The sequence below is a fragment of the Phyllobates terribilis genome, unplaced genomic scaffold (assembly GCF_046119375.1).
Source record: "Phyllobates terribilis strain yellow unplaced genomic scaffold, ASM4611937v1 Scaffold_5__5_contigs__length_657084704, whole genome shotgun sequence".
Lineage (NCBI taxonomy): Eukaryota > Metazoa > Chordata > Amphibia > Anura > Dendrobatidae > Phyllobates > Phyllobates terribilis.
The window spans coordinates 454,428,534-454,500,622 of record NW_027362765.1 but is presented as its reverse complement, the minus strand read 5'-3'; the positions used below and the strand labels follow the sequence as shown (position 1 = coordinate 454,500,622).

At 46.9% G+C, this 72,089-nt stretch overlaps 1 protein-coding gene across 1 annotated transcript; it reads left to right on the top strand.

Annotated features, from left to right (window-relative positions):
- Positions 1 to 25,003: 25,003 nt before the first annotated feature.
- On the top strand, positions 25,004 to 48,981 carry HTRA1 (HtrA serine peptidase 1). Its single transcript, XM_073685353.1, has 10 exons — positions 25,004 to 25,204; positions 26,663 to 27,120; positions 30,190 to 30,289; positions 31,280 to 31,487; positions 37,694 to 37,888; positions 40,260 to 40,292; positions 42,471 to 42,585; positions 45,149 to 45,206; positions 45,365 to 45,460; positions 48,521 to 48,981. The coding sequence occupies exons 2-10, from the start codon at positions 26,697 to 26,699 to the stop codon at positions 48,687 to 48,689; spliced, it is 1,398 nt and encodes a 465-aa protein (XP_073541454.1). The 5' UTR covers positions 25,004 to 25,204; positions 26,663 to 26,696; the 3' UTR covers positions 48,690 to 48,981.
- Positions 48,982 to 72,089: the final 23,108 nt, after the last annotated feature.

Sequence of the window (72,089 nt, the reverse complement as noted above, 5' to 3'; positions counted from 1 at the left end):
GAAGGAGGCACCTAATCCAAAGGCACTGCCGAGAACCAGCTGACGGTACTGGAACGCGGATGGGTAGCAGAAGGTACCCATGTAAAAAAAAGTTCAAGTCCGCGAGCCGGCCGCAGTTACCAAAACCCACAGTCCTACAGGGGGTGCTTGTCCTATTGGCACTATGGAACCAGCCTTCATTGCCAGATCCCGCAGCCCACATAGGAGTCACCTAAACTGCAGGCACCATAGAGTCGGCTAACCCGACCGCAACACGACAGGACAACGCATTGGAGGCAAAGTGACGTTGACACTACCCGGAAACAGCTGGCGTGCTGGAACCAGGCTGGGCAGGAGGGAGTACCCGTGCCAAAGACACTGCCGAGAACCAGCTGACGGTACTGGAACCCGGATGGGTAGCAGAAGATACAAGAGCAAATGGAACTACCGAGGACCAGCTGACGGTACTGGAACCCGGATGGGTAGCAGAAGGTACAAGAGCCAATGGAACTACCGAGGACCAGCTGATGTTACTGGAACTCGGTTACTAAGCAGGAGGTACCTGTGCCAGAAAGCACTACCAAGGACCAGCAGACGTTGGTGGAACTTGGATACCGAGAAGGAGGCACCTAATCCAAAGGCACTGCCGAGAACCAGCTGACGGTACTGGAACCCGGATGGGTAGTAGAAGGTACAAGAGCAAATGGAACTACCGAGGACCAGCTGATGGTACTGGAACCCGGATGGGTAGCAGAAGGTACAAGAGCCAATGGAACTACTGAGGACCAGCTGATGTTACTGGAACTAGGTTACTAAGCAGGAGGTACCTGTGCCAGAAAGCTCTACCAAGGACCAGCAGACGTTGGTGGAACTTGGATACCGAGAAGGAGGCACCTAATCCAAAGGCACTGCCGAGAACCAGCTGACGGTACTGGAACCCGGATGGGTAGTAGAAGGTACAAGAGCAAATGGAACTACCGAGGACCAGCTGACGGTACTGGAACCCGGATGGGTAGCAGAAGGTACAAGAGCCAATGGAACTACCGAGGACCAGCTGATGTTACTGGAACTCGGTTACTAAGCAGGAGGTACCTGTACCAGAAAGCACTACCAAGGACCAGCAGACGTTGGTGGAACTTGGATACCAAGAAGGAGGCACCTAATCCAAAGGCACTGCCGAGAACCAGCTGACGGTACTGGAACTCGGATGGGTAGCAGAAGGTACCCATGTAAAAAAAAGTTCAAGTCCGCGAGCTGGCCGCAGTTACCAAAACCCACAGTCCTACAGGGGGTGCTTGTCCTATTGGCACTATGGAACCAGCCTTCATTGCCAGATCCCGCAGCCCACATAGGAGTCACCTAAACTGCAGGCACCATAGAGTCGGCTAACCCGACCGCAACACGACAGGACAACGCATTGGAGGCAAAGTGACGTTGACACTACCCGGAAACAGCTGGCGTGCTGGAACCAGGCTGGGCAGGAGGGAGTACCCGTGCCAAAGACACTGCCGAGAACCAGCTGACGGTACTGGAACCCGGATGGGTAGCAGAAGATACAAGAGCAAATGGAACTACCGAGGACCAGCTGACGGTACTGGAACCCGGATGGGTAGCAGAAGGTACAAGAGCCAATGGAACTACCGAGGACCAGCTGATGTTACTGCAACTCGGTTACTAAGCAGGAGGTACCTGTGACAGAAAGCACTACCAAGGACCAGCAGACGTTGGTGGAACTTGGATACCGAGAAGGAGGCACCTAATCCAAAGGCACTGCCGAGAACCAGCTGACGGTACTGGAACCCGGATGGGTAGTAGAAGGTACAAGAGCAAATTGAACTACCGAGGACCAGCTGACGGTACTGGAACCCGGATGGGTAGCAGAAGGTACAAGAGCCAATGGAACTACCGAGGACCAGCTGATGTTACTGGAACTCGGTTACTAAGCAGGAGGTACCTGTGCCAGAAAGCACTACCAATGACCAGCAGACGTTGGTGGAACTTGGATACCGAGAAGGAGGCACCTAATCCAAAGGCACTGCCGAGAACCAGCTGACAGTACTGGAACCCGGATGGGTAGTAGAAGGTACAAGAGCAAATGGAACTACCGAGGACCAGCTGACGGTACTGGAACCCGGATGGGTAGCAGAAGGTACAAGAGCCAATGGAACTACCGAGGACCAGCTGATGTTACTGGAACTCGGTTACTAAGCAGGAGGTACCTGTGCCAGAAAGCACTACCAAGGACCAGCAGACGTTGGTGGAACTTGGATACCGAGAAGGAGGCACCTAATCCAAAGGCACTGCCGAGAACCAGCTGACGGTACTGGAACCCGGATGGGTAGCAGAAGGTACCCATGTAAAAAAAAGTTCAAGTCCGCGAGCCGGCCGCAGTTACCAAAACCCACAGTCCTACAGGGGGTGCTTGTCCTATTGGCACTATGGAACCAGCCTTCATTGCCAGATCCCGCAGCCCACATAGGAGTCACCTAAACTGCAGGCACCATAGAGTCGGCTAACCCGACCGCAACACGACAAGACAACGCATTGGAGGCAAAGTGACGTTGACACTACCCGGAAACAGAGGGCGTGCTGGAACCAGGCTGGGCAGGAGGGAGTACCCGTGCCAAAGACACTGCCGAGAACCAGCTGACGGTACTGGAACCCGGATGGGTAGCAGAAGATACAAGAGCAAATGGAACTACCGAGGACCAGCTGACGGTACTGGAACCCGGATGGGTAGCAGAAGGTACAAGAGCCAATGGAACTACCGAGGACCAGCTGATGTTACTGGAACTTGGTTACTAAGCAGGAGGTACCTGTGCCAGAAAGCACTACCAAGGACCAGCAGACGTTGGTGGAACTTGGATACCGAGAAGGAGGCACCTAATCCAAAGGCACTGCCGAGAACCAGCTGACGGTACTGGAACCCGGATGGGTAGTAGAAGGTACAAGAGCAAATGGAACTACCGAGGACCAGCTGACGGTACTGGAACCCGGATGGGTAGCAGAAGGTACAAGAGCCAATGGAACTACCGAGGATCAGCTGATGTTACTGGAACTCGGTTACTAAGCAGGAGGTACCTGTGCCAGAAAGCACTACCAAGGACCAGCAGACTCTGGTGGAACTTGGATACCGAGAAGGAGGCACCTAATCCAAAGGCACTGCCGAGAACCAGCTGACGGTACTGGAACCCGGATGGGTAGTAGAAGGTACAAGAGCAAATGGAACTACCGAGGACCAGCTGACGGTACTGGAACCCGGATGGGTAGCAGAAGGTACAAGAGCCAATGGAACTACCGAGGACCAGCTGATGTTACTGGAACTCGGTTACTAAGCAGGAGGTACCTGTGCCAGAAAGCACTACCAAGGACCAGCAGACGTTGGTGGAACTTGGATACCGAGAAGGAGGCACCTAATCCAAAGGCACTGCCGAGAACCAGCTGACGGTACTGGAACCCGGATGGGTAGCAGAAGGTACCCATGTAAAAAAAAGTTCAAGTCCGCGAGCCGGCCGCAGTTACCAAAACCCACAGTCCTACAGGGGGTGCTTGTCCTATTGGCATTATGGAACCAGCCTTCATTGCCAGATCCCGCAGCCCACATAGGAGTCACCTAAACTGCAGGCACCATAGAGTCGGCTAACCCGATCGCAACACGACAGGACAACGCATTGGAGGCAAAGTGACGTTGACACTACCCGGAAACAGCTGGCGTGCTGGAACCAGGCTGGGCAGGAGGGAGTACCCGTGCCAAAGACACTGCCGAGAACCAGCTGGCTGTGCTGGAACCCAGGGTAAATAATAAAAACAGAGTGGAGTCAGAGGCCTAATTGGAGCAAGTTTTAAATAAGTAGCACAGTGAATGTGGACAGAGCAGGAGAAATTGCCGTGAACACAGCAGGGGAACAGCTGACGTTACTGAACCCCAATAACACCGCAGCAAGTGTTGACTGTGCAGACGGCACTTCTGAGCGCCAACTGGTGGTGCTGGAGCCCAGGGATAAGAATAAAAACAGAGGAGCCAGAGGTGTAATTGGAGCAACTTTAAAATGTGTAGTACAGTGGATGTGGACAAAGCAGGAGAAATTGCCGTGAACACAGCAGGGGAACAGCTGACGTTACTGAACCCCAATAACACGGCAGCAAGTGTTGACTGTGCAGACGGCACTTCCGAGCGCCAACTGACGGTGTTGTAGCTCAGGGATAATACTGAAAACAGAGGAGCCAGAGGTGTAATTGGAGAAACTTTCAAATCTGTAGTAGTGAGAATGTGGACAGAGCAGGAGAAATTGCCGTCCGCACAGCAAGGGAACAGCTGATGTTACTGAACCCCAATAACACGGCAGCAAGTGTTGACTGTGCAGACGGCACTTCCGAGCGCCAACTGGCGGTGTTGGAGCTCAGGGATAATACTGAAAACAGAGGAGCCAGAGGTGTAATTGGAGAAACTTTCAAATCTGTAGTAGTGAGAATGTGGACAGAGCAGGAGAAATTGCCGTCCGCACAGCAGGGGAACAGCTGACGTTACTGAACCCCAATAACACGGCAGCAAGTGTTGACTGTGCAGACGGCACTTCCGAGCGCCAACTGGCGGTGTTGGAGCTCAGGGATAATACTGAAAACAGAGGAGCCAGAGGTGTAATTGGAGAAACTTTCAAATCTGTAGTAGTGAGAATGTGGACAGAGCAGGAGAAATTGCCGTCCGCACAGCAGGGGAACAGCTGACGTTACTGAACCCCAATAACACGGCAGCAAGTGTTGACTGTGCAGACGGCACTTCCGAGCGCCAACTGGCGGTGTTGGAGCTCAGGGATAATACTGAAAACAGAGGAGCCAGAGGTGTAATTGGAGAAACTTTCAAATCTGTAGTAGTGAGAATGTGGACAGAGCAGGAGAAATTGCCGTCCGCACAGCAGGGGAACAGCTGACGTTACTGAACACCAATAACACGGCAGCAAGTGTTGACTGTGCAGACGGCACTTCCGAGCGCCAACTGGCGGTGTTGGAGCTCAGGGATTACAGTTCAGGTGGTAGAAACATGAACAGAACAGGAGACCTGGATACTGTTGCCAACCAATTATTTATTCTGGAAGAGGACTGGCAAATTCATGAGAGATCCAGGCCTTGTTCATTTTGAGAAAAGTAAGCCGGTCAACGTTATCGGAGGATAGTCGCATGCGACGGTCTGTTAGTACACCACCTGCGGCACTAAAGACGCGTTCCGATAATACACTAGCAGCAGGGCAAGCTAGCACCTCCAATGCATACTGACTAAGCTCTGGCCATGTATCCAGCTTACAGACCCAAAACTTGAAGGGAGAAGAGCCGTCTGGGAGTACACTAAGAGGGCAAGACATGTAGTCTGTCACAATCTGACGGAAACGTTGCCTCCTGCTGACTGGAGCCGTCTGTGATGGTGTAGACATTTGTGGCGGCGGGGACCATACTGGTCTTGCCTTGTGCTGAGGCGCTGCTTCTGCTCCCTCTTTGTGCAGAGCTTCCTCCACTGCCTCGACGCACTGAGCTGCTTTGTAAAGCACTAGCAGCACTGCTCTCGGTTGGAATGGAGAACATGATGGAATGCACCAGTGCGTCTTGGTACTCCCGCATTTTATGCTCCCGGTTCAACGGTGTTATGAGGCTTTGTAAGTTGTCCCGGTAGCGAGGATCTAGGAGGGTGGACACCCAATAATCAGCCGTGTTGAGAATGTGGGCGATGCGGCGGTCGTTTCTCAGGCACTGCAGCATGAAATCAACCATGTGCTGCAGACTGCCAACTGGCCAAGAAACGCTGTCCCCTGCTTGAGGCGTGATCTCTGCCTGCTCTGCATCACCCCACCCTCGCTCTAGATACTGACTACTAGAGCATTGTGTACCTCCCTCCTCTGGACAGATGTCTTCCTCATCCATTGACTCCTCCTCATCCTCCTCACAAAGTGTCCCCTGCCTAGGCCTTTGTGAGGAACCACGTTGCGCAGACTGTAGAGAAGCAGATGGCATTTGTGACTCCTCATCCTCCACCTCTTCCAAAACCTCGTCCCTTAGTGCTTGCAGTGTTTTTTCAAGCAGGCAGATAAGGGGGATAGTCATGCTGACTAGTGCATCATCTGCACTCGCCATCCGCGTGGAATAATCGAAGGCACGCAAAACGTGGCAAATGTCCTTCATAGAGGCCCACTCAGTGGTGGTGAAGTGTGAACGGCGCGCACTGCGACTTGTTTGCGCCTGCTGCAGCTGGTACTCCATTACTGCTGCCTGCTGCTCACACAACCTCTCCAACATATGTAACGTTGAATTCCACCTGGTGGGTAGGTCACATATGATGCGATGTTCCGGAAGACGTAATCGGCGCTGCAGAGCTGCAATGCGTGATCTTGCATTGCTGGAACGCCGCAAGTGAGCGCACTCTATGCGGACCTTGTGAAGCAGTGCATCAAGATCCGGATAGTCCCTCAAAAAACTCTGCACGACCAAGTTGAGCACATGTGCCAGACATGGGATGTGAGTGAGGTTGCCTAGGCCCAGAGCTGCCACCAGATTTCGGCCATTGTCACACACTACCATGCCTGGCTGGAGATTCGCTGGCACAAACCACACGTCGCTCTGCTGCTTGATGGCATTCCAGAGCTCCTGCGCTGTGTGGCTTCGATTCCCCAAAGAAATTAATTTTAATACGGCCTGTTGACGTTTGGCCACGGCTGTGCTCATATCGGTCATCATAACAGGTACTGACGGCGTTTTGTAGCGCATGTTTAATTTTTCCCTCCACATGATGTTGCAGGGCAGGGACGGCTTGCCTGCTGAAATAAAAGCGGCTGGGCACGTTGTATTGTGGGACTGCCAATGCCATAAAGTTACGGAATGTGTCACTCTCCACCAGCCTGAATGATAGCATTTCAAGGGCCAGTAGTTTAGCAATGCCAGCATTCAGAGCCTGTGCTCGGGGGTGGTTTGCCGAGTATGGGCGCCTTTTCTCCCATGCCTGTGCTAACGATGGCTGTAGACTGGCCTGGGAGTGTGAGGATGACTGGGAAAGTGGTGCTGTGGGTGGAATTACACTGTGTCTCTGTACAACAGTGCCAGAGATTCTTCCATGGCGATCCTGTGAGGAAGCCGAACCAGCTGTGTGTGAGCTGGAGGAAGAGGCTACAACACGAGCTGAAGAGGTGGTAGGTGGCGCTGTAGGTTGGCCTAGGTCTTCAGTGTGTTTTTGTAACTCCACCACGTGCTTGGTCCGCACATGTTTCCACATATTTGTGGTATTGAGGTTGCTGACACTTTTCCCTCTTTTCACCTTCTGATTACACAGCTTGCATTTGACAAAGCAAATGTCATCTGCAACTGTGTCAAAAAAGGACCAGGCACTGCAAGTCTTGGGAGCGCCCGCTTTGGATTTTGGAAGAGCCATGCTCCTAATGGGTGCCGAAGTGGAGGCTACAGGCAACCAAGTCTGCCCCCTCCCTCTCCCTCCTTTTTGGGCCGTTCGGGGAATCTCTTCCTCAGAGCTGCTCCCACCACCTTCCTGTCCCTCACGCCATGATGGGTCAAGGACCTCATCATCTACACCACCCTCTTCAAACAACTGCTTCTTCTGGGTAGTCTCGACAGCACAGTACGCACCAGAAAGTGGCACCTGAGTCTCATCATCAGATGCGTACTGAGGTGTGCTGCTGACCATAGGCACTGGCCCACCCGCCTCTTCAGATTCAGAGAGACAAAACGGTTGCGCATCACTGCATACTACCTCTTCTTCAAATTCTAGAATTCTGCTTGGCTGGCCCCCTCTTTCCAAGCCAAGAGATTCAGAGAACAGAAGTAGAGATGGCTCCTGTCCAGGGCTCTCTGACTGCCTGGGCAATTTGGCAGGTGGTGAAGATGACGCGCCCCTGGGCCTGCTGTGTCAAGCAGCGTCTCGCGCACGGGGGTTTACCTGGAACCGGATCAGATGAGGGTTGTAGTCTCCGAGTGGCGGGGACCCGGTCCGTGCCCAGGGGGTCAGACTCAGTTTGTGGCAGTCTTGATAGATGTTATTTGAGTGTCGACTACGCCACCCGTTGATTTGTAGCTATGGAGCTGCCGCTGCAGGGCAGACCGCTGAGGCCGGTGTAGAATTGTGCAGCGTGATAGTATAACCCCCAACGGGAGGGGTATGGCCTCAGGGCAGCCGACGTGGAAGATGGGGGTAGCAGGAACCACTCAGAGACGGTGCGGTGTAATTCAGGGTCTTTACTGGTAACAACGATAGACCCTCCCGGAGTACTTGCTAGCGAACGGGGCCTGGTCAGTCCTTGAGCAGATGGGATCTCCCCTGGCCAGGCGGAGTTGTAGGCCTCCCAAACTGACTGTACTCTTCTGGCTACCTTGCTAGAAGCGGATATAAGTAGCCCACGTCCCTGAGTGTACCGTGTGGTGCTCACCCGTATGGCCGGTGACTCGGGGCCTTCTATTGGCTTCCGCTCCACGATGGCGGTGCTGGTCCCACACGTGTGACCGTGCCTTCGGGTTTCTGGGCCTGAGGACCTGAAATCCCCTGCCGGTCGGCTTCTGCTGCTGGGTAAGAGTTAGTCCCCACAGCCTCGGACGCCGGGTCCGGTAAGAAAGCTTCTCAGTCAGGGCGAGCTCTGCAGCTGCCAGCCCCTGACTCGTAGTAGTATTGCTCCCACTGAGCTCCAGCTGTTTCTTCCTATGACTGTCTCTTGTCTCTACTCTCCTTGACTCCTAACCCTGCTTCAGCCCCGGGTTTATATAGGGGAAGTTCTTCCCCTCCCAAGACTGGGCAGGAGGTGTGGCATGCACAGGATCCCTGACCAAAGGACCTCCCACCTGCTCTCAGACATAACATCTCTATCACTGTGGCAACCAGACCCCTGGGGTGTCACATTCCCCCCTAGTGAGATTTAGTACTCCGGGACTAAACATATTTTAGAAAAACATAACAAGATAAAAACAATAATAATACAATAAGAAAAACATATAAAGATGGTTACGGCATGTCCGTAACCGGGTGCAGTCTTTGAAGAAAAGCAAGGTGTCCATTTCACCAAAACAGGGAGACGTAACCAGGTAGGGGTTTGTCCTACCCCGAGTCCTTAACAGTCTTTAGTCCGTCCTGGGTTACGCTCCAACTATGTACAAGGATTCCCGGTAAATCCACCAAGGACTCCTACAAATAACTAGAAACACAAAATTATACACAAGCAACAATACACAGGTAAACATAAATAAAACAATTTATACACTTCAAATCCTCCACCGTGCGGGTAACTGGCCTCTAGTGGCCCTAGTGGACCTACGGAGCTGACTGCCTAGCCCTGAACTACAGGGTGTAGGAGCTGTCAAGGGTAAACTGGGCAGCTGTCTACCAGCTCTTTGGCTCACTAGGGATATGGCAGGCTCACTGCAAGCAGAGGGTTGATCCTCCTGGTCTGCGGGTGTGGGGTCTTCTGCCTCCTGGACCGGCTGTTCTTCCAGCTCTACCTGTTGCTCCGTAGGTGCTTGGGGTGCTGGTTGGAGGAAGGTGAGTACGGGTACCACAACTGCACCATTGACTTGAGTCCAAGACCGAGGGAAGTCCCCGAGCACAGTACTAACCATATCTTCCCTTTCCTCTACGGGTCGATGGTCTTCTTGTTCCTCTTCAGGGTTCCTCAGTTGTTCGGGACACTTCTTCAGGTGGTCCCGGGATACAATAGCTGTGGTTTCCCCTCCGTCTTTACTGATGGTACAAACCTTCGGGTTCTCGTGGCTTGAGGGCAGTACGGTGTACGGGTCCTTTTCCCACTGGTCGTCCAACTTGTGGAGCCGTCTCTTCCTCTTCAAGACCTGCTCTCCGGGTACCAGGGGAACAGCGGGAGCATACTGGTTGTAAGTTTTCTCTTGTCTTTCCCTAGCCTGACAGAGACTTCGCTCCACGCTCTCCTGTACTCTCCGGTACTGCTGCTGCCTCTCCGTGTCCCAGTCTGTTTCTGGTGAAGTGTCCTCGGGTGTCAGGACTCCCATTTCCAGGTCAACAGGTAACTTACCAGGTCTTGCCCTCATTAGGTAAGCCGGGGTACAGTTGGTGGAACCTACCGGGATGTGGTTGTATAGGTCCACCAGATCGGGCAACTTCTCAGGCCACAGACTGCGTTCTTCCAGGGGCAACGTTTTTAAAAGATCCATTACCACCTGGTTCATTTTCTCACAAAGTCCATTAGTTTGCGGATGGTAGGGTGTCGTCCTTATCTTCCGGCAGCCATACAGATTGCAGAATTCCTGGAAGACCTCCGCTTCAAAGGCAGGTCCCTGGTCCGTCAGCACTTGGTCCGGGTACCCGTGTGGACGGCAAAAGTGCTGCTGGAAGGCTCTAGCTGCTGTTTGAGCCGTTAAGTCCTTGACGGGGACGACAACCAAGAACCGGGAGTAATGATCCACGATGGTTAACGCGTAGACGTAGCCACTTCTGCTTGGGGTCAGTTTTACATGATCCAAGGCTACCAGTTCCAACGGTTGCCGGGTGACGATGGACTGCAGGGGAGTCTTCTGGCTGGCACGGTCCTTCCTTCTCAGGTTGCACGGGCCACAGTCTCTGCACCACTTCTCAATGGTTCCCCTCATGCCTACCCAGTGGAATCGCTCGCGCAGCAGGAACTCCAGCTTCTTCCACCCGAAGTGTCCAGCTCCGTCGTGGTATGCCTCCATCACCATGGCTGCGTCTCTTCGTGGCACCACTACTTGCCAGAGTAGTTCATGCGTCCGGGAGTTAACCATTCTGCGGCACAACTTCCCCTTGTAAAGGAACAGTCGACTCTTCTCTGCCCATAGTTGTTTGGCTTCCTCCGGAGCGTCTGGTTCAAGGCAAGCCTCCGGGCGAGTCAGCATCTCCTTCACCAGTCGGACGGCAGGGTCGCTGTCTTGCGTTTCCGCCCAGTTGTAGTGAGGTAAGGGGTTCAACGTAGCAGCCTGCTTACTCCTTACCCGGTGGGAATACTGGATAGTCCCATGACGGTGGAACGCAGGGAGTTCAACTTCTTCCAGTCCCTCCGGATCTTCTCCTTCGTCCGGCAGGTTGGGCATCCTGGACAGGGCATCCGCGTTGGTATTGGAGCGTCCGGCCCGGTATTTGATTGTGAACTCGTAGTTGGACAGACGGGCCATCCACCTCTGCTCCAGGGTACCGAGTCTTGCCGTGTCCAGGTGTGTCAACGGGTTGTTATCCGTGTACACGGTGAACCGGGAAGAAGCGAGGTAATGCTTAAAGCGCTCGGTGACTGCCCATACTACGGCCAGGAACTCTAGCTTAAATGAGCTGTAATTCTCGGGGTTCCTTTCGGTGGGTCGCAGTTTTCGGCTGGCGTAGGCGATTACTCGTTCCTTCCCCTGCTGGATCTGGGACAGTACGGCTCCTAGCCCGATGTTACTGGCGTCGGTGTAGAGGATAAAGGGCTGGCTATAATCCGGGTACGCCAGGATTTCGTCCCCCGTGAGGGCCATCTTCAGCTGGCGGAAGGACTCTTCTTCCAACTCCTCCCATTTGAAGGGCGGCTTCTGGTTCTTGGCCTTCCGGGACTGGCCTATCAGGAGGTCCTGCATAGGTGCTGCCTTTTTGGTGAAACCGGGAATAAACCTTCGGTAGTAGCCTACCAACCCGAGGAACTGCCGCACTTCTTTTACGCTGGAGGGGCTTGGCCATTCCTTAATTGCGGTGATCTTATCAGGGTCGGGAGCCACTCCGTCAGCGCTCACCACGTGTCCCAGGTACTGCACCTTTGGTTTCAGGAGGTGACACTTGGAGGGTTTCACCTTTAGGCCGTAACTCGCCAGAGCTTCGAACACTTCCGCCAGGTGTTTCAGGTGGTCCTCATACGTCTTGGAATATACGATGACATCGTCCAGGTACAACAAGACCGTCTCGAAGTTTCTGTGGCCCAGACAACACTCCATTAGTCGTTGGAAGGTTCCTGGTGCGTTGCAGAGTCCAAACGGCATGCAGGTGAACTCGCTAAGTCCCATCGGGGTGGTGAATGCGGTCTTCTCCCGGTCCGCCTCTGCTACAGGAACCTGCCAGTACCCGCTAGTGAGATCCAAGGTAGAGAAGAAGTTAGCAGATCTTAAAGCAGCCAATGACTCCTCTATCCTTGGTAAGGGGTACGCATCCTTGTGTGTGATACGGTTGATTTTCCGGTAATCTACACACATCCTCATGGTGTTGTCTTTTTTTCTGACTAAGACTAGTGGAGCTGCCCAGGGGCTACAGCTATCCCTGATCACCCCAGCCTCCTTCATGTCTCTAAGCATCCCCTTGGCGTGTTGGTAGTGGGCAGGGGGTACGGGTCGATACCTCTCTTTTATAGGAGGATGGTCTCCCGTGGGGATGTGGTGTTCTACCCCCTTGACTCGCCCGAAGTCTAACGGGTGTTTACTGAACACTCTCTCGTACTCCTGAACCACCCGATAGACTCCTTGTTTCTGGTGTGAGGGAGTGGAGTCAGTACCCAGATGTAGTTGCTGACACCAGTCCTCCTTGTTTTTCTTAGAGCCGTTACCTTCCTCCGGGTGAGATGGAGGCAAGGGTTCCACAGATTGTATAGAATTTTGGTTAATGGTATATAATTTGGCTAGCGTGGCATACCGGGGCAGGTACACTTCCCTCTCCCCGATATTTATTATGCGAACGGGCACCCTCCCATGGCGTACATCAACCACCCCCCGTGCTGTCAAAATGGTGGGCCTACTGTCTGAGTAAACTGGTTCTACCATTGCCTGGTAATCCCTACCTCTCAGACCAATAGCTGCCCGGCACCAAATCATCATTTCACTTTTTGGGGGCATGGCAATAGGAAAAGGGTCACACATTCTTACGCTACCAATCTCACCGCCGGAGAGTTCCACCTGTTGCCGTCGCATCAGTGCCCGGATCTCTTTCTGGAGCACCCGCTGCTCGCCGGAGCTGGCGTTCTTGGCAACCTGCTGTAAAAGGAAAATCACCTCTGCAAGACAATTTTCAATTACATTAGTTCCTAGAGTTATTTTTGGGTGACTCTCATGTTTGTCAATATCTACAATGATCAGTCCCTGTGCTGCCAGTTCGACTCTACCGATTTTGATGGTCACCTCTTTAAATCCGATCTGTGGCACGGGCTGGCCATTGCTGGCGATGATACTCAAGTCGTCGTCAGGGTAGCGGGTAATATCCGAGTCATTCCAGTACTGCTTAAAGAGCACGTACGGGATGGTGGTGACCTGTGACCCGGTGTCCAGTAGGGCACTCATGGGAATGCCATCCAGTACCACCGGCAAGACTGGACGTCCTCCCACATATCTGTCGCGCCAGTTCGATGGGCCTGGTGATCTTTTTCCTGGGGGTTGGCCCTCTACCCCAGGTTGTGCCCGTTTAAAGAACAGTACCTTGCCATATGTCCGGGTTGATTGCAGCGGCGGCAGATGGGTCGTCCGTCCTCGCTGTATCGGTCACTGGGTCTTCCTCTGGCCGGTGGGGTCCTCCTTGGTCGACGCCACGGGATGTCCCCCGGTCCGGATGCCAGCTGGATCTTCCCTGGGGTGGAAACCTGTAAAGACTGCACAGTTCGGGTTAGCGCAGCAACGCTCTTAGCTAGCTCTTGGACCTGATGGTGTAGGTCTGGAGCCGGGTCATTGTCCAAAGCCTGCGCATCAGCTCCCACAGGCCCTGCCGACAAGGGCGCCGCCTCCTGGTGGTAAGTAATAGCTGGGCGCCTGTGGGTCATAACGCCACCCGGTGCCGGTTCTCGGAGCACCCGGATGGCTCTGTCCTTGAACTGTGCAAAGCCCAGATGGGGATCCTGTAAGGCCATCGCCCGCAACTGGGTTCGGTGGGCATTACAATACAGTCCCTCTATAAATTGTTCAGTCAACAGCCTGTCCTCGTTTCCCACTCCATCAGGGTCGGTCTGCTTAATGGCCCTCAGGGCCTCTTGTAGGTTTAGTGCATAGTCCCTTATACTCTCATGCGCTCGCTGCTTGCACCCGTAGAATCTAAGCTTAATCTCGGCTGAGGTGCGGGTATCAAAGGTATCCTTCAGCCGGGTTAGTATCCCTGCGACAGTCTTCCTCCCAGGTGGCCAGGATTTTACTTCCCTTTTAGCTGCCCCGGTTAGTTGGGCCACCAGGATGCTCACTTTTTGCTCTTCTGTGAGGGGGTACACCTGGAAGAGGCTATCCAGCTTTTCTCTAAAGTCATGCAGGGTATGTGACTCCCCTGAGTACTGGGGTAGCCAAGCTGCTCCCGGGATATAGGGCATGGTGAAGGGCATAACTGCAGCAGCGGTGGCGCTGGCGGGGGTTGAGGCAGTGAAGCTCTCCTCCGTATCCGACATCTTCCTCCCCCCTAGTGGACCGTGGCCTACCTTGCGATGATCCTGTTCCGTAGGCCGCGGCTCCGCAGTAGATCGTCAGGGTTGAGGACCTTCCGTCGCGCTCCGGTGACGTCGGCGTCTGCTGGGCTCCTTCCAGGACCTTACGCAACGTCCGGACGTGAGGCGGGGCTTCAGTTCTCGCGCGCTTTCGAAGTCCACGCCCCTCTTCTTCCCGCGCGGCGTCCTCAAGATGGCGTCCAACGGCGGGAAAACTCCACGGATGGCGGGAAGAAGGCCGAAGATGGCGCCGGATGGCGGGAAACCTCACCACTGGTAAGTTTGAACAGTCTTTGCTTTTCAGGCACGCAGTACCCGGTGGTTGCGGGCACGAAATCCTGCCGACTACGCCAAAGTTGACGCGCCCCTGGGCCTGCTGTGTCGCGCAGCGTCTCGCGCACGGGGGCTTACCCGGAACCGGATCAGATGAGGGTTGTAGTCTCCGAGTGGCGGGGACCCGGTCCGTGCCCAGGGGATCAGACTCAGTGTGTGGCAGTCTTGATAGATGTTATTTGAGTGTCGACTACGCCACCCGTTGATTTGCAGCTATGGAGCTGCCGCTGCAGGGCAGACCGCTGAGGCCGGTGTAGAATTGTGCAGCGTGATAGTATAACCCCCAACGGGAGGGGTATGGCCTCAGGGCAGCCGACGTGGAAGATGGGGGTAGCAGGAACCACTCAGAGACGGTGCGGTGTAATTCAGGGTCTTTACTGGTAACAACGATAGACCCTCCCGGAGTACTTGCTAGCGAACGGGGCCTGGTCAGTCCTTGAGCAGATGGGATCTCACCTGGCCAGGCGGAGTTGTAGGCCTCCCAAACTGACTGTACTCTTCTGGCTACCTTGCTAGAAGCGGATATAAGTAGCCCACGTCCCTGAGTGTACCGTGTGGTGCTCACCCGTATGGCCGGTGACTCGGGGCCTTCTATTGGCTTCCGCTCCACGATGGCGGTGCTGGTCCCACACGTGTGACCGTGCCTTCGGGTTTCTGGGCCTGAGGACCTGAAATCCCCTGCCGGTCGGCTTCTGCTGCTGGGTAAGAGTTAGTCCCCACAGCCTCGGACGCCGGGTCCGGTAAGAAAGCTTCTCAGTCAGGGCGAGCTCTGCAGCTGCCAGCCCCTGACTCGTAGTAGTATTGCTCCCACTGAGCTCCAGCTGTTTCTTCCTATGACTGTCTCTTGTCTCTACTCTCCTTGACTCCTAACCCTGCTTCAGCCCCGGGTTTATATAGGGGAAGTTCTTCCCCTCCCAAGACTGGGCAGGAGGTGTGGCATGCACAGGATCCCTGACCAAAGGACCTCCCACCTGCTCTCAGACATAACATCTCTATCACTGTGGCAACCAGACCCCTGGGGTGTCACAAAGAGACAGATGGGTGCTCTTCAGTGCTCAGGACCTGAGAGGATCTGGAACTAATTGAAGTCGATGCGTTAGCTGCCATCCATCTGACAACGGCTTCAATTTGGTCCTCGCGCAGCAGTGGGGTACGGCTAGCTCCTACAAAGCTGCACATAAAGGACTGTTCCCTGGTAAAACTGGGGGATGCTGAGTCACTGGTGCCCGCAGCAGGCACAGAATCCCCACGTCCTCTCCCTGCAGGCACAGAATCCTCACGTCCTCTCCCTGCAGAAACTCCACGCCCACGCCCACGACCACATGCCTTACTCCCTGCCTTCTTCATCTTGGTAGACTGATAAAGATAGGCAGAAAAGTACTAAGGGCTTAGTGTGCTTATTCCTGAACAGCTGCTAACAGGTATAAGAAACACTAATTTTATAAAGTGTGGACTAGACTTTAATATGAGCTAATGTGGCCTACACAACTGTAAAGTGGAGTGTTTGGTGAACTTTATTTAGGTTTTTTTTTGTCACAAAAAGACACTGGATGTGCCTAAAGATGTAATAACGATAGTATCACAAACTTTTTGTAGCTATTACAATGTAGGAAGGTAACCTACAATGCAATAGATGAGGCTGCAAAAAATAGGCTAATACTAATCTGACTGGGGCTGCAGGGCCCAATGCTGCAGAAAGGCTCCTCTATCTACTCCTATATAGTGTGTTTGGAACCAATTTAGCTGAATACGGATGGAACCACCACACTAATAGGAGATATCAGGAAAAATTATGAATTGGCAATAAAGGACAATGTATGAGGCAGTGACACACACTGAGTGCACTACAACCAGACGGGGTTGAAGCACACACTACAGGGTGAGCTGCACTCACACACCAGACCTTGCAGACAGCGGTGAACAGTACAGATGCAGAGCACTGTGCACTAGCGCTGCAAGACCAAAAAAATTTCTCTATCTACTCCTATATAGTGTGTTTGGAACCAATTTAGCTGAATACAGATGGAACCACCACACTAATAGGAGATATCAGGAAAAATTATGAATTGGCAAAAAAGGACAATGTATGAGGCAGTGACACACACTGAGTGCACTACAACCAGACTTGGCTGAAGCACACACTACAGGGTGAGCTGCACTCACACACACAGACCTTGCAGACAGCGGTGAACAACACAGGGAACTGTGCACTAGCACTGCAAGGCACAGTGATTTAGAAAGTAGCTTGGGTAAAGCAGTATAGAGCAAATAGGTAGCTAAAACTGTCCCTCAGAACAACAGCGTCCTATCCCTAACTGAATTCACAGCAGAGTGAGCTCAAAATGGCGGCGGCGGCTTTTATAGTGCATCATGACATCATTTCAGCAGCCAATCACAGCCATGCCATTAGTTAAGATGCCTACATGCCTAACAGGATGTGCCCACACTTCTTAGGATCCTCATTGGCTGAATAAAATGAAAATGGCTCATTGCATTATGGGAACTTCCGATTCCGGTATACGATATTGCAAAAGTATCGGAATTAAGTATCGGAATTCCGATACCGCGAATATCGGCCGATACCCGATATTTCAGTATCGGAATGCTCAACACTAGTTATGTGCAGCATGAGACGGTGCATTATCATGCATGAAAATGATCTTGCTGCGGAATACACGGTTCTTCTTCTTGAACCATGGCAGGAAGTGCTGTTTGAGAAACTCCACATACATTATGGAGTTCATCTTTATCCCTTCAGGGATCCTAAAGGGGCCGACAATCTCTCTCCCCATGATTCCAGCGCAAAACATTACTCCACCTCCTTCTTGTTGGCGCCGTAGCCGTGTTTGCATGGGGTGTCCATCGACCAGCCATCCTCCACTCCATCCATCAGGACCATCGAGCGTTGCACGGCACTCATCGGTGAACAAAACAGTTTTGAAGTCAGTCTTCATGTAATGTTTAGCCCACTGGAGCCGTTTCTGCTTGTGTACAGTGGATAGAGGAGGTCGACAGGATGGCTTACGCACAGCTGCAAACCTCTGAAGGACCCTGCATCTTGTTGTTCGGGGGACGTTGGAGGCACCAGCAGCTTCAAAAACTTGTCTGCTGCTATGACAAGTCTTTTTTGCCGCTGCTCTTTTAACCTGACGTAATTGCCTGTAGGAAAGAGTCCTCAATTTTCCCTTATCAGCACGCACACATGTATACTGTGAATCAGCTACATACTTCTTGATTGTGCGATGATCAGGATGAAGTGTCTTGGCAATGTTGATTGTAGTCATGCCTTGACCTAAACACTCCACAATTTGTTGCTTCTCAGCAGCCGACACATCCTTTTTCTTTCCCATTTTGGCAGAAAATGTAGGCTGCTTAATAATGTGGGACAGCCTTCTTAAGTAGTCTTGCCTTTCATTGGACACACCTGCCAAACTAATTAGCACAGGAGTCTGCAATTGCTTACAGTGATATAAAGAGCCCTGACACACATCACCATCAATGAGTTTAACTGACAAACAAAAAAATTCTTACCTTATCACTCCTAAACACTTTTTGCATAATAATTTGGAACACAGTGTACATGTGCTTTTCCACAAAACACCAGTGGTTCACGTAGTGAATCTTACAGTTCTAACTTGCCAGCCGTGGTCTGTATGGAGTTGGTCAATAAAGGGCCCAAAATTAAGATAACATAGACGGGAGAGGTCTCTATGAATAGGAATTCCTAAGTATTTGATACCCTGTGAGGGCCAGGCAAAGGGAAAGTTGGACTGGATGGAATCCTGTATGGATTTGGGGAAGGAGACATCGAGGGCCTCAGACTTCGCTGCATTGATTTAAAAATTTGACCATGTAACAAAGTGATCTATTTCAGCCATAACAGCAGGGATGGATATATGTGATTGAGTGATATATACTAGGACATCATCAGCAAATGCAGAGCACTTGTACTCGGTGCCTCCCACCTCAATCCACCTAATATTGGGGTTATGGCGAATTGATGAGAGCAGGTGCTCCGTCACTAGGATATATAAGAGAGGGGACAGAGGACATCCCTGCCTTGTCCCATTGGTGATTATGAAAGGTGATGAAAATGTTCCATTTATCTTCAGCCTAGGTGACGTATTGCGATACAGGGCCGTGATTTTGCCTATAAAAGGGTCCCCTAGACCCCTACCCCAAGCTTTTTAAGAGAATAATATATGGCGTGCCAGGAGACTCTATGGAATGCTTTCTCAGCAGCCAACGAGAGTATCTAATTACAAATTTTTAACTGCATCTAGCCCAGGAAATACTTTGTGCCTAGTAGCAGTGTCTGCTAGTCAGCGGATTATCCCAGCTGTTAAGCAAGCTACACCACCTGTAGTTTGGACACTTAATTTTTTCAAAGGAAATGGTTCGGGCCCCCGGGACACTCAGTGAAGAGCATCGGGGAGGCACCCCAAGGCATAGGGGCTGGGACTGGCGGTAGGACGCCTTGCGGTGGACCGCCAAGCTCGATCCTTATAAAAGCTTTTTAACTGCAGCAGCTTTAGTGGACGCTACTGGAGCTGGAATAACCGCGGCTGCTGGCATGAGACTTGCCCTTCAATAGATCCTTGTAAAAAGTGTACTCATTCAAATTAGAGAGACAATTTAAATTAAAAAGATTAGACCTGCCTCCACCGCAGAGGGGCTCGCTCGACCCACCAGCGGACAGGCACCAGTATTGGGAGAGGGGGGCTGGCAGTCAGGGTCCACCGTGGCTCTGGCACAAACCCGGCGAAACGGAGGTGGCACGGGCAGGAACGGACTGGCCGTGTCGGCTTCTCACTTTTTGGATTTTAGAAGGGCATGACATGCCTATATCTGTGTCTCCCCCTCCTTTTACTCCTCCACGTCTTTTCTTTTCGCATGACTATATGTACTTGTCACTTTTCCATGTGTTAGTTGTGTCTTCTGAGCAGTTTGTCAGCTTTTGGACACCTTTGAAGGTGTTTTCTATGTGTTTTTGTTTGCCTGCCATTCGTTTTAACGGTGTTCAAAGGTGTTCGACGAACAGTTCGACAAACAGTTCGGCGAACATACGGGTGTTCGACGAACCGAACCGAACTCGAACACTACGGGGGTGGCTCAACACTAGCCCTGATAAAGTGGGCAGAGCAGGGGTGGGATTGGGATCCCCGCTCGTCAAATTCATGACGAATGGTGGCGTTCCTCACTCCACAAATCTTACTCCAGTCTTTGACTGGAGTACGATTTTTGGCAAGGTGCATGTCACTTTGCCCCTCCAGATTCATTAAGAGGCGTGCGACTTGTGAATAATCAGCGCCTTGCACTCCACCCTGCCCCTTCAAAGCTGGCATGAAAAATGCCAACCTCGATGAATCGGGGTCTTATTCTCATTTTTTTAAACCAGCTTACACTCAAAATTATTTATTTTTCTACTAGTGTTATTAATAGTCACATACACACCTTCCCAGGATATGACATGGGGACAGCTATAAGGGTTTAGTTTATTTCTAAATCTTGTTTTCACCTTATATTCAGGTTACAAATTAGGCATAAATCTCACCTAAAACTGTCCGTGCAAACCAAATACATAAATTGTTGCCAACAGTTATGAAGTAACCAACACACACTGCTCTTTAGCAGTCAAAATACTTTAAAAAAGGCTATAGATTCTTTGGATCATACAAGAACCATTAAAATGTACAAAAAAATGCAGCCGCACACTGATCACTAAAATATATGTGGACATAGAACATATTAATTTTGAACAGGATTATTACTATACAGACTATATTTACAAAGCTGAGAAGCTTAGCAGTACTTTGATCAAATTGTGTGAGCCCATTCATTAGTGGCATAACTTGAGGCTCACAGGTCCCAATGCACAAATTTCCAATAGGCCACCAACTATCCCGTGTCTTTTAAAGTTTTGGTCTTCTCAAATGGGTCAAATGGACCTTTTGGGTCCCCATAGGTTCTAAAGCCAGGGTGTGACTGCAACCCCTATTGTTATGCCCTGACTGTCAGCCTTATCTCTTCTGAGCCCAGACCTGCAAATTTAAAGGGCAGCTACGATCCAGCTCCAATTAAAAATAACCCAGAACAGTTTGGAGGCATATACAGTTAATCTGTAGGTAGTCACTTACCCCCAAATGCACACTGCAAAAAAAAAAATTGACCAGCACATCCTACACAAATGAAATAAATGTATAGGTGCAGTGTATTCAAAAATACAAAAGACACATAAAAAGACACAAAAGAAGCCAAACAATTTAGAATTCAAAGGGTGAAATAAAAGAAAGACATCACTTAGAAGTTTCTAAAGTCTCTTTTGGTCCTTGGTGGTAAGAACAAGGGATATAAACCCCAGATTTGGATATGCCACCCAAAAGGCAAACGAGTGTGTCCAAGACATTTAGGCTATGCTCACATGCAGCGGTTTTGCAGCATTTTTTTCTGCAGTCAAAACCCGCTCTCTTGGCAATAAAAATGCTGTGCTGAAAAAGCAGGTTTTGCTGCTTTTTGCTGTGTTTTTGGTGCGGATCACATTTGTGATTTGTTTACAGTAAATGTTTAATAAAGTTAGTTTATTCAGCAAAAACTGAGAAAAAAAAACACTGCAAAAACGCAGCAAAACTTGTTTAATGCAGTTTTTTTTGCACTTTCTCATTGCTTTCTATGGATGAAAAAAGCTGTGTGTGAACATAGTCTTAGGCCTTAATTTATGGACATCTATGGTGATTTCTTTTTCTTTGCCTGTGTGGATTGGATGGGTTGTTACCGACATCTGGTGAGAATTTCATGTCAATAGCACCTTTTATTTATTTAGAAAATTCGTGACATGTCCAATACTTATTTCACCCGCTGTACATGGCACGTTGTAGATGGGGGAGTTTCTGCTACAGATTTTCAATTGGAGCCCAAAAGCTTCATGTTAGGCAGGTTTGACACGTCTAAAATTCACGGTGTGAGTACGAACTGGCTTGTCTGGACTGGCCTTATGTGCATATATGAGGCTGTTAAGTTTGGGTTAGGAGATCCACGTCCGGTCCTCATATTATGGTCCAACCTTGGACGGTAAGTGTTGGACGTGTGATACCAGCCTTACTTTTGGTGGGACCGTCTCTGAGAGGAAATAGGCAGGAATTTACCAACTTTGCACCCCTTTTTGTAGAAAAGTGTCGGAAGTAGAAGAAATGTGCACCCCTTGTTGCGGTATTGTGGAGATGTTTATTGGGTGAACTTAGCACCAAGTGTTTGAACCACAAAGGGACATATTTCAGATGAATGTAGATGAAAGTGTGTTGTGTCCGGGGACAGATGCACATTCATGAGTCGGCTGACCCTTCCTGATCTCTATGCTTCCACAGTTGTCTGTTGTCTCAGCGCCGCTCTTATTACGGTACATGGTTGGCACTGTATGTGGCGCTGTGTAGTGTGTTCTGTGCTCCCTGGTTCATCTCTTGGTTGCACCCAGCTTCCTGGACTGTCCTGCATATTTTGTGATGCTGATTATTCCCGGCACTGCTCTCTTCTTGGTGAGCGATGCTCTTTGTACGCTGATCTCAATGGCTCTTTATACTGTATTCTCGTGTGCTCTATAATACACAGCATTGTACGTAGCCTCCTGTCCGCTCTAGTGTCACTATGAGATATAGTAGCTGTGTATTCTTCTTTAGGACTTTGTGCTCCTATCTATACCACTGGTATCTAGTCTGCTTAAAGTTATCCACCATGGAAATACTCGAAATACCACATTTCAGGTGCATAAAAATCAGTATAATTAATATGTCATTAGAATTACTAATTACCAAGGACTAGGAATGTGTAACTTGTGGGTGTTGTAGTGGATGCCTTCCTTCCAAGAAGATGCTGCATTTTCAGTGTCCCCCCCCCCATTGGATTATTTTAACGGCTTCAGCAAGTTATAGACAGAATACTTTCGTGCAAAAAATATTTTAATAATACCACAATATTAAGTAATTGCTATCGATCACACATTTCTATAGTCAATGTCCAGACAACTGCCTTTTAAGAAGGACACAGCGCGACAAAGTTGCCCTATAAGAAGGACACAGCACGACAAAGTAATCATAGGGCAAAATGTAGAATGTAGCCCCATTCAACTATTTCCTCCTACTACAGGGAGTATATTCAGAAGAAAAAAGTCATACGAGGGCTTGGGTTTCATGGAATGAGTTGTACTTTTGAATGACACCATTCACTTTATTATTATTTTTGTTATAGCGCCATTTATTCCATGGTGCTTTACATGTGAGGAAGGGGTATACATAGCGAAAACCATTACAATAATCTTGAACAAAACGTGACGGCGACTGGTACAGGAGGAGCGAGGACCCTGCCGGCGAGGGCTCACAATCTACAGGAGATGGGTGAGGATACAGTAGGTGAGGGCAGAGCTGGTCGTGCAGCGGTATGGTGGAGCAATGGTTACTGCAGGTTGTAGGTTTGCCGGAAGAGGAGGGTCTTCAGGTTCCTTTTGAAGGTTTCCACGGTAGGCGAGAGTCTGATGTGTTGGGGTAGAGCGTTCCAGAGTAGGGGGGATGCACGGGAGAAATCTTGGATGCGATTGTGGGAAGAGGAGATAAGAGGGGAGTAGAGAAGATCTTGTGAGGATCGGAGGTTGCGTGGAGGTAAGTACTGGGAGACTAGGTCACAGATATATGGAGGAGACAGGTTATGAATGGCTTTCTATTCCAGGGTTAGGGTTTTGAACTGGAGTCTCTGGGTAATGGGGAGCAAGTGAAGAGATTGACAGAGATGAGAGGCCGGGGAATAGCGGGGGACAGGTGGATTAGTCGGGCAGCGGAGTTTAGGATAGATTGGAGAGGTGCGAGAGTGTTGGAAGGGAGGCCACAGAGTAGGAGGTTGCAGTAGTCAAGGCGGGAGATGATGAAGGCATGCACTACTGTTTTTGCAGATTCATGGTTGAGGAATGTGCGGATCCGGGAGATATTTTTAAGTTGGAGTCGGCAGGAAGTAGAAAGGGCTTGGATATGAGGTTTGAAGGAGAGGTTGGAGTCCAGGGTTACTTTATCATATAATGTATGAAAAACAGGGAAAAATTCCAAGTGCAGAGAAATAATGAAATAAACTTTTGTTATTGTTTGCTGGGGGGTTGTTTTTACAGCGTTTATTGTGCCGCACAAAATGACTCGGAAACATGATTCGTCAGGTCAGTATGATTACAGTGATACCAAACTTGTATAGTGTTTTTTCAAACTATGTAAATTTGGAAGTTTTTAAAAAGTAATTTGTTTGTGTCACCAGTTTCTGAGACCCAACGATAGAGAAATGTGAGGACTTGTTTATTGCATGGCAAATTGAAATTTTCTTATTCAATAGTTTTTATTAACTTTTGTCAAATATAAGGGAAAGAAATGGGAAACTAGGGGACAACAGGGATAACGAGGGGGAATACAAATTGAAGTTTTTATATATTTCTTGTTTTTATTTTACTCACTTAAATAGCACTGCCATATTCAGCCATCATCATCAGTGTCCCCATTGGGGCTCAAAATCTAAATTCCTTATGTCTTTGGAGTATTGATATAATTCTGGGGTACATAGGATGCTTTGTTTTTTTACATTTTTTTTTTTAGAGAAGTGCTTCAAGCTTTAACCCCTATAGACAGATCTGGATTTACAAAGATAGGGCACCTTGGGTTACGTTCATGGTATGGTGGAGTGAGCTGGCAGTGAGAAGGGTCATCAAGCCGGATCATATCAAGGCGGACAAAGTCAGGGACAAAATCAGAAGTCAGGGACACGGTCAGTAGGAAGCCGAGATTAGTAACAGGAATCAATTAGGCTGAATCAGAGGAGCATAAACTAGGGTAAGTATAACTTATAACTGGCAGCTAAAGACTGACTTGCTAATAGAGAAGAGTCACGGCTCCAAGCAGAGAATCAATTACAACTGATAACTGTTAGCTGAAAAACACAAGTGAAATGGATGGGGGACATCATCTAGCCTAAAGTTTAACAGAAACCCACTGCCGTCACCCAGTAGCATCCATATTATTATTACGATGCTGCCTAGAGACAAACAGGCAGGAAAAACATATTCACATAGGGATGTTAACATATAGTTTGCTGTGTGTAATGAGTGCTCTGTGCTGATCGCTGTTGTACCCACTACTTTAGCATATGCCTTTGCAGAATATATTGTGTACTCTCTGCTGTACGGTGTTGTACCCAGTGCTGTACAGTATGCTTTGCAGTATGTATAGTGCTGTACTCTGTGCTGTGCTTTGGCAGGCTGCCCTGCTCCCTCACATGAGATGCGGGGGTGGAGTAATTCTCTGTTTTGGGGCTTTTCCAAATAAAAGAAGCTGAATCAGTGCAGGGCTGTGAGGACAGAGAGCTGGGTCGGTTCTACAAACAGCAGACATCTAAGCTCCTGGGACCTGGGAGGAGATCACATCTGCCGCAGGAGATAACGGACTGTGCAGGGAGCTGCATCTCCTGGGACGCAGCTTCTGGATACACCGGGTGCGAGCAGCCGCAAGGTGTGTATGTACATTCAACCTACTGGGGCTGTGACAGGTACAGAGAAACCTCACGGGACACCCACCCAAAATACACTAATACATCACCTTCTATGGGATGGACCTTCATATTCACAGAAGATAGGACAATCGAAAATCAGTCATAGAAGAATCTGGACTAGATGGGGGATGATCTCAAAGAGGTGGCTATCACTGCTTATAATACTAGTATTTAGCAGTCTCCAGTAGGGAGGGAAAATGTGCATGAAAAAAGGGTCATATTACATAATTGTATGGTTGGGTCATAATATAGGTAGGGGTTAAGTTATTAAATCAGTGTCTGTAAAGAGATAGTACAAGTAATTGTGTATAAAGTGAGAGTACTGGTAAATATGTGAAGTGAGCATGGTAGTAGACAGCGATCATACAATCCGTACACGATTAAATAAGTACATACACTGGTAATAGGACTACGTGTGCAGACAATAGGGACAGCACTAATGTGCATAGACTGGGGCTAGCATTAAATATAAGGGCAGTGGTATCCTGATAACTGCACAGTGACTGTCTTGAGTGCAGTGAGCTCACAAGCCATTAGTGCTTGTTGGGCTCACACCCCATTAGTGCTTGCTGGCTGGGCTCACACCCCATTAGTGCTTGCTGTGATTGCTGGGCTCACACCCCATTAGTGCTTGCTGTGATTGCTGGGCTCACACCCCATTAGTGCTTGCTGTGATTGCTGGGCTCACACCCCATTAGTGCTTGCTGGGCTCACACCCCATTAGTGCTTGCTGGGCTCACACCCCATTAGTGCTTGCTGGGCTCACACCCCATTAGTGCTTGCTGGGCTCACACCCCATTAGTGCTTGCTGGGCTCGCACCCCATTAGCGCTTGCTGGGCTCGCACTCCATTAGCGCTTGTTGGGCTCGCACCCCATTAGTGCTTGCTGTGCTTGCTGGTCTCACACCCCATTAGTGCTTGCTGTGCTTGCTGGTCTCACACCCCATTAGTGCTTGCTGGCTGGTCTCACACCCCATTAGTGCCTGCTGGCTGGGCTCACACCCCATTAGTGCTTGCTGGGCTCACACCCCATTAGTGCTTGCTGTGATCGCACCCCATTAGTGCTTGCTGTGATTGCTGGGTTTACACCCCATTAGTGCTTGCTGGCTGGTCTCACACCCCATTAGTGCTTGCTGGCTGGGCTCACACCCCATTAGTGCTTGCTGGGCTCACACCCCATTAGTGCTTGCTGTGATCGCACCCCATTAGTGCTTGCTGTGATTGCTGGGTTTACACCCCATTAGTGCTTGCTGGCTGGTCTCACACCCCATTAGTGCTAGCTGGCTGGGCTCACACCCTATTAGTGCTTGCTGTGACTGCTGGGCTCACGCCCAATTAGTGATTGCAGGGCTCACACCCCATTAGTGATTGCTGTCATTTGCGGATCTGTCACCGATGCCACCTTTGTCTTTTCCCAGGAGTGATCGACCATAGTCAGTGGGGCGCCCTCCCATGCAGTGTGCCGGTATTACAATGCTGTGGATCGTGCTGCTCTTGTCCTGTGGGGTCCCCGCTGCTCTGCTGCCATCTCCCCGATGCCCGGCGCGTTGTGACCCGTCCTCCTGCCCGCCGGCGCCCACTGACTGCCCGTCCGGAGAGACTGCTGTGCGCTGCAGCTGCTGCACGGTGTGCGCCGCGGGAGAAGGGGAGAGATGCGGGGAAGGAGCTGCGGATCCCACCTGCGCCTCCGCCCTGAGCTGTGTGAAGAGCCCGTCAGGGGGCGCCCGGATCTGTCAGTGCCCCTCACCCCAGCCGGTGTGTGGGAGTGACGGCAAGACATACAGCAGCCTGTGCAAGCTGCAGGCGGAGAGCAAAGCGGTGCAGAGTCAGGGCTCTGCCGCCATCATCCCCATCCAGAGGGGAGACTGTCAGCAGGGTAAGAGCTGCACTCATTCTGTGCTCTGCCTCTAGGAGAGCTGGGTGACCGCCAGACTGCTGTGTCACAGGGTGGTCACTCCACTCTCCGGGGCTGCCCGGGAAACTTCACGTTCCTGGGGAGCAAATTCAAGATGATGTTATCTATTGCAACCGAAAAATGCAGCAAGTTTGCAAATAATCTCAATAAAAAACTCCTCGTGTATTCTGCATACAGCACCTGTGCTGAGCTGTGTGTCTCCATGGTTACAGGCGCAGCTTCTTTAGGCTTTGTTCCCACAATGAGTTTTTGATGCAGATTTTCTGCGCCCATTAAATAAAATCGGTTTCTTGTATTTTTTTCTCTCGAAAATACTCAGTGAAATAATCATCAAAAGCTCATTGTGGGAACGTAGCCGTGATCCTGCTCTCCTGAGTGCCAGATAGGTCTTATTCAGACAACTGTGTATCACCTCCATGTCCTAGGTGGGGTTTTCACACTTACCCATTATCTACTGTTTATGGCGCTGTTCACATGTCACATTTGATTTGAAGACCGATTTTTCTGCAGAAAAAAACAAAGAGATGTGTATTTTTGATCCAATTAACAAACTCAACATTTCAAGTAAATACTTCAGTGGAAAAAAAAGATTGCACTCAGATGCCATCCGTGTGTCCCCCAAATACAGCCTATTTTCTACTATTCTGTGAGAATAATGGCCGAGTTTCATCAGTGATCTAAGTGCTTAGCACGGTGGATGTGAAACACTGACAAGGGCCTTTAGGTGTGCAGCTCCTTCACTGTCTACTACTGGTCTATAGGAGCTCAGTGGTCGGCTCCAGGGGAACGAGCTCCCTTAGGCCACGGCCCCACTCTCAGTATTTGGTCAGTATTTTTTCTCAGGAGTGGGAGCCAAAACCAGGAGTGGGTGATAAATGCAGAATTGGTGACTTGTTTCTATTATACCTTTTCTCTGATTGTTCCTCACCTTGTTTTGGCTCCCACCCCTGAGAAAAAATGCTGACCGAATACTGATAGTGGGACCGTGGCCTTCTCAAGCTAACTGTATTTAACTTGGTGTCTCCTACCTGTGACACCAATACTAAGTGAAAAACTTGGAAACAGCTCAGACGTCTGAATGAGCCATAAGTTTGTGTTGTATTGTCAGAATTATCTACACCTAGAAATACATGTGAAAAAGGTAAAAAAAAAAAATCCGCCACTCACTCATGTACTAAGAAATAGCGCAGCCTGAAAGGTCTCGTTCACATCCCGTTTTTGCCTCCTGATCTGTTTGGGTGCTAAGCCCCTAAAGTACATGATAAACATCTCCAAAGACGCCCATTACTCTGACTTAGGCCACAAGAGAGTCCGTTTAGCCTATGTCTTGCTGGTATACTTTAGTGCGTGAGAAAGAAGTGTATGAAATAGCCTAGATGTCTACTGTATTCCACTATACGGCCGTCACAGGCATCCATCCATTAGCTGTTCATGAGCTTTTGCATGGATGACATTGTAGCCTATGGGTGACAGATGCCATACAGCGGCTTCCATCGTGCATAGACTACTATGGCATCAATTAAAGGGCTCATTCTCAACTTATTAAATAAGTAAAATTGTAAAGTGGTGATAAAAATAGGCAACTTTGCAATTTACCTCCTATAAAAATGCTCTCCTTAGTCAAGAACAGAGGGATTTTTAATTTTATTGTTTGTTGCCTGGGTTACCGGCCTCCCAACAACCCTATTGATCAACTGAAGGGGAAGGAGTACAGCTTATATAGCAGAGCGCCGTAAAGTTTGCACTGGCTGTGCATGGTACTGCAAGCTCCCTGCTATACAAATGAATGGAGCTATGCTAGTGCCAGCGCTTCACAACCCCTGGAATTAGAGGATCTTGGGGGATGCCAGGAGTCGGACCCCTACAGCTCTCATAGTGATGACCTGTTCTAATAAAAGCAAATATGGACATCATAGAAGAAGGTTCCTTGCTCAGGACCCACCTTTATGAACCAGTGTAGAGAGCCACATACACACTTCTTTCAGTAGGGCAAATCTCAGAGCAGCAAACTAAGGAGCAACACCTCTCATTGCCTTATTACTTAGGATGGAGTAGGATTCCTGCCAAGGTTTACCCCTGACACTGCTGGCATAGGCACCAGCACATTGAATATGAGGGGCAGATGTGGCAGTGCATAAAGTCACTATGCCAGATCATAGTCTGGACTAAGGCCAATGAGTTCTATTTTCACTTTTTTTCTTAAAAAGTAACTACCTTTTTATTTGTTTTTTAATAATTTTGTCCAGCATGGAAAGTTCTGAAACTTTTGCAAATCAATTCATTAGGGAATTTGTCTTCATTCCTGCTAAATAAATACATGAAAGTGGCTTCCAAATTTCTTCTTTTCCCCAGTTTCCCTTTAGGTGTATTGGTATCAGAATATACTCATTTGGAGTACAGATGATGGCAGTGAAAGGGTTAGGACTACAGATGAGCGGATCGAGTTGCAGGATTCCGGGCCAGAATGCGCATTGGAGTCCGTAATCTGACCTTGATACTCAAATATTTGAATTCAGCCTTTGTGGGACACAGGTGCTGAGCTGACCTTTCACTACCATCATCTGTACTCCAAATGAATATGTTCTACTATAGAATCAGCTGAATGCAGGCAAATAGACTGGGAAGAGCGCGGGTTTGGAGGCTGGTTCCATGACTTTTTTTTTTTTTTTTACAGCAATGAATACAAATCCACTAATGAAGTGATTTGCAAAGTTTCATAACTTTCCATTCGGGACAAAATTAATTAAAAAAATAAAGAAAAGTTTAGTTATTAATTATGCCATTGGCATACTGTGAAGTTTTTCTGTCCCTTTAGGTATCTGGAGCCTCTTATTAGGAGAACATGTTGATAGCACAGATAGTTAAGTAATATGTGAGCCATGTGAAAACTGATGGATGACCATAGACGGCCCTAGGGCTTAGTAATGATAATCTTTACTGTAGCTAATAAAAAAACAAAACAATTTCTTCAAGTTCAACCATCAAACCGAAGCCGGCACGTAACTCACATCCCATAATTCTATATTACAGGACAGAAGGACCCTGACAGCCCTCGCTATAAATACAACTTCATAGCTGATGTGGTGGAGAAGATCGCACCAGCTGTTGTGCACATTGAGCTCTTTCGCATGTAAGTTCCTCCGGTGCAATAAGTAGAAATATGGTTCAGACGGGGACGTATAATTACCGGCGACAGGCAGGAAATATTAATGTTAGTCTCCAGATGGAATAACTTGACCTTGCTCCTGACATAGTTCGTATCTGCAGCTTAAAGTACAGTATATCTGACACAAGAGTAGACATGTTTCTGCCATCGCCTGGGTATGATGTCTCTTCTGCGCTGTGCACTTATATCTGTGAACCCTTAACTGTTTTTACATTAGGTTTATGCCTTTTTGTTTGTTTTTTTCTGGTGAAATCTGTAGAAAATTTTTTTTTTGTTGTTCTATGGGGTCATAAAAAAAGATAATAATAATTTCCCTTATTTTTCCACCAGTATCGCCACATATCAGCAACAAGAAAAAATATGACAGTAACATAAAAATAAAGGCCCACGTATCACAAAAAAAAAAAAGACGCCATAATTACTTGAGTATCCTAATGAGAACATTTTTTATAGTTCTGTAAACTGCATATACAAATAAACCCAAAAATGTGCCTGGTCAGGAATGGGGGTAAATGGCTTGGTTTTGAATCGGTTAAACAATTGAATCAAACATTAACATATGAAAAATTCAGCAATATAAAATACATCAGCACTATAATATCTTCAGGAGGATGGTTCTTCTTGTGCCATACTCTTAGGCTACGTTCCCACAATGAGTTTTTAGTGATTTTTTTTTTTGATTTTTTTATTTTTTTTATTTTTACGCTGTTTAATTTAGAAAAAATACAAATAAGCTATCTTAAGAGGTGCAGAAAATCTGCAACATCAAAAACTCACCAAAAGCTGATTGTGGGAATGCAGTCTTACAAATAACACAATGTCAATATACAGACAAAAGATCAGATATTAGTTACTAGTTCAAAAATATTTAAATGTTTTGTTCCTTTCCTATAAATGTACAGACACTTTGTTTTATCCCGTTGCGATCATCTCACTGCCGACTCTTGTTCTTAGGTTTTCTTTCTTTGGAAAACGTGAAATTCCAGCAGCCAGCGGCTCTGGTTTCATTGTCTCAGAAGATGGCCTGATTCTTACCAATGCCCATGTGGTCACAAACAAGCAAAGGTTAAAAGTGGAGCGCAGTGACGGGTCTACGTATGACGCCAAGATCATAGACGTGGATGAAAAGGCCGATATTGCCTTAATCAAAATCAAAGCAAAGGTACAGAGATATTTATCGTGCTTATTACCTGCGACTGCTACAACTTCCAGCAGGCCATTACAGTCTTTGTCTACCAGCATTTGCTGGCAATTATAGATTTGCAACAACCAGAGGGCTACAGGTTGGAGATTACAATCTATAAGAACTTGCATATGTGATGAATGCAATGTACTAAATCCTAAGTACTGATTAATAAAAATCTTGAACTTATCTGCCATAATACACTGGAGCGGCACCAGTCCTATTTCTAAGATCCTTAGCTCCTTGGGGCATTAAAGGGAATCTGTCAGTAGGATCACCCCTCCTAAGCCTTCTATATCGTCATGTAGGCCAAAGGAAGCTGAATAAAATGATACCTTGGTATCTGAAATCCGATGTCTTATTCCAGAGAAATCCACATTTTTCTTAATATGTAAATGAGCTGTTAAGATCTATGGGCCGGACATAGATCTCCCTGAGAATCTGCCTCCAGAGATTATTGTAAATTAAAGGGAACGTTACCAGTGTGAGACATGTAATGACTGACAGTCTGCTCTCCTGCTCTACATGTCTCGCACTGGTAACGCCCCTTTCATTTACAGTAAGCTCTGGAGGCAGATTCTCGGGGAGATCTATGTCCGGCCCATAGATCTTAACATGCATGCATCTCACGGCAAACAATGATATTGCGCCTGCCCTAATAATTAGCAGAGGCGCAATGGATGCCGGCACGTAGCAGGAGGTTCACAGGACTATGGTTTGGTAGCCACAGACTATTGACATGGCTGCTAATCTTTTTGATCAACTCTAAAGCCATGTTCCCACATAGCGTAAATGCTGTGGGGGTTTTTTTGTGCAGAAAATCTGCTCCATGTAATTGTATATGCAAAGTGTATGCGATTTCATGAAAACTCCTGCCCGCTGGACGGTTAAAGATGCTGTTGAACTGTACGGTTTTTGGTGCATCTTTTCTTTGAGGAGCCTGAAAAACTGCAAGTAAAAAAAAAAGAAGTTGCATTTTTAAGTGCAAAATCAAAATTTTTCTGTGCTAGAACAAGCGTTAAAAACACTGCTTCAAATCTACACAAAAAAGCTCATCAAATAAATGGGGAAAATGCAGCAAAAAATGCAATTACCAGAGAAGATTGTTATTGCCTATTTTGATACTGACACCTGCAGTAATTATGCTACGTGTAAACACAGCCTTATCAGATCACCCTTGCGTTACATTCAGTCTGGATATAGAAATGTTCACAAGTGCAATATCTTCTCATCAGATGTTGAAAACTCAGTTTTCCTGTCTGGACCATGGATATTTTCTTTATTTGGAATGTAGGTGCAGTTTTTCTTGGGTTTGTACAGTGAAACCATTCAGGTTGATGTCTCTGCATGCACTGCACACTTGTACACATTCATATACATTAAGATGAAAGCGGGGGAAGCCCGGATCAGCCGGTCATACACATGGTGAGGACTGAGTGCAATATTACACAGGGTATCTAACACCATCAGAGATTATGAGATTGTGTATCTGAAACATGTGAGTCTTTGTGTACGCTGGACTCCAGCCAGGGAGCAGAACTCATTAGACCTCTCTGGAAATGTGTGACAGCACAATCCTGCATCCGTACACAGAGCTGACTGCTATGGAAGTAACGTTCCCATCCCTTACAGTTTCCACATGAGCCAGACTACAGGTATAGGATTTTAGGTCTGATTAAAGATACCATATCATAAAGTGCAGGGCATGCTGGGAGTTGGCTTCATCTGGTGGTTGGGAGTGCCGTTCAGCAGGAAAAATTTTAAAGCACTAGTCCTCTTCTTTTTTAGCATCCCAGATGTCCATTGTAATAGTACTTTATTAAGTTGGAATAGCCTTTTATTGAAGACTACAAATATCAAAAGACTGACCGTCACTTCCAAAACTTCCAAGAGTATCCATCTCCATATATCCCAACAAATAAAGTAGCACTCTGTAACGCTATAGCATGCAAGCATGAAATATATGAAATTTGAATTGCATTACTGCTCTAGATAATAGGAATAATTGAGAATACTTAGCGCATAAATTGGCCATTTCATGTGTGCCCAATAGCCACGGTAAGGCGATTCCCATTGCTGGGAACCTATCTAGTGTGAAGGATCTTACCTTCCCATATACATGTAGGTGTCAGCCTAAGAGAGGATTCCCACTAGATAGGTTCCCTGCAACGAGAATCGCCTTACCACGACTGCTGGGTATACATGAATTGGCCAGTTAATATGCTAAGTATTCTCAATTATTGCTATTTTCTAGAGCCGCAATGCAATTCAAATTTCATATATTTCATGCTTGCATACCATAGCGCTACAGCGTGCTACTTTATTTGTTACTTTTATGGAAGGCTGATAAAATTTTTATTAGGGCTCATATCTGTTTTTGTCTTGTGTCTTTCACCTCCAGCACAGTCACATTATATTGTATGGGGTTATTCACATGTGTTTTTTTTTTTTTTTTTTTTTTTGTCTGGATAAAATAAAGTGTGACTTGGTCCAATGTATGGAACAAACTTGGCCCGTTCAAGTGAGCAGGTCTGTGGAATAAAAATGGACAGTACAGGGATGCCATCAAGTTACCTCCTAGTGCTATTTGATATTCACTCACTGGTTAAAGGGCTGTTTCAGATGTCCATGATCATCAGTCCCGTCTCGGATCGCAATGCATGGATTGGCCACACATCTCCCGAACCGAGTGTGACAGCCTCGTAGAAATATATGAAGCGGTCATGCTCGGGGGTCACGCGATTCGTCCGTGCATTGCAATCCGAGATCGGACTGATGATCACGGGTGTCTTAAAGAGCGCTAACTGGGAGAAGCTTTACCACCCTCCATCAATGTTATTTTTGCATAAAAGTAAAGCGGACAACAAATGGATTGTGGAAATGGACAAACGGAACAAAAATGAACCAGTACACTAATAAAAAATGTTCCTTTTTTTTCACACAGACTTGTAAATTTGGCCATACGGTTTTTAGCTTCATTGGAAGTAGTTGCATGCTTGCTACCGGACAATAGTGTTTTTATTTTTATGCATTTTTATGCCTTCTCCAAAATGTTAAAGTAGGGCACATCTGTTCATCCGTTCTTTATAGACTTTTTTGTGAGACTGTAAACTTCATTCTGCAATAAATATGACCCCATCTGGCAATTCCACTGCATAAATAGTTGAGGTTACACTGTATAGCATGACATGTACAGAGCTGTATATACCTAATTAGTCATGTTAGTGTACGGTGCCAGTTGGGAGACAGACTATGAAGTTGGACTCATCAGTCTTAATCCACATGTTTTCAATGGGCGAATTCCAAAACCTGTGCCTGCGTCCTTCAGCGCGGCTCGCTGTTAGTAAATATACGTAATCTAAGTATGCGCTGGCTGGCTCGCTTACAATTCGTGCCTGTGAGAACCTGTCAGGGGAAGATATCGTGGAAGAGTCACCCACACAAACAAGGAGGAATCCTTTCCCCGTAGGCTGCAGAATAAATCAGCAAATATACGAGCATGCCGCTTATTGATGTATGAAGTGACTTAGTCGTAGCCAGGTGTCGGCCCATTAAGATGAGACGTCTCCTTCAGTGAATCTTCCCTTCGGTAGACGTCTGATCGCTATGTGACTCATAGGCAGCTGCTTTTGGCTACGAACAATGGCAGCGCTCGGAGGATGCAGCAGCGCTCTGCTCTCGTTCTTGGGAAAGTTAGAAAAAGTGATGTGGCAAGTCCTGACTTATGAGAACAATATGTCTATGGTTTTGGAGATTTCCTGCCTGGCACTATGCTGTATAACGCCACCTTTTTCTTATTACTAAGAACTTAATTTTTTCAGTGCTTGTGAGTGTTTTGTTTTTTTTTTGTTTTTTTTTATATAAGAGACACATTACCAGCACTTTATAATTTGGCCCACTAAACCAGAATTCACTCTGTGTAATCAATTACAGCCTACAAAAAATAAGTCCTATATCCCCAACCATCTTTTTTTCCCTGTAGCTTTTCTTTTTTTACCATTCTTTCCTAATTTAAAGGAACACTCCAATGTTATGCCTAGTGCAAGGCCTTTGGGCCTCATATACATTAGATAAATGTCGGCAAAACAAATGTCTGGATGGTAGCGGTCTCTCCCGACTCCTCCAAATTCAAGGAGCTCTCGAGTCTGAGAGAGCCGCTGTCAGACTCCTCTAATGGCGGCTTGTCTTCAGGGAGAACGAAGATCGGCAGCTCAAATCATTTGTTGGAGTAGAGTTGGGAGGTCCCCATTCACATTCAAATAATGGCCGACTTTAGTCTAATATGTATGGGGACCTATAGGGTGGGTGCATGATATAGTTTAGTTTTCACTTTAGTGTCCTTTGAATCGCTGGGAGATGCTGATTTTACCTTTTCAGTCAGGCAATACTCCCTGGGAAAAAAACGTATGCACGTTCGCTTTCCTTAAGAAAAGAACGTCTCTAAAGGCCGAAAGGGTATCTAATGTGTATGGGGGCCTACCCAATTTTTCCCCAACCAATCGTGTTAAGGAAGAGAAGAATCTGGAATTTCAATGGCTGAACCTTTTGTTTGGCGCACAGATAAGTCGCTGCCAGACTCCTCTGATAGCGGATCTCTCATAGAGGACACAGGGGCACTCGGCTGAGCGTTCCTTTCTATGTGGGAGAGCTGTCAGCTGAACAATTGTTTGACTGACTGCTGTCTAATGTGTTTGGAGGTCTTAAAGGGGTTTTCCCACAAACAAAATTTCATTTTAATCAATGGATCTTGGAATAATAATAAGTTCCACAATTGAATGTATTTAAATAAAATGTCGCTCTGCTGAGATAATCTTATAAATGTGCCCCTGCTGTGTACTGTGTAATGGCTGTGTCTGACCGTACAGGAACATGGTCTGATCATACCACATCTCCTGGGCAGGGGAAGAAGCAAAAGATTATATAGATAGCACAGCAGGAGATCACAGCTGATTCTTTCTTTGAAGTAAAACATTGTTCAAAAACAGGCAGTGAAATGCTTTTACCTCACAAAAAGAATCAGCTGTGATCCCCCGCTGTCCTGTCTGTATACTCTTTTGCTTTCCCTGCCCAGGAGATGTGGTATGATCAGACCATGTTGCCTGTACGATAAGACACAGCTATTACACAGGGGAACATTTATAAGATTATCTCAGCACAGGAACATTTTATTTCAACACATCCAATTGTGGAATTTTTTATTATTCCAAGATCTATTGATTAAAATGAACTTTCGTTCTTGGGAAAACCCCTTTAAATTTCTGTGCCGTGTGTGCACACACCAGGCAGGACATGAAGACATAACATCAGGGCTGGTCCAAGATTTACTGAGGACTGTGGGCAGAATTTTATATTGGGGTGCCTTCCTGCTTTTGGAAGGCAGGGAAGGGACGCTTGCTAAAAAAAAAAAATCAGGCTACATACAGTCATGGACCTGGAGCTGTTTGCAAGAGACGAGTGGCCCAAAATTCCATCTGAGAGGTATAAGAAGCTTGTTGATGATAATAGGAGGCGATTGATTGCAGTTATTTATTCCAAAGCGTATGCAAACAAATAATAAGTTGAGGGTGCCAACAATTTTGTCCGGCCCATTTTTGGGGGTTTGTGTGAAATTATGTCCAATTAGCCTTTTTTTTCTCAGTTTTTTCTGAGTTGTTCCAATACTCACAAAGGAAATAAACATGTGTAAATGCAACAATTTTCTGGGAGAAATATTTCATTTTCTGGAATAATTTCAAGGGTGCCAACACTTTCGGCCATGACTGTATGTGAAAATTACACCTCTACTATAATGCCCAAACAATAGAGCTGTTTTGTGCCTAAATAAAAATGCAATACGGTGCGCTAATAAAACCACCATACAATGCATAAGTACCATAACACTCAGACTATAGTGGTTAGGCCCAACCTTGCTGGGGATCACTCTGTGCCTTGTGGTGGAACCGCTAGATGATGGGGACAGGGTTGACAACAGTCCCTCGTCAAATTGGCAACTCTGGATAGGGACCCTAGGGTTAGGGCATTTGCTCCTTTTTGCCCTACCTACAATCTGACCCTGTATATGTTTTGCCTACAGGGTTCCTTTAATGCATTTTAGCCACTCTTGTGCCCAAGTAATGAATAAAATAATAAAGTGCTACTACATAATGGCTTAATATATAAAACTCCATCTTCGTATGTTTTTGCAGGGGAAGTTGCCTGTTCTGCTCTTGGGCCGGTCTGAAGACCTGCGTCCAGGAGAGTTCGTCGTTGCCATTGGAAGTCCATTCTCTCTTCAAAATACGGTCACCACCGGTATCGTGAGCACCGCACAACGTGGTGGGAAGGAACTGGGCCTGAAAAACTCTGATATGGAATACATTCAGACTGATGCCATCATTAACGTAAGTCCCTAATTAATCATCTACCAGCTTTGGTTTACAGATGGCTGTAATATGGTGCCATGTGGCAGACTATGTGGGACAAGAGTTGATCCGATTCCTCAGGGTGAAGAAACTGACCCCTTTTTCTAAAAGTTTTGTTCATTTATGTTGCTTTGGCCCCTTACAATTGCCTAAAAGTATTCATACAAGACAATATTAAAGGGAGACTGTCACCCCCAAAACTCTATTTAAACCACTTATACAGCCCTATGAAGGACTTGGCAACTATAACTCCTGTTTCCAGTATATTAAGAAAAAACATTTCATATAAAAATGGGGCTCCTCAGGCTACTCTTGGCTTGGCAAGGGCTCAGGGGACCATTTCGCCCTCTCAACCAGGACACTGTGCACATATAGCTTGATTGACAGCTCTAGCTTGCCCAAAGCAAGAGCCAGAATACAATCCTTGGGCTTTGCATGGCCATTCAGACAATGCAGAAGCACCCCGAGCAAACACACCATGTCAGTGCAGGTGCGCTCTCTTGCCTCTCTCCTCTGAACAGTGGTCGCTCGCAGCTGTGTGATACTGTGTGCAGCGTGCAAGTGCTGCAGACAGGAGTGGGGTGTGAGAGAGCGACTGCACTGATACTGTGTGAAAGCGGTCCCTGGGTTCCTGCGTCGTCAGTGTGGATCAGCAGGGACCAAGGATTCAGGTTGCTTAGATCTAGTGACGCGCCCCTGGGCCTGCTGTGTCGTGCGGCATCGCGCGCACGGGGGCTTACCCGGAGCCGGATCAGATGGGGGTAGTAGTCTCGTGGCGGTGACCCGGTCCGTGCCCAGGGAGTCAAACTGAGCGGCAGTCTTTAGCAGTAGATGTTAGAATGTTCGACTACGCCACCCGTTGAATGCGGCTATGAAGCCGCCGCTGCAGGACAGTCCGCTGAGGCCGGTGGTACGGATGTGCAGCGTGGATGGTATAACCCCCAACGGGAGGGGTATGGCCTCAGGGCAGCAGATGTGGATGATAGTGGTAGTGATGGTGCAGCAAGGAAGCTCAGAGACGTGTGGTGCAGTTTCAAGGCTTTTACTCACAGGTGTTGCTCCGGTCACTTCGGCCAGCAGTGACCACCCGAGCCGTGCTGCGTCCACCAGGTGCGGGACTCGGCCAACCCCCAGGCAGGTCCAGAGCGTGGTCCCGAGCTCCCCTCTATTCCTTCCTACGGGCCGTCCTCACCAGGGACCCACCTTTGTCCGGCTCCCTCGGGTCTTTTGGTGGCGAAACCTTTCCCGGCTTCCCTGACCCTATGCGTGGTTTGCCTTCCTGGTGGATATGGTGAGGGGTCGCGCCAAAACTTGTCCACGACCTCCGGTTCCTGGCTAAGGATGTTTAGCCTCTACCAGTTTGGGATCCGGTACCCTCTTCTGCCAACCCTTCACCCGTCTTAGTTCACTTGTGGGATCTCAGGGTTCCCTCTGCTTGTGTCTCTGGGCCTTTCACTGGGTTTTTCCTCTTCTTCCTCTTTCTCTGCTCTTCAGGCCTGGCCCTGGAGCTGGGCCCAGCCGGAGCCACAGCTCCCTGTCAGCCCTCTCTGGCTGAACTCTCCCTCAGAACAGACCCTGTCTCAAGATGGTGCCCACCTCTTATACTCCCTCTGACACCCGAGCCCAGGTGACTAGCACCCAATGGGCTCCTTCCTATGCCCAGAGTCCCTCCCCTGTCTGCTCCTACACTACTGGGATGTTCCTCCCCCCCTCCCACTCCAGCCAGGGACAGACGCTGTCGTACCTGCACATCTACCTAGTGGGAGTACCGTTGTTCTGTCCCCCGGAAATGGGATGAGTGTAGTGCATGCAGCTAACTGAGCTCGGTCCCACACTCCATCCTTACCCGGGAGTGGAATACCACACCTCTGGTTTGAGGTGCAATACCCCTGTAGCAGCCGAGTCCTCGGGGTGCTACACTAGCACTGTCAATCAACTTAATCCATGCCAAGGGGTGCACCGAGGAGCCCTCATTTGCATATGAAGTGGAACTTTTTTTTTTTCTGAAATATTAAAGAAGCAAAATCTGTGCTGCACATATGATTCTTATAGTGGCTTAGTCCATTTAGTCTTAGTAGCTTAGTATACTGTAAGTGGTTAAATTGAGTTTTAGCGGTGACACACATACGGGTATGTAGTGTTGGGTAGGATCAAGACATACACGAGTATGATGAGTTTGGTTGGCCAAAGAAAACTTTAATTATGTCCAGTGTAGTTTTTGAGGACAGATATTTTATTGACCCAATGGGCCATAACATGAAAAGTTTTCTATAATGTACATAGACAAGAAGCTTGGGAAATTCAACCTTAGAAGAAAATATTAGTAATAATATATTTGCTTTCTTTTCAGTACGGGAACTCTGGAGGACCTCTTGTGAATTTGGTAAGAGACCCTGCCCTTTATGCCCTCAGTTATTGGTTATGTATGTGAGTTCATAAGGTGTTGTCAGAACATGTTACCTGATACAGCCTGGCAAGAGCTCTGTGGATTGGCATCGCATTACTACATGGCTCAAATATGTATGGTTGGCAAGACAAACACAGGGTGGTGGTGTTAGTGGCTGACTAACCCTCTACCGACTTTGCTTACGATCTACAAATAACTTTTAAGTTTATTGAAGTTTTAAGTATCTGAATGAAAGGAAAAGTTTCGTAGACATGATTGAAAACAGTAATATATTAGGTAAGCTAGAGTGTAAAAACAAAAAAATAAAAACACTATAAAAGGAAAAGCCACAAAAAAATTGAGTAATAACTTCCAAAAATAGAAAATGACTACTAACTTCCTGAAGTTTCACTTATTGCTGAAAATGTCCTGTTTTCATTCATATTGTGCTGATGTTTGCTGACTTTTTTCCTGGTGGTCTAGAGATACTTTTGTGTAACAGGTGTTTGCCCCCAAAATCCCACAATTTTCTTGTACTATATGGACAAAAATGTTGTGCCCCCTCCACATTACACCTACAGTAGGTTTAATCACCTCCCATTCTAAATCAATGAGCATTAATATGGAGTTAGTCCCTGCTTTGCAGCTAAAGAACTTCTACTCTTTCGAGAAGGGTTTTCTACAAGATTTTGGAGGTGTCTGTAGGAATTTTTGCCTGTTCATCCAGAAGAGCATTTGTGAGCTCAGACATTTATGTTGAATAAAAGGCCATGACTCATAATCTCTGTTCTAGTTCATCCCAGAGTTGTTGGATGGGGTTAAGGTCTGGGGTCTGTTTGGCCGGTCAAGTATTTCTATACCAAATTCACCCAACCATGTCTTTATGGACCTTGCTTTGTGCACTGGTCCTGCTGGAACAGAAATGGTTCTTCCCCAAACTGTTCCCACAAAGTAGGAAGCTACAATTGTCCAAAATGTCATGTGTGTTGAAGCATTAAGATTTATCTTCACTGGAACTAAGGGGCCTAGTCCGACCAAGAAAAACAGTATTGTTGGCACAATGTAGTCAGGGAGACAATGTTATCCTGGCCTTCGACAAATCTTGACTTGCCAATAATACTGCAAGATAAGTAAGTGTGAACCATCACACAGAAGACATTTCCACCTCTCGAGAGTCCAGTGGTGACAGCTTTACACCACTTCAGCTGACGCTTGGCATTGTGCCTGGTGATATATGACTTGTATGTAGCTGCTTGGCCATGGAAATCCTTTGCCACAAATACCCAGCAGGGGCACAGTTTTTGTGCTAATGTTAATACCAGAGGAGGTTATGGAATCAGTTGGTGACTTTCTGCCCTCTGCTCCTCAGCACTCGGTGACCCCCCTCTGTAAAGTTAAATGATCTCCACTTAATGGCTGAGTTGCTACGGCTCCTAACATTTTAGCTTTTCAATAATATCACTCAGTTGCTCGTAGAATATTTTGGTGGAAAGATATTTCATGAACCGAGTCATTACACCAGTGACGTCCGGTTACAGGACCATGCTGATGTAGGTTAGAACAAGTCTTTTTGCCACGCGTTAGTTTAGATTAGGATCTAGCTACTGAGACCTCCAACAATCCTAAATTCCAAGTCCCCTGTCCATGTATGACCACCACTCCTATAGACAGTGACTGGATCAGTGGTTGCTCACTACTGGTCCATGCACAGAGGACTTTGGAAGCCCCCTACTCGTAACCGGTGAAGGTCCTAGTGGTCTGAACCCTAGAGATCATACATTTATCACCTACCACCTCTGCTTTCTCTTCTCCCAAAATAGTCCCCATTTATATTGCAGCTTGGTCTTGTGCAATAACCCCGGGTGACTTTTTTGGTAATATTTTGATTGTAGCTGTGTTTAATAGCTTGGTAGTGAATATATACAAATTATTATAATTCTTCTTAGAAACACATTCATATAGAAATCTTAACAAATAAGTAAAGCTCTTCATAAATCAAAAGTGCACATCATAAGAAAAACCACACTCAACACTCAAACCCTTTATAGCTTGTTTCCCAGAACTCGAAGGCTTGCAATTTTCACTTACAAACCCTAAATGTTGTTTCCGCCATGCAGTATAGTATTTCTGTTGGACCACGCTCTTTTAACCAGTGTTTTCTTTTTCGCACCACAGGACGGTGAAGTGATCGGGATAAACACTCTGAAGGTTACTGCTGGCATCTCCTTTGCTATTCCATCAGATAAAATCCGCAAGTTTCTTGCCGAGTCACACAGCAGACAGTCCGCAGGTGATTTTGCAACCTCTGTCCTTTCGTGGGCAAACATGCAATGAATGGTCACCATTTATTACCACTGATAACAACTACTTGCAGTCGAGGCCAACCTACGCATTCACAGGCTGAAGTTTGAGGGAAAATAAACAGAAAATAAATAAATGGTATTTTAGATGAAAGAGAAGGTAATGACACATGGCGAAGTTGTGAAGGCCCACACATGAGTTCAAAACTAGCTACTTATTAGGGTCTAACCAACATGGATAGAAGTGTGTGGTCCGGGGCGTGGATATAGTTCTTTGACCCCAGTACCAAAAAAAATTGCTATGAGTGCTATGAGGATTCTTTAGTGTAAAAGGGGTCTAGAGCAAAAATGTGAATCGGGCCCCTCACTAACCCAAAGCACTTGTAATTTCTTTTTCTACTTCAGTTCTTGCTGTGTATTAGATTTTTATGTAAGTTCCTCCACTACTTGAGAAAGGGTGACGGAGCAATTAGAACTCCCTTTTAAACTACAGTACCTTTATAGCAGAAACCATGATCGGACTCCTAAAAATGACCCTGTTTTTGTGCATATGGGAAAATAAAATGGACCCTTTTTTACCCGTGTGCTGGATCCAATTTTCGTCCTTTTTTACCATCATCGGGATCCATTTTTCTCATATGCAAAATAAATAAATACATTTTCCAACCTTTTCCCACCCATTGAATAGTAAAAATCAAAGCGAGTCTGTAAGTTTGATTCTCAAATCGGATATAAATGGAGATGTCTCTATTTTTTTTTTTTTTTTGCGGACAAACTTTTCCCCCTCAAAAAGAGAGACATGTAAACATGCCTGTAGACTATAATGAATACCTTCATAAAAACTTCTTTATTTAGTCCAGATTTAAAAGCAGCAATGGAGGCATGTATGTGTTACCCTCCTGCCATTTAGTTTTTTCTGTGCCGCTTGTGTCTACCATTGCTGTTTTTAAATCTGGACTAAATAAAGAAGTTTTTTATGAAAACACGAGTGCCGGCTTTTTCACTTGGTTTAATCCTTGGAGAACTTCTGCTGAGCACTGGACAAGTGAGCTGGTTGCCCTTTTTTCTTGCATTTATAATGAATACCTATAGATAGAACAGGTATACGGCAATGGATATCTGAATGAGGCTTTACACTCATTCAGCAGGTTCACAATGTTCTCCAGCTGAGATCAGAGAATTGGCGCCCTTCATTCTTGGCAACAATATATTGCCACATGTATGTGGACTCCTGACCAATACATCTATGTGATCCCATTATAAAACCACGGGATTTAGTTTACAATTTGGCCCCTGTTTGCAGCGATAGCAACTTTTACTCTTCTGGGAAGACATTTTCTATAAGACTTTGGAGATATCTGGGAATTTGTCCCATTCATCCAAAAGAGCATTAGTGAATTCAGACACCGACGTAGGATGATCTCACAATAAGTCAAGATGTTTGATGGGGCTGAGATTAAGGCTGAGTTCAGCCAGTTGAGTTCCTCCAGACGGCACCTGTCACCCATGTCTTCCCAGAGATCTCTATGTGCAGGACATGTCTTGCTGGAGCAGGGAAGGGCATAGTTGGAAGGGAGTATTGTCAAATATGTACATTTTGTAATCTATAATTGCAGCTTTATTATATTGAAGAATCCATCTCCATCTGTATTAGTGGTGGCCTTCAAGGGTTCATAGTAAACTAACTTATTACAAAGCAAACCAGAAGCCTCCAGTGTAATGTGCACATTCAGTTCTGTTGCATCTGTTGGAAAATTGGAATTCAACGCTGCCAGAGGTCGTGAACATTCATTACTCCGGGGCACGGTGAAATATGGATTCATTCTTGGTTGTATTGACTTTTGTAGTTTTGTCACCAGCGGCTCCAGTTGACGTTTATGTTCACTGACTGCGAACTATAGATCGGCACGGACACTGAATCTTTTTTTTTTTTTAGAAGGTTACAATGACAAATCGAAATCTCGCTAATACAGGCCAGTTCATTTGACTTTCATTACAGTCTGAAGGCTGATGCGAGCCAAAGGTCCATAGAGGTCTGCAAAGTGCTGTTGTCCCTTTGGTGGGTGTCTTCAAGGGTAATTTCCAACATTACAAGTTAACACCTATTCACAGGGATGATTGGTGGGAGTCCGGATTTTTGGAGCCCCATTTATTCCGAGAACGGGTCTCTGAAATGCCCTTTAGGTATTGCCGCGTATGCTGACCACCACTGCATTCATTGGGACCACTCGTCTTTTTTGCTGCAGTCCAGTAGAGAATGAAATGGAGTGGTGGTGCCTCATTCCTTCAGGGCATTTCAGAGCTCTGTTCTTGGGATTGGTGGTGGTCCCAGCGATCGCCCATCCTGTGCTTAGGCAATAACTTTGCATTTCGGGAATAACCTTTTAACGTCCAATCAAACTTGTGACGTGTCTCTGTTATATGTCAGAAGTTTTCTATTAACGTCTTTATGGTTTATTCTGTGACAGTGTAACCTCATTGCCCACAAGAAGACTTTTTCCATTATGACTATGTGCAGTTTCATATTACAAGTTTATCTAATATTTCTTACAGGCCAGGGAATTAAGAAGAAAAGATACTTAGGAATAAGGATGCTGTCACTCAACGCAAGGTGAGAACCTTCCTTTATTCCATAGGTGATTTTAATTCATTGATATTTAGGATAATGTTTTCTGATTCTACTATGCAATCCATCTACTGCATATGTAATGCAAATCCTAACCAAGGCACCGACTGGTCTAGTGCAAATAATGTCTTGTGTCATTGCAGCAAAGTGAAGGAACTGAGGGAGCAATTAAAGGATTTCCCTGATGTGACCTCTGGAGCTTATATTGTAGAGGTGCTTCCAGATACGCCAGCAGAAGAGTAAGTGGCTCTAAAATTGGCTATAAAGTCTATACTTATCTCACCTTCGTTTTTTCTTTTATGAGCGCTGATTTAAAGATGAGATACAGTTCAGTCCAATGAATATGACTTCCCTAACCCCTTCACTCCTTCACTGCTGTGCGATTTATTACTATTATTTTTTTTTTAATTTTTGTCCCTTTTTTTTTTTCCTTCCCTGCCATATTTTTTTTATCTACATAGCTGTATGAAGGCATTTATTTTTGGAGGGCTAGTTGTAGTTTTGAATGGTACCATTCACTTTACCAGTTAATGGATTTGAAAGCAGAGGCAAAAAAAATCCATATGAGGTGCAATGGTGAAAAACTACAATTCTGCCATCGTTTGTTTGGTTACATCTTTATGTTGGTCGCTGGATGGTAAATATGACCTGGCATGAATCTGCAGGTCAGTAGGATTACAGCAATACATTTTTTTTTTATTATTATTATTATTTCACTTCTTTTAAAAATTTCAGAAATTTTTAAAAACTTTTTTTTAACCACTTCGCGCCAGAGCCTGTTTTTGCCTTCGTGACCGGGCCAATTTTTTCAATTCTGACCACTGTCACTTTATGAGGTAATTACTCTTGAACGCTTCAACGTATTCCCCTGATTCTGAGATTGTTTTTTCGTGACATATTGTACTTCATGATAGTGGTAAAATTTCTTCGATATAACTTGTGTTTATTTGTGAAAAAATCGGAAATTTGGCGAAAATTTTGAAAATTTTGCAATTTTCAAACTTTGAATTTTCATGCCCTTAAATCAGAGAGATATGTCACACAAAATAGTTAATAAATAACATTTCCCACATGTCTACTTTACATCAGCACAATTTTGGAACTAAAATTTTTTTTTGTTAGGGAGCTATAAGGGTTAAAAGTTGACCAGCGATTTCTCATTTTTCCAACAAAATTTACAAAAACATTTTTTTAGGGACCACATCATATTTGAAGTCACTTTGAGGGGTCTTTATGACAGAAAATACCCAAAAGTGACACCATTCTAAAAACTGCACCCCTCAAGGTGCTCAAAACCACATTCTAGAACTTTATTAACCCTTCAGGTGCTTCACAGGAATTTTTGGAATGTGGAAGAAAAAAATTAACATTTAACTTTTTTCACAAAAATGTTACTTTAGACCCAATTTTTTTTATTTTCACAGGTGTAACATGAAAAAATGGACCCCAAATTTTTTTGTGCAATTTCTCTTGAGCGCGCTGATACCCCATATGTGAGGGAAAACCACTGTTTGGGCACATGGCAGGGTTCGGAAGGGAAGGAGCGCCATTAGACTTTTTGAATGTAAAATTTGTCTGAATAATCAGCAGACGCTATGTTGCGTTTGGAGAGCCCCTGATGTGCCTAAACAGTGGAAACCCCCCACAAGTGACACCATTTTGGAAACTAGACCCCTTAGGGAACTTATCTAGATGTGTGGTGAGCATCTTGAACCCCAAGGTGCTTCACAGAAGTTTATAATATTGAGCTGTAAAAATAAAATTTTCACATTTTTCCCACAAAACCGTTTTTCATCCCTTAATTTTGCATTATCATAAGGGTAATAGGATAAATTGCACCATGAAATTTGTTATGCAATTTCTCCTGAACACGCTGATACCCCATATGTGGAGGCAAATTACTGTTTGGGCACATGGCAGGGTTTGAAAGGGAAGGAGCGCCATTTGACTTTTTGAATGTAAAATTTGTTTGAATAATTAGCGGACGCCATGTCACATTTGGGGAGCCCCTAATGTGCCTAAACAGTGGAAACCCCCCACAAGTGCCACCATTTTGGAAACTAGACCCCTTAGGGAACTTATCTAGATGTGTGGTGAGCACCTTGCACCCCCAGCTGCTTCACAGAAGTTTATAATATTGAGCCGTAAAAATAAAATTTTCACATTTTTCCCATAAAAAATGTTTTTCATTCCCTAATTTTGCATTATCATAAGGGTAATAGGATAAATTGCACCATGAAATTTGTTGTACAATTTCTCCTGAGTACGCCGATACCCCATATGTGGGGGAAAACCACTGCTTTGGTGTACGGCAGGGTTCGGAAGAGAAAGAAGCGCTATGTTGGCTGGGATAGGCAGCAGACACCATGTCACATTTGAAGAGTCGCTGACATGCCAAAACAGCAGAAACCCCCACAAGTGACCCCATTTTGTAAACTACACCTCTCAAGGAATTCATCTAGGGAAGTAGTGAGCAAAAAGCATAATTATATTTTTACCACAAAAAAATGTTTTACCCTCAGATTTTACATTTTCACACAGGGCAATGGGTAAAAATGGTGCCGAAATGTGTCACACAATTTCTTCTAAAAGTGTCAATACCCCATATGTGGCTGTATCGTACCACTTAGCCATACGGTGAGATTTGAGGGGGAAGGAGTGCTATTTGACAATTGGAGAACAAATTATTGTAGAATAGGCATTTGGATTTGGGAGCACAAAATTTTCTGAATTTCTTTTGGGGGGCAAGGACCATTTCGCTTTTCCAGAGCCTTTCTGCTACCAGTAACTTGGAAGTCCCTTATATTTTTAACAGATGATGGACCTGAGTGGGGACTAGCTTTTTTTGAGGACTGAGTTGAAACTTTTATTGGGAACATTTTACGTAACATTTTAATCGCATTTTAAAACATTTTTTTGGAGTGTGTGGTGACCGAAAAAAACATTTCTGGTGTTTTTTTTTTTATTTGCAGCGTTTATGGGTTAATTAATTTTATATAAAGGACTTTTATGGACGTGCTGATACCCAATGCTTTTTTTTAATTTATTTATTTATGGTTTGGGAGTGATCTAAAATATTATATGTTTTTTTTTTTTTAACTACTTTTTACATATATTTTTTAGTCCCCCTATGGGACTTGAGCTTGTGATTGTTTACCTGTACTGTGTTGTAGTATTGCAGTATTTCAAATAAAGTGTCAATTTCCTATGAAGCATGTTTTTTGGGGGTTTTTAGACCCTTACGTGGTCTGCAGGTGCGGATATGATTTAATCATGACTTTCATGTCTTTTTATCCCAGAGCTGGGCTGAAGGAAAGTGACGTGATAATCAGCATTGGCAGTCAGACTGTGACTTCCAGCAATGACGTCAGTGAAGCCATTAAGCAGGAAGGACCTCTACGTTTGGTAATACGCCGTGGAAATGAGGATATTGCCATCACAGTGACACCAAAAGAGATTGATTTATAATGGAAGACATGAGCTGGTATCTTAGGTCTTCCAAGATATAGATCCAACCAAAGACACTGCACTTGTGAGGACACTGTGTATAAGCACTGAATATAAATGACCCCCCCACCCATCCAGGAGACCCCCTTTAGCTTCCAATTACAGAACCCTCTGCCTGTGCCTCTTTACAATCCCACCACTGGTGTGCGCCCTTCTGAAATAACATGCTGGTTTATGTGTCTTAACTGGAGGAGAAGTAGGAGTGGTACAATAATAAAGACCCAATCGGTCCACCAAATATATTTTACATGTATATTCTGACGTGTTTTATACTGTGTTTTCTGTCTGAATTACTTTTTGTTCTGTAAGTTGTTTGATTTGTTATAAAATTGGAAAATTAATCAAATTTTTAATGGCCGATGTTGAGTCACACCTTCGCCTGGCAAAAATGACATGGAAGACAGGAATTTTTGGGTCTTTTATAATGAAGCATCGCAATTGATTTTGGCCACTGATACATAGCACTTGTCTTAGGAAAAATGGGGTTGGGCATTAATTTATTTCCAAACGGAAAGTGAACTGATGAGTACAGTAAAATATTTATTATAACCAGCTACAAAGTTCCACCTTTTTAAAGATAATGGTACAGAATTGCCCATAACATGTACACTATTACAGCTTTAATTTCTTAAAGGGAATCTGTCAGCAGTTTTTTGCTACCTCATCTGAGAGCAGCGTAATGTAGGCAAAGAGACCCTGATTCCAGCGATGTATCATTTAGTTTACTGGGTGCAGCAGATGTGACACAATCAGAGTTCTTAGATGCATCATGAAGCAGAGCCAAGAAAGCTAACCCCGCCCACATCACAGCTAACCCCGCCCACACCAGGCTCTCTGTGTACAGTACATTGTCTATTGACTGTTAGCTGCTTATCACAGGAGGGGGCCTGGTTGGATGACTTGACACAAAGCAGCTAGTCACAGCAATGATAATGTCCTAATGATAAAACCTTCATTGTATGTAAACAGTACACAGCCTGATGAGTAACACATCGCTGAATTTAGTGTTTTTATGCTGTCCTCAGATTACATAGCAAAAATCTGCTGACAGATTCCTTTTAAAGAGAACCTGTCAGCAGCATTTTAGTAAGCAAAGTGCAGACAGGACCATATTGATTAAAATGATAGAAAGAAAGATGGTGAAGAAATCCGTTTTGTAGATTTAATATCTTCGTGCATCGGAGCAGGCCTGTGGATGGGACTGTGGGTAGGGTCTTCAGCTTTGTTCTGTCCGGGTGTATTTTCTTCAAATATATTTAAAATTTGGAGGCGGCACTTACGCAGATTGAGCTCTTTGGCGTCTGCAGGAAAATGGCGCAAGCAGCTGCGCATGCGTAGTTTTCTCTAACGGTAGGCTTCAGTAAAATGATACCGGTGACACTGAGCAATCTGCTCAAGCGCCGCCCTCCACTAGTACTAATAGTGGGCTTCAGTAAAATGGCGCCGGTCGCACTGAGCAATCTATGCATGCGCAGCCGTCTGCTCTATTTTCCTAAAGACTTAAAATAACTCAATCTGCGCAGGTGCCGTCTGTGGCTCGGATGGCGCCAGCTCAATTTTTTAAATAAATTAAAAGAAAATGTACCCAGACACAGCGGAGGGGGCAGAACAAAGCTGAAGACCCTCCCACAGGCCCGCCCCGATGCACGAAGATATGAATACAAGGAAACTTCAAAAACAGATTAAAGGAAATCTACTAAATGGATTTCTTCACCTGAGTTATCATTTTAATCAATATGACAGCGCCAATATGGCCCTGTCTATACTATACTTAGTAAAATGCAAATTAAAAACCCACAAGACATTGCACAAAAATTATCCAAACCCATTGATGACTGATTGGGCGACAGGTTAATGTGTATGGTGGCCTCCTGCCTCTCCCCTGCCAGGTGATGTCTGGGAACAGAAATAGCGGCATGTAGGAATTCCCAAGGCCGATCTTTTTGTTTTTCATGGAGATAAGTCACCTCCAGAAAAGTCTGTCAGTGGTTCTTTCATAGAGAAGACAGCAGTTCAGCCAAATATATCTAGTGTGAATACGTTCTTAAGTATCAAAATCACAATTGCAATAATTGAATAAAGGACACAGGAGAGATTAAGATATTGATGAGAAAAGAAGCCTAGCACTTGCATTTTAGATGTTTACTACTTCATACCTGGAATATAGGGTTGTGATGTCTCTCAATCAGCCTTTTATCTAATATATTAGTCCAGATATAAAAGAATAAACACCTAAAGAGCAGCTATTTTTTCATTTTATGTGGGAAACCTTGACATGATCACCTCTAGGACAAGTGTTGACTGGATCTACACTCGAGCTAAGGAGACTTTGTCCAGGGTAGACAGAGGTGGCACATTTACTAGGTTATGTACCCAGTGTTCAGTTAGTGGGCATCTGACTGATGTGATCGCACCCATTTACTAGAATGAAGAAGCAGTCATACTAACAAAGATTGGGCCCACATCATCTCTGCATGATGATCTCTGGAAGTTAATGGTCCACTATCAGCCCATCAAGGAAAAATTTCTAAAGACTGGACAATGTGACATTGGTGGCATATTCTACAAGTATGCCACCAATATGGTTCTAGGATAATGGTCTGGTCACAAGCTTATAACCTTGATAGATTGTTTTTAATTAGAGACCCATATTTTATTAGTTTGATCTGAAGCCCCATCTATTATAACTCTTAGCACCAGAAGGACTGTCGGTAATTTTATTGTTAAAGGGAGTATATTACAATATATTTTTTAAGTAATTTTTTATTTGTGTGTAGATTTTTTTCTTGTTTTTTTTGTACATGATTATGAATATGGACATGAGCTGCATTTAACATCATGTAGAGGTTTTTCTACTTCAATGGAAGTCTTCACACAGGCAGGACAGACATCTGTCTGAGATGGTTTAGTGAATCCTGCTTTGAGCAGGGGGTTGGACACAATGAACCCGGAGGTCACTTCCAACTCTACCATTCTATGATTCTTTACAAAAGGCACATGGATCATAGACTACGATTATCTGAAGATGTTTATTTACCTCTAAGGCTGTGTGCACACGTAGCGTTTTTAATGCGTTTTCGCGGCGATTTTTCCCCACAAAAACGCTATGTAATCCACCTGCCAGGTATTGCAATGGTAATACTGGTGTGCTGTGCACATGGTGCGGAAATTGCCGCTCAGGATTACCATTGCAGAAAAAAACGCAGCATGTCCATTGTGTGCGCGTTTCCACCGCGAATTCACACCCATTGACTTGAATTGAGCAACAGCAAATCTGCAGGTATAATATCTATACCTGTGGATTTGCTGCGCTTCAATTAAAGCCAATGGGTGTGAATTCGCGGCGGAAACTCACTGCGGGTGGTACCCAGGTCGGCAGAGGAGGACTACTACTCCTCTCATCTGACCGCCGCTCCTGCTGATAACAGCGAGAGCAGCGCGGCTGAGGGGATCAGTAGTCTCCTCAGCTGAGCCGAGCAGTTAAAAGAAAAAAACACTATACTCACCTGTCCGCCCCCCCCCCCAGGTGTCCTCTTGGCCCCCGGCTATGTCTTCAGTCTGGCGGTACACTGCAGTCATGTGAGCGATCAGCAGTGTACTGCCCTGCCTGTAACCTGCGGTCATGTGAGCGATCAGCTGATCGCTCACGTGACCTCATTGTGGGAACATTCTGAAGAATGTTCCTACCAATACTGGTGGTGAGCTCACCGGGGCTGATCAGCTAAGCTAATCTTCAGCTGATGAACCCCAGTGATCTCACTCCTGCAGCAGCAGTGTACACTGACAGTGATTTTACACTCCTGTCAGTATACATTGCTGTCTTCTACAGCAGTGACACCAGTGATTGCTGATGTCACTGTTGTAGAAGTGACACAGATTGCTGAGGGACAATTGTGACGGAATCGTGGACTGCCTCGTGACGGCAGACAGGTGAGGGATATGGTTGTTTGTTTTTTTACTTTTTTTTTTCAGAAGATCGAGGGCTTCTGGGACTGACAGTGCAATCAAAAAAATTTTAAAACCATGTGTTTTTTATTTCATTAAAATACTTTATTCTGGCCGTGTATTTATTGAAAAGGCGGCGATAACTTTACTACGCAGTTAGTAATGGGGGCGTCTTATAGACTAACCTGGGCTTCACGTCAGCCGCCAATACAAGGCTGATGTGAAACCCAACCCCATTACCCCACTCGCCACCGCTACAGGGCAGTGGGAAGAGCGGAGGCTAAGCGCCATATTTGGTGCATCTTATTAATGCTCCATTTCTGGGACTGCTGAGGGGTGATATTAATAACCACAGAGGGGGCTAGTATTCATGGCCCCTTCCCTGGCCATAAATATCAGCCCGCAGCTGTCTGTTTAGCCTTTTCTGGTTAGATTTTATAGGCGGACCCCACGTCAATTTTTTTTCTGGTGTCCCCTTGTAATCTATGCAGTAAAGGCTAAACAAACAGCTGAGGGCTGATATTAATAGCCAGGGAACATTGTTGGCTAATGGCCCCTTCCCTGGCTACTAATATCAGCTCCCAGCGGTCGGCTTTCCCTCTGCTGGTTATAAAAATGATGCGGGAGTCCACGCCATTTTTTAAAAAAAAATTTTTAGGCTGTGCCCACGATCCGGACGTATCAGTGCTTTGGACGCATATTTTTTGCTGCGTCCAAAACATTGCATTCTATTGAACGCAGGTAAATCCACATGTGTTCACTGAAATATGCGTATTTACCGCATTCAATACATTCTAGTGGTTAAATTTCTGTTGCGGAGACTAGCGACTCCGCAAGAGAATTTGACATGCTGCGGTCCTGAAAGGCGTGCCGCATGTCAGTGTCCACGGGTGATCCGCAGCCTCTGATGTATGCATAGTGGACATGGGATTTCTAGAGATCCCATCCACTATGCTGTAACATCTGGACGCTGCGGGTTTGACGCTGTATAAACACTCAGCGTCAAACCTGCAGCGGCTCCTGATCGTGGCCACGTACCCAAACTCACCCGCAGCATGTCAATTTCTGTAGCGGACACGCTAGACTCCACTGCAGATTTTAACCGCTTGAAGTGTCATTATATGGGGTGGATTCACATATACCGACAACAAAAGTGCGGCATTAGAACGCCGCATTTTGGACGCAGAAAAAATACGCTGTGTCCAGAGCGCTGCTGACTGCTGATTGGGGGGATAGAGCGGCTAACGAAACAACTGTGAGTTGTTAATAATGGTCAGAGACCATGTTTGCCTAATGGCACCTTCCTAGGCTAAAAATAGCAGCTCACAGCTATCCCAGAAATTACATAAATGGAAATGCTAATGGAATTAGCTGACACCTAGCTCTTTTGTTTGGTGATGACAAGGTGTCAATCAGATCCTTTCATCACCAAACCTAATTAAAGAGTTAAATAAACACATAGACACAGAGCAAACACTTTATTTGAAATACAACAGACACATTATTTAATCATTTAAATTAACCAATATACTCACCCCAGTTCTGAAGGTAATCCAAGTGTTTAAGCAATGTCCCACCAAATAACTTTATTTAGCTCCAAAAAGCTTTCATTCATGCACATAAACCCTTCAAAAACCGAATCAAAAATCACGGCAAAATCGCCGCAAAACAGCGCGGGCTTTTCCGCAGCATTTTTCCTGCCAAGGAGATGCAGAAATGCTCAGGAAATTTCTGCTTCAAATCCTGAACGTGCGCACATAGCCTAAAGGAGAATGTTGTGGGCATGCTTTGTGATCTGTGCAGAAGTCATTATGCGGGGAGAGAGAGGTGGTGAGCTGTGCTCATTACATATTATGAATGATGGATCTTGTGTTATCTGTGTATTCAGATGTCGTCAGGTTTACCTTAACTCAGATAGCACAGCACTGCAATATGACTGGAAAAAAAACAATCTATTTTTACAGCTGTGTTGATGGAAAAATTAAAAAGGTATAGCGCTTGAAAAATTTGTGACAGGGATAAACCATGACTACCACTGAATCAGTGTGTGTGCTTGGAGTTCTACACCAGAGATTTCATCATAGACCAACAGGTCCTAGCAGTTTTTGCCTGGTATATTTCATTATTCAGTTGCCTTTCCCATGGGAATTTGGCCAGTGTTGTATTTGTTCTAATGCAGGAAGAATTCACAGTTTCTGATATGGAGCTGGCATGTACGCTCAGTTCTTGGTAGGAATCCAGATGTTCTGTTTTGGGGAGAGCACTGGATTCCGTACACAGTAAAATCTTCTAAAACTAGAAGCAACATAAATCATCTACAATGTAAAAAAAATGTGAATTATCACCATTTATACAAATTTGATTTCCACAAGATAGGATGGTGGTCAAACATCTACTGCTTAGGTAGAACATATCCTTAGATGACCTCCTGTGCAGAATGAGACTCTAGATTGTCACATTTTTAATAACTGGGAGTAAAAATCTAAACTAGTTACAACATATAATACATATAATTTATAGTACTAGCAATGGTAGGTGAAAGTATAGTCCCAACTGTGCAGAATGAATTAAGTGTCTACACATGGCTGATGTCTAGGGTGCATTGATGCCGAACTGGCCTGGTAATTCTGGTAAATCCCAGTTAGGCCTGTCCGACAGTGAGTTTCATCTGTCCACAACTCTCTTCACATTATCTGTGTCCTCAGGACACACATACTGCTAAATAAGTACTCATTAAAGCAAGTGTAGTACTACAGAAAGTTAAAACTTAACATTTATTACAACTGAATAAAAAATGATACACAAGTCACAAGGACCTAAAAACGAGTGTAAGCCTGTCTGTGGTAGTGAGTAACCATATAAATCAGTAACTCATTATGTCCAGGAATACGAGCATATGTAATATCAACATAGTCTACCTGTAACATAACACAGAAAATGGCAGAAGATAGTGGAGCTCTCAAGACAATGTCTCAACATATCATGTCTCAGCACACAGGAACCTTAATATATTTACACTGATTATGGTGAGCATTTAAACCTTATATATATATATATATTAATGGAACGACCTCACCAAATAAAATGTCGGTTCTTGCTCTCTGGCTTAAAGACAGCTCCATGTGGTGGGGCATCCAAACCTTTTCAGCCTCCAGCAGCTCACAGCACACCACTCCCAACGCGTTTCATTGCCTCAGCTAATCATCAGGGGAGAAGAGGGTGTCATACAGTATAGAAGCTGGCATCAATCGCTCAGCCTATCCATTAGACAGCGCAAATATCCAGCAAGTAAGTCCTCCTTTTGAATATACCCGCGCTGACATGCGAGCGCGTCACTTCCGGTTCCGGCGAACTGACGTCCAGTATGTGGAACGCAGGTGCAGGCCGTGACACGCAAACGTCACATGCGGTGCGCGCGTCCCACAGGAAGCTGGCGCGCAGACCAGGATACAACGAGTAGGGGGAATAGACACAGTGTGCCCACACGTAGCACACTGCGGTGGGTGGTAACGAAAACCCCCACCCAGAATCACCCCAGCCAGGAGGAGTGTCCGAAAAAAAACAGTATAGGACACTACTCCAGCCACATACCATATGCCGCGCAGTATAGAATAACCACGCATAGCATACCCCAATGGTCATTGGACCGGAGATACTTCACAGGTCAAGTCAGACCAGTGGTACTGAGGCAAAAGCAAAACGAGCACACATAAAGCCCAAAAAGAGGAGAAAGTTGAGGCCAAACAGTTTGAAAGTGTAAAAATAGTTATAAGGAGAGAACTGGGTAGGACCGCACCTCCAGAGAAAAGGGGGGGGGGGGGGAGGCGCTGTCTAATGGATAGGCTGAGCGATTGATGCCAGCTTCTATACTGTATGACACCCTCTTCTCCCCTGATGATTAGCTGAGGCAATGAAACGCGTTGGGAGTGGTGTGCTGTGAGTTGCTGGAGGCTGAAAAGGTTTGGATGCCCCACCACATGGAGCTGTCTTTAAGCCAGAGAGCAAGAACCGACATTTTATTTGGTGAGGTCGTTCCATTAACATATATATATAAGGTTTAAATGCTCACCATAATCAGTGTAAATGTATTAAGGTTCCTGTGTGCTGAGACATGATATGTTGAGACATTGTCTTGAGAGCTCCACTATCTTCTGCCATTTTCTGTGTTATGTTACAGGTAGACTATGTTGATATTACATATGCTCGTATTCCTGGACATAATGAGTTACTGATTTATATGGTTACTCACTACCACAGACAGGCTTATACTCGTTTTTAGGTCCTTGTGACTTGTGTATCATTTTTTATTCAGTTGTAATAAATGTTAAGTTTTAACTTTCTGTAGTACTACACTTGCTTTAATACCTACTTTATTGTGTGGTTATCCTGGAACCCCTATTGCTGTACTTTGTTATTTAAATAAGTACTCACAGCAAAACATGTATCACCTACTCCGTCCTTAAATGTGTCTTTAACCCCTTTACCCCCGACGGTGGTTTGCACGTTAATGACCAAGTCAATTTTTACAATTCTGACCACTGTCACTTTATGAGGTAATAACTCTGGAACGCTTCAACGGATCAAACTGATTCTGAGACTGTTTTTTCATGATGTATTGTACTTCATGATAGTGGTAAAATTTCTTCAATATCACTTTCTTGAAAAAATCTGAAATTTGGTGAACATTTTGAAAATTTCGCAATTATCAAAATTTGAATTTTCACGCCCTTAAATCAGAGAGATATGTCACACAAAATACTTAATAAATAACATATCCCACATATCTATTTTACATCGGCACAATTTCCCCTCAAGGTGCTCAAAACCACATTCAAGAAGTTTATTAACCCTTCAGGTGCTTCACATTAATTTTTGGAATGTGGAAGAAAAAAAATTAACATTTATTTTTTTTCACAAAAATGTTACTTTAGACCCAATTTTTTTATTTTTGCAACGGTAGCAGAAAAAAATGGATGCCAAAATTTGTTGTGCAATTTTTACCTGAGCACGCAGATACCCCATATGTGGGGAAAAAACACTGTTTGGGCACACGGCAGGGCTCGGAAAGGAAGGAGCGCCAATTGACTTTTTGAATGTAAAATTTGTTTGAATAATTAGCGGACGCCATGTTGCGTTTGGAGAGCTCCTGATGTGCCTAAACAGTGGAAACCCCCCACAAGTGACACCATTTTGGAAACTAGACCCCTCAGGGAACTTATCTAGATGTGTGGTGAGCACCTTGAATCCCCAGGTGCTGCACAGAAGTTTATAACATTGAGCCGTAAAAATCTAATTTTCACATTTTTCCCACAAAAATGTTTTTCAGCCCCCAATTTTGCATTTTTATAAGGGTAACAGGAGAAATTGCACCATTCAACTTGTTGTGCAATTTCTCCTGAGTAAGCAGATACCCCCTATGTGGGAGAAAACCACTGTTTGGGCGCACTGCAGGGTTCGGAAGGGAAGGAGCGCCATTTGGACTTTTTGAATGTAAAATTTGCTTGAATAATTAGCGGATGCCATGTCGCGATACCAGATTCATATCGGGTTTTTATGATTGACAGCTGTCACACACTAAAAAACTCTTTTTTTTGCACAGACTAGTTTTTGCATTGCCATATTTTGAGAGCTATAATTTTTCCATATTTTGGCCGACAGAGTCATATGACAGCTTGTTTTTTGCGGGACAAGTTGACGTTTTTATTGGTACTATTTTCAGGCACATGACATTTTTTGATCGCTTTCTATTCCGATTTTTGGGAGGCAGAATAAACAAAAACCATCATTTCAGGAATTGTTTTTTTGGGTTTCTTTTTGGGTAAAATTGATAAGGTAGCTCTGTTCTTCGGGTCAGTACGTTTACAGCGGTACCACATTTATATTTTTTTTATGTTTTGGTGCTTTTACACAATAAAAACCATTTTCTAGAAATAATTTTTTTTTGTATCGCTTAATTCTAAGAGCTTTAACTTTTTTATTTTTCTGCTGATGGAGCTGTATGGCGGCTTGTTTTTTGCAGGACAAGATGACGTTTTCCGTAATACCATTTTTATTTATATTCGTCATTTTGATTGCGTTTTACTCCATTTTTTGTTTGGCGGTATGATGATAAGGCATCGTTTTTTGCTTCGTTTTGTATTTATTTTTTTTACCATGTTCACTAAAGGGGTTCATTTGTGGGACAGTTATATAGGTCAGGTCGTTCCGTACCAAATATGTGTACTTTTATTGTTGTTTTTTTTTCGAGGATCGCTTGTGCATGGCAGGCAGCCGCGAAACATATGGGGTGGAGACTCGAGCATGTCACTCGAGCACCCGCAATACTGGGTGCATACCCGAGCACCCAATGCAAACTCATGCAAACAATACTAACCCTAACCCTAGCACAACCCTAACCCTAATTCTTTTTTTTTAACTTTTACACTTTGTCCCACTATGGGACTTTCATTTTTTGCAGGCTGATCGCTTGCACAGCATAAGGATGAAGTATCATTCCCTATGCTGTGCAGGCTGTCAGCCCTGCACACACAAGCTAGGTAGATTGTGCACTGAGTACGATCTACCTATCTTGCTATCTTGCTGATGCCTGGTGACCCGGATGTCGTCTTGACGACATCGGGTCACCATAGCAACTATCCGGACCCAGCATACACAGCACGGGATGCCGGATAGAAGGTAAGAGGAGCGCTCGCACCGGAAATGCTGCGATCGACTTTGATCGATCGCAGCATTTCGGGGGTTAATGTGCCGAGAGCGGTGCGGCACCGCTCCTAGCACATAGTACCAGGTGTCTGCTGTAACAAACATCTGACATACGCCGGCGATCGCGCCAGCACAGGCTCTGTGCGTGCGCGATTACCCGGGCATAATAATACGTATCTGGTCCAATAGGCCCAGGGCGCAGATAAGTATTATTACACCCCACGTCAGAATGGGGTTAAAGTAGTGTAAGAATTAAAATCACATTGGAGTTTATGTGTGGACTGTAAGTGTCTTTTACAAAGTAAGTGTGTGAATCATCGTTCTTAGGCTCAATAGATTTACACTTGTGGAAGCAGAACCGCCCCACACAGTAGTTCCTGTGTGAGCCGGCAATGGTGAGGAGCACCCACGTGAAGAGGAGCGGAGCAATGCTGTAAACTGGGAAAGATGGCAATTTGTAAGTATTTAATGCATCTGCATTACACTACAGACACTTTTAGAATGGATTAGGGATGCAATGTTTGCTGAGAATCATCCTTTCCAGAGAGCCATCAGCCATGCAGCGGAAGTCAGGCGGCAATTCACTGAGTTGCCTCAAGGGCCAGTGACTGCAGTAGAGAAGCGCATCACCGCTCGGCATGGGAGCAAGGTATTAGTTTATTTAATTCTTTGGTGGGCATAGTAGGGGCATTATAATTATAAGGAAACAGAGGGGATATTACTACTATAGGGTTTGATTTTTAATAAAATGGTGAACCAGGGAAAATGTGGGGCAGTGTTTTTTTAAGCAAAAGTTTTTTGTGTGTGTTTTATTTTTACTTAGTGGGTTAGTAATGGGTGATAGACACTTCTCCATTACTAGCACCAGGGCTTGATGCAAGTTGAGATTTTGGATAATTCACAGCTGACATCAACCCCAAACCCCATTACCCCGATTGCCAACGCACCAGGGCAATCGGGAAGAGCCAAAAGCAAAGTGCCAGAATTGGCGCAACTAATGTGGTGTTACTTCTGGGGTGATTGTCAGCTGGTATTTTTAGGCTGGGAAGGGCCCAATAACTATGGACCTTCCCAGCCTGATAATATCAGCTCTCAGCTGTCTGCTTTACCTTGGCTGGTTACAAAAAAATAGGGTTATTTATTTAATCATAAAAAGCTGTCCAATAAGCTCCACAGGGTGTAATTTTATTATATGTCGGGGGGTTGTGCAACTATATGTCTGTCGCTTTGTCTATATGTCTTGTCTATATATGTCTGTCTGTCTATATGTCTGTCTGTATGACTGTATGTCTATATGTCTGTGTGTCTATATCTATCTATCTATATCTATTATACACTGCTCAAAAAAATAAAGGGAACACTTAAACAACAGAATATAACTCCAAGTAAATCAAACTTCTGTGAAATCAAACTATCCACTTAGGAAGCAACACTGATTGACAATCAATTTGACATGCTGTTGTGCAAATGGAGTAGACAATAGATGGAAATTATTGGCAATTATCAAGACACCCTCAATAAATGAGTGTTTCTGCAGGTGGGGACCACAGACCACATCTCAGTACCAATGCTTTCTGGCTGATGTTTTGGTCACTTTTGAATGTTGGTTGTGCTTTCACACTCGTGGTAGCATGAGACGGACTCTACAACCCGCTGAAGTTGCTCAGGTAGTGCAGCTCATCCAGGATGGCACATCAATGCGAGCTGTGGCAAGAAGGTTTGCTGTGTCTGTCAGCGTAGTGTCCAGAGGCTGGAGGAGCTACCAGGAGACAGGCCAGTACACCAGGAGACGTGGAGGGGGCCGTAGGAGGGCAACAATCGAGCAGCAGCACCGCTACCTCTGCCTTTGTGCAAGGAGGAACAGGAGGATCACTGCCAGAGCCCTGCAAAATGACCTCCAGCAGGCCACAAATGTGCATGTGCCTGCACAATCGGTTAGAAACCGACTCCATGAGGGTGGTATGAGGGCCCGACGTCCACAGATGGGGGTTGTGCTCACAGCCCAACACCGTGCAGGACGCTTGGCATTTGCCACAGAACACCAGGATTGTCAAGGTCGCCACTGGCGCCCTGTGCTCTTCACAGATGAAAGCAGGTTCACACTGAGCACATGTGACAGACGTGACAGAGTCTGGAGACGCCGTGGAGAGCGATCTGCTGCCTGCAACATCCTTCAGCATGACCGGTTTGGCAGTGGGTCAGTAATGGTGTGGGGTGGCATTTCTTTGAAGGGCCGCACAGCCATCCATGTGCTCACCAGAGGTAGCCTGACTGCCATTAGGTACCGAGATGAGATCCTCAGACCCCTTGTGAGACCATATGCTGGTGCGGTTGGCCCTGGGTTCCTCCTAATGCAGGACAATGCCAGACCTCATGTGGCTGGAGTGTGTCAGCAGTTCCTGCAAGATGAAGGCATTGAAGCTATGGACTGGCCCGTCCGTTCTCCAGACCTGAATCCGATTGAGCACATCTGGGACATCATGTCTCGCTCCATCCACCAACGTTACTTTGCACCACAGACTGTCCAGGAGTTGGCGGATGCTTTAGTCCAGGTCTGGGAGGAGATCCCACAGGAGACCATCCGCAACCTCATCAGGAGCATGCCCAGGCGTTGTAGGGAGGTCATACAGGCACGTGGAGGCCACACACAATACTGAGCCTCATTTTGACTTGTTTTAAGGACATTACATCAAAATTGGATCAGCCTGTAGTGTTTTTTTCCACTTTAATTTTGGGGGTGACTCCAAATCCAGGCCTCCATTGGTTAATAAATGTGATTTCCATTGATGATTTTTGTGTGATTTTGTTGTCAGCACATTCAACTTTCTACAGAACAAAGTATTCAATGAGAATATTTCATTCATTCAGATCTAGGATGTGTTATTTGAGTGTTCCCTTTATTTTTTTGAACAGTGTATATCTCTATCTATTCTATTGTGTATCTCTATAGTATTCATTGATGTTCAAAAATGCAGGTGAAAAACACATGCAAAAATGCGGCAAAACAAGCGCAATTTTACCGCTGCATTTTTCCTGCCAAGAGATGTAGAAATGGTGCCGAAATTTCTGCATCTAAATACTCAACGTGTGCACATACCTTAATTGTCTCTTGCATCCCAACTATTGCCTTTAAGTAGCAAAAACATAAATAACAGTTTTTGCATTTAACGGTCTATTGGAAAACATTTCAGCTCTCGGTAAAATAACATTTGACAATGTATTAGTATAGAGCTTTTATGACTATAGATGTGTTCGGGACACATTGTTCATTTTTCAATATGCCGAGAATGCTCAAAGCTATTCACACTGTGCATATGATGTAATTACACCCACTGCACATAGGAGGTTTATAGAGCGCTCCTAGTTTATCCCAGATGATAATGTCATATTGCAAGATTATGCTTCTGACTCGCCCCCTGGGCCGTGGGGCACTCGGAACCGGGCAATAGGGAGACGATGGGGGTAGTAGTGGCGACCCGGTCCCGTGGCTCAGGGTGGTCAGACCAGTGGCAGTCTTTTAGATGTTTTAGATAATGTCCGACTACGCCACCCGTAGATTGCGGTTATTAGGAACCGCCGCTGCAGGGCAGACCGCTGGGGCCGATGATGTATGCAGCTGGGATGGTGTGACTCCCCACGGGAAGAGTGCGGACCCAGGGCAGTGTAGTGGATGGTGGGAGTGATGGTGGTGAGAGTCCCAGTACCGTTAGTGCTGGAGGAGCGAAAGAGCACACAGACAACGTACTGCAGTCCAATGTCTTTTACTCACAGTTCAGGTACTCCGGGTCACTTCTGTACAGGTAATGACCGCCCGAGCCGTGCTGCGTCCACCAGGTGAGGGGCTCGGTCAACTCCCAGGCAGCTCAGGAATATGGCACAGGACCCCCTTCTTTCCTTTCTCTGGCCTGCCTCACCAGTGACCCACTTTTGTCCAGCTGCCGCGGACTTGTGCGGGTAAACGTGGGCCCCGTTCTCCGCTGTCCTATATGGTGCCTTCCTAGCAGGTTTGATGAGGTGTCGCACCAATAAATGATCACGACGTCCGGTCTTTGGCTGAGGGTTGTTTCTCCTCCACCAACTTGGGATCCGGTACCCTTAATCTGCCTGACCCTGCACCCTGGATTCTCGTGGGTTCTTAGGGTCCCTTCCACCTTCTTGTTCCTGAGCCCTTCTGTTCCTCTGTCTCTTCTTCTCCTTTTCTGTTCTGTCTTCTCCTCCTTCCCTTGGCCTCTTCTCCAGGCCCACTTCTCCTTCTCCTCTCAGGCTCCGGCCTTTTCTCTAGGCCTGCCTCTGAGCAGAGCTCCTACAGAGCCTCTGCTCCCTGTCTTCTCTCTCTGCACAGACTGAACTTCTCTTCTCTCAGAGCTAAGATGGTGCCCACCTTTTATACCTCCCTCTGACCATGAGCCCAGGTGACCAGCAACCAATGGGCTCCTTCCTACGCTCAGGAACCAACCCCTATCTGCCCCTACAGCACTGGGTGTTCCACCCCCCTCCCCACTCCAGTCAGGGACATAGTCGGTCGTGCCTGCACTTCTGTCTAGTGGGAGCACCGTTGAGCTGTCCTTCGGAAATGGGGCGTGTGTGCTGTATGCAGCTAACTGAGCCCTGGTCCATACTCCATCCTTACCCGGGAGTGGAATATCACACCTCTGGCAGAGGTGCAATACCCCTGTAGTAGCCGAACCCTCAGGGCGCTACACTTCCACTTTCTGATCAATTGGGGCCTTAATCTCTGGGGCGCCCAACAATCCACAAAATTGTCTGGGTCAGATGGCACAGAATGCAAACCACCTGTCGCTTGTCGGCAGCACATTCCCTGAAGAAATGCCTCGTCAGGTAGCTCTTTTGAGCTGTATTTGGTGTGCTGATTTCAACGGCACGGTGGGCAATAGCAGCCAACGTTCTGGCTGGGGGCCGCCTACTGTGCCTTTGCACTCTGCTCCCTCTTTTGCTGTGCAGCTGGGGCAGCGTGACCACCTCATCTTCCTCCGAACTGCACACGTCACTAGGATGCCCTCCGCTCCATGTGGGGTCTAGGACCTCATTATTCCCGCATCATCTTCCACCAACTCCTCACCCTGGCCCTCTTTGCCAGTCTGCACACTGCAGAAAGACGGTGCAGTTGGCACCTGTGTTTCGACATCAGAGATGTGCTGCGGTGGTCCACTGACCGTGTGCACTAGCCCTCCCATATACTCATCCTCCAACATAACAAGTGGTTGGGCATCAGTGCACTCAGCCTCTTCCACTCCTGGAGCAGTGCCCGGTGGATGCCCACAAGACCCCAGCCAGCGGAGTAATCAAAAAGCTGCATGACTTGGGGCTCACACTGCTTGGCTGATTTGCAAAGGGGTGAGGTGGAAGCTGGATGAACATGGTCCTCAGGTGCCAACTGCGCACTTTCTGCACTGGACCGTGTGATGGAAGAAAATGTGAAGGAACTGGAGCCACTCTCACCAATCCAATCTACCACCTTTTCAACATCTTGTGGCCTCTTCATTCTTGCAGCGGTATTAAGGACTACAAAAGGATGCATAACGTCCTGTCACCTGCGTACACCAGAGGAAGGTGTTGTATTTGGGCACGTAGCAGGTATAGAACGACCACGTCCTCTCCCTGCATCAGCTAGATCACCACCATCAGCAGCTACACCAGCACCACCACAGCCATGTCCCCTATTGGATGCTCTCCTGATTTTTGGAAGTGTTTTTTCTAAACACTACTCTAAAGAGATGGCGGAAGAATAGATTTACTTATTTGCAACAGTACTAGAAAACACACAGCGCTCCTGAAAAATAATTTTTTGTTACAAGAAATGACAACGAGACGGTTGATGCCAATTATTTAGTTCCCAGACTACTAAAAAAACACATACTAGTCCAGAAAAATCATTTTTTGTGCCTAGAAATGACAACTAGACCGCATAATCGGCCCGAATCTCTTGCATGAGAGAATATACGCCAGTGTGACCCCAGCCTTATACATATACATTCATACATAGACAGTCTACTTATTTGGTAGTTGCTATTCATAGTTCACTCTCCCAGTGCAAAAGATAACAGAGCAGCTGACAAGGAGCTGCAGAAAACTCTGTGAAAGAGAACAGACAAGACTGATAACAGCTTCCTGCTCCTGCCCTGCTGACCATGCTGTGAGCCCTCATCCCCTGACCTCTACTCTTTGACCCTGAGATGCTGAGGACAGTTCCCAGAGTAAAAAAAGAAGACAGTGGAGGATGCACCCAGCACAATGTGCGCCCTGCTGTGCAGCCTTCACTCTCCTGTCCTCTAAGTAATCACCATTGGGGCGCTGTGCAGGAGGACAGAGACAGAGGCATTAGTAGCCAGTGAGCGCTTATCAGACTGATGAGGAAGCGTTCATTGGCCAGTGACCTCTCTTCCTGCATGACATACTCTCTTTTTTGCTGGCCAAGACTGGAGCAGCGAATGCCATGCACCTCAGTATCTGTGCGCGATCTTTGCAGAGCTGACTGTTGCATTACAAAAGTTGACAGTTTTTTCGTGAAAATTGCATCCCTCCCCTTATGATGTGAGGTGGTGCACCAGGTAGCCGCCTACCTTGTCTACCCCTTGTCCCAGCCCTGCCAAAGCAATGGGTATGTATTTTGCAAATCAAATACAAAATTATTGCATTTTCACATATTAATCTGAGGCTGCCAGTTAATTTTCTTCAATGGATTTGCAGTTTGAAGTGCTGCAGATTGACATGACAATTAGCCCCTTTCTATGCGATCAACATGTGTGTATCTTATTTGCCAACTTTTACATGCACTATTCATGAGCAAATTTACCTTAACACATAAATGGGGCTGCCAAAATAATTTTGGATATTTTTAGGTACTACTGCTGGTATATTCACATGCTTCAGATTTGTTGCAGAAATTTCTGTGATTTTTTCATTTCTGAAATATTTTGCACCAGATCTGCAGCTAGAGCAAGGGTCTCAAACTCGGCTGGGTATATGGGCCGCACATGGAAAAAATTTGAATTTGGGGGGCCGCATTCTTTGTTCAATGTGACATTTTTAATGATACCATTTTTTTTTGTATACACCTTTTGAACATTTTTGCCGTGTTTATTTTTTTATAGCTTCGGTCGTTATGGATGTGGCGATAATAAACGTGTACTTTTTTGTGTTTACTTTAGTTTACATATAAAACAGCATTTTTAGTACAGAATATTTTTTCATGCTTTATTTTTATATTTATTTTTTTGATTTTTACAATTTTGTTTCCCCCAATAGGCCACATACAGAAAAATTGTCTTACAATTAGCATCATATAGTAATAATGGCAAACATCTTGTAGTAATGTCCCCATCTTGTACTAATGTGCCCCATCCAGGTCCCCATCCTGTGGCTATGTGCCCCATCCAGGTCCCCATCCTGTGGCTATGTGCCTCATCCAGGTCCCCATCTTGTGGCTATGTGCCCCATCCAGGTCCCCATCCTGTGGCTATGTGCCCCATCCAGGTCCCCATCTTGTGGCTATGTGCCCCATCCAGGTCCCAATCCTGTGGCTATGTGTCTCATCCAGGTCCCCATCTTGTGGCTATGTGCCCCATCCAGGTCCCCATCTTGTGGCTATGAAGCCCATCCAGGTCCCCATCTTGTGGCTATGTGCCCCATCCAGGTCCCCATCTTGTGGCTCTGTGCCCCATCCAGGTCCCCTTCTTGTGGCTATGTGCCCCATCCAGGTCCCCATCTTGTGGCTCTGTGCCCCATCCAGGTCCCCATCCTGTGGCTATGTGCCCCATCCAGGTCCCCATCTTGTGGCTATGTGCCCCATCCAGGTCCCAATCCTGTGGCTATGTGCCCCATCCAGGTCCCCATCTTGTGGCTATGTGCCCCATCCAGGTCCCCATCTTGTGGCTCTGTGCCCCATCCAGGTCCCCATCTTGTGGCTATGTGCCCCATCCAGGTCTCCATCTTGTGGCAATGTTCCCCATCCTGGCCCCCATCTTGTACTAATGTGCCTCATCCAGGTCCCCATCTTGTGGCTATGGGCCCCATCCAGGTCCCCATCTTGTGGCTATATAGCCCATCCAGGTCCCCATCTTGTGGCTATGTGCCCCATCCAGGTCCCCATCTTGTGGCTCTGTGCCCCATCCAGTTCCCCATCTTGTGGCTATGTGCCCCATCCAGGTCCCCATCTTGTGGCTCTGTGCCCCATCCAGGTCCCCATCCTGTGGCTGTGTGCCCCATCCAGGTCCCCATCTTGTGGCTATGTGCCCCATCCAGGTCCCCATCTTGTGGCCATGTAACCCATCCAGGTCCCCATCTTGTGGCTATGTGCCCCATCCAGGTCCCCATCTTGTGGCTATGTGCCCCATCCAAGTCCCCATCTTGTGGCTATGTGCCCCATCCAGGTCCCATCTTGTGGCTCTGTGCCCCATCCAGATCCCCATCCTGTGGCTATGTGCCCCATCCAGGTCCCCATCTTGTGGCTATGTGCCCCATCCAGGTCCCAATCCTGTGGCTATGTGCCCCATCCAGGTCTCCATCTTGTGGCTATGTGCCCCATCCAGGTCCCCATCTTGTGGCTCTGTGCCCCATCCAGGTCCCCATCTTGTGGCTATGTGCCCCATCCAGGTCTCCATCTTGTGGCAATGTTCCCCATCCTGGCCCCCATCTTGTACTAATGTGCCTGATACAGGTCCCCATCTTGTGGTTATGTGCCCCATCCAGGTCCCCATCTTGTGGCTATGTGCCCCATCCAGGTCCCCATCTTGTGGCTATGTAGCCCATCCAGGTCCCCATCTTGTGGCTATGTGCCCCATCCAGGTCCATCTTGTGGCTCTGTGCCACATCCAGGTCCCCAACTTATGGCTATGTGCCCCATCCAGGTCCCCATCTTGTGGCTATGTGCCCCATCCAGGTCCCAATCCTGTGGCTATGTGCCCCATCCAGGTCCCCATCTTGTGGCTATGTGCCCCATCCAGGTCCCCATCTTGTGGCTCTGTGCCCCATCCAGGTCCCCATCTTGTGGCTATGTGCCCCATCCAGGTCCCCATCTTGTGGCTCTGTGCCCCATCCAGTTCCCCATCCTGTGGCTATGTGCCCCATCCAGGTCCCCATCTTGTGGCTATGTGCCCCATCCAGGTCCCAATCCTGTGGCTATGTGCCCCATCCAGGTCCCCATCTTGTGGCCATGTGCCCCATCCAGGTCCCCATCTTGTGGCTCTGTGCCCCATCCAGGTCCCCATCTTGTGGCTATGGGCCCCATCCAGGTCTCCATCTTGCGGCAATGTTCCCCATCCTGGCCCCCATCTTGTACTAATGTGCCTCATCCAGGTCCCCATCTTGTGGCTATGTGCCCCATTCAGGTCCCCATCTTGTGGCTATGTAGCCCATCCAGGTCCCCATCTTGTGGCTATGTGCCCCATCCAGGTTCCCATCTTGTGGCTCTGTGCCCCATCCAGGTCCCCATTTTGTGGCTATGTGCCCCATCCAGGTCCCCATCTTGTAGCTCTGTGCCCCATCCAGGTCCCCATACTGTGGCTATGTGCCCCATCCAGGTCCCCATCCTGTGGCTATGTACCCCATCCAGGTCCCCATCTTGTGGCTATGTAACCCATCCAGGTCCCCATCTTGTGGCAATGTGCCACATCCAGGTCCCCATCTTGTGGCTCTGTGCCCCATCCAGGTCCCCATCTTGTGGCTATGTGCCCCATCCAGGTCCCCATCTTGTGGCTCTGTGCCCCATCCAGGTCCCCATCCTGTGGCTATGTGCCCCATCCAGGTCCCCATCTTGTGGCTATGTGCCCCATCCAGGTCCCACTCCTGTGGCTATGTGCCCCATCCAGGTCCCCATCTTGTGGCTATGTGCCCCATCCAGGTCCCCATCTTGTGGCTCTGTGTCCCATCCAGGTCCCCATCTTGTGGCTATGTGCCCCATCCAGGTCTCCATCTTGTGGCAATGTTCCCCATCGTGGCCCCCATCTTGTACTAATGTGCCTCATCCAGGTCCCCATCTTGTGGCTATGTGCCCCATCCAGGTCCCCATCTTGTGGCTATGTGCCCCATCCAGGTCCCCATCTTGTGGCTATGTAGCCCATCCAGGTCCCCATCTTGTGGCTATGTGCCCCATCCAGGTCCCCATCTTGTGACTCTGTGCCCCATCCAGGTCCCCATCTTGTGGCTATGTGCCCCATCCAGGTCCCCATCTTGTGGCTATGTGCCCCATCCAGGTCCCAATCCTGTGGCTATGTGCCCCATCCAGGTCCCCATCTTGTGGCTATGTGCCCCATCCATGTCCCCATCTTGTGGCTCTGTGCCCCATCCAGGTCCCCATCTTGTGGCTATGTGCCCCATCCAGGTCTCCATCTTGTGGCAATGTTCCCCATCCTGGCCCCCATCTTGTACTAATGTGCCTCATCCAGGTCTCCATCTTGTGGCTATGTGCCCCATCCAGGTCCCCATCTTGTGGCTATGTAGCCCATCCAGGTCCCCATCTTGTAGCTACGTGCCCCATCCAGGTCCCCATCTTGTGGCTACGTGCCCCATCCAGGTCCCCATCTTGTGGCTATGTGTCCCATCCAGGTCACCATCTTGTGGCTCTGTACCCCATCTGGGTCCCCATCCTGTGGCTATGTGCCCCATCCAGGTCCCCATCCTGTGGCTATGTGCCCCATCCAGGTCCCCATCTTGTGGCTATGTAGCCCATCCAGGTCCCCATCTTGTGGCTATGTGCCCCATCCAGGTCCCCATCTTGTGGCTCTGTGCCCCATCCAGGACCCCATCCTGTGGCTATGTGCCCCATCCAGGTCCCCATCTTGTGGCTATGTGCCCCATCCAGGTCCCAATCCTGTGGCTATGTGCCCCATCCAGGTCCCAATCCTGTGGCTATGTGCCCCATCCAGGTCCCCATCTTGTGGCTATGTGCCCCATCCAGGTCCCCATCTTGTGGCTCTGTGCCCCATCCAGGTCCCCATCTTGTGGCTATGTGCCCCATCCAGGTCTCCATCTTGTGGCAATGTTCCCCATCCTGGCCCCCATCTTGTACTAATGTGCCTCATCCAGGTCCCCATCTTGTGGCTATGTGCCCCATCCAGGTCCCCATCTTGTGGCTATGTAGCCCATCCAGATCCCCATCTTGTGGCTATGTGCCCCATTCAGGTCCCCATCTTGTGGCTATGTAGCCCATCCAGGTCCCCATCTTGTGGCTATGTGCCCCATCCAGGTTCCCATCTTGTGGCTCTGTGCCCCATCCAGGTCCCCATCTTGTGGCTATGTGCCCCATCCAGGTCCCCATCTTGTAGCTCTGTGCCCCATCCAGGTCCCCATACTGTGGCTATGTGCCCCATCCAGGTCCCCATCCTGTGGCTATGTACCCCATCCAGGTCCCCATCTTGTGGCTATGTAACCCATCCAGGTCCCCATCTTGTGGCAATGTGCCACATCCAGGTCCCCATCTTGTGGCTCTGTGCCCCATCCAGGTCCCCATCTTGTGGCTATGTGCCCCATCCAGGTCCCCATCTTGTGGCTCTGTGCCCCATCCAGGTCCCCATCCTGTGGCTATGTGCCCCATCCAGGTCCCCATCTTGTGGCTATGTGCCCCATCCAGGTCCCACTCCTGTGGCTATGTGCCCCATCCAGGTCCCCATCTTGTGGCTATGTGCCCCATCCAGGTCCCCATCTTGTGGCTCTGTGTCCCATCCAGGTCCCCATCTTGTGGCTATGTGCCCCATCCAGGTCTCCATCTTGTGGCAATGTTCCCCATCGTGGCCCCCATCTTGTACTAATGTGCCTCATCCAGGTCCCCATCTTGTGGCTATGTGCCCCATCCAGGTCCCCATCTTGTGGCTATGTGCCCCATCCAGGTCCCCATATTGTGGCTATGTAGCCCATCCAGGTCCCCATCTTGTGGCTATGTGCCCCATCCAGGTCCCCATCTTGTGACTCTGTGCCCCATCCAGGTCCCCATCTTGTGGCTATGTGCCCCATCCAGGTCCCCATCTTGTGGCTATGTGCCCCATCCAGGTCCCAATCCTGTGGCTATGTGCCCCATCCAGGTCCCCATCTTGTGGCTATGTGCCCCATCCATGTCCCCATCTTGTGGCTCTGTGCCCCATCCAGGTCCCCATCTTGTGGCTATGTGCCCCATCCAGGTCTCCATCTTGTGGCAATGTTCCCCATCCTGGCCCCCATCTTGTACTAATGTGCCTCATCCAGGTCTCCATCTTGTGGCTATGTGCCCCATCCAGGTCCCCATCTTGTGGCTATGTAGCCCATCCAGGTCCCCATCTTGTAGCTACGTGCCCCATCCAGGTCCCCATCTTGTGGCTACGTGCCCCATCCAGGTCCCCATCTTGTGGCTATGTGTCCCATCCAGGTCACCATCTTGTGGCTCTGTACCCCATCTGGGTCCCCATCCTGTGGCTATGTGCCCCATCCAGGTCCCCATCCTGTGGCTATGTGCCCCATCCAGGTCCCCATCTTGTGGCTATGTAGCCCATCCAGGTCCCCATCTTGTGGCTATGTGCCCCATCCAGGTCCCCATCTTGTGGCTCTGCGCCCCATCCAGGACCCCATCCTGTGGCTATGTGACCCATCCAGGTCCCCATCTTGTGGCTATGTGCCCCATCCAGGTCCCAATCCTGTGGCTATGTGCCCCATCCAGGTCCCAATCCTGTGGCTATGTGCCCCATCCAGGTCCCCATCTTGTGGCTATGTGCCCCATCCAGGTCCCCA

Bases quoted from the DNA above. Each gene is read 5' to 3' on its own strand.
- HTRA1 (XM_073685353.1), top strand. From the start codon at position 26,697: ATGCAGTGTGCCGGTATTACAATGCTGTGGATCGTGCTGCTCTTGTCC. The intron at 27,121-30,189 runs GTAAGAGCTGCA...TCTATATTACAG, and splicing joins GAGGGGAGACTGTCAGCAGG to GACAGAAGGACCCTGACAGC. The intron at 45,207-45,364 runs GTGAGAACCTTC...GTGTCATTGCAG, and splicing joins ATGCTGTCACTCAACGCAAG to CAAAGTGAAGGAACTGAGGG.